This window comes from Sabethes cyaneus, chromosome 1 (genome assembly GCF_943734655.1).
Source record: "Sabethes cyaneus chromosome 1, idSabCyanKW18_F2, whole genome shotgun sequence".
Classification (NCBI taxonomy): Eukaryota; Metazoa; Arthropoda; class Insecta; order Diptera; family Culicidae; genus Sabethes; species Sabethes cyaneus.
The window spans coordinates 151624914-151685861 of NC_071353.1; the positions used below are offsets into that span (position 1 = coordinate 151624914).

Sequence of the window (60948 nt, forward strand, 5' to 3'; positions counted from 1 at the left end):
ATGCTTCAGACTTGTTAAAAGCTGCTTTCGAAGCTGCGATGAAACTTAATAGAGGTTTTTGCGCGCCTTTAAAGTTGTCACAATCTTTTGACATTCATTGGAGGAGCGTCGAGTTCACCCTGACGGAGTTACTATGGAAACATCCATGATTGTTTGTTGTTCGACTGTAAAAATGTAAACATAGTTAAGTTTTGCAGATCAGCGGAAGAGGAACATAATTGAACGGAAGCAAACTTTTGTGGTTTGTGGCCATAATTTCCTGAAAGCACCGGCTCAAAAAATCCCCTTTAGTATTGTGCGAATTGAATACTCGCGTGCACTCGGACAAGCATTTACTTTATATTGGTCGAGCCGTAGCCAAGTTGGCCAGCGTCTCGGTCTGATAAGAAACTTTCCGTTGCGCATTTGGACGTAATTCCCGAAGTATGCGCAAATTACGAAGCCACAATCCATAAAACTTCTTATATGTTCAATTATTCATCGTACACGAAAAGGTGGAAAATTAGCAATATGTTTCGCTTCATGTGCGAAAACTAAACAATGTTTATATTTTTACACTTGAACAACAAACAATCATGGATGTTTGTTCCCATAGTAACTCCTTCAGGGCGAACCTGATGCTCCTCCAATGAATGTTGAAAGATTGTGCCCACTTGTGCTCAATATCTGCCATTATCGTTCGTGGAAAGCTGGATACAAGCAACCACCTGTCATGTTTTCTTGTGGTAATAATTGCGCCGGATGTTATTCCGTTCGGAAAAGAGTCGTTTTATCACAGAGAACAGACATCCAAGCGAAAGGTCCCCACTTGGATAAAACTTATGTCAAATTAGTTGGGAAACTATAGTGACGGTGTCGCTAAAGGCGCATGAAATTCTACACTAAACTCACAACAGCTAGCTTCTGGCCCTAGCATAACACATATAGTCCATATATACTAGCGCCAGAGGAGCCAAAGGTTGTCAGTGTGCAAATCAAATGAATCATTTAGTTGGGAAACTATAGTGGTGGTGTCGCTAGCATATTAGGTGATTTTAATTTGAAATGTTATCCAAAAATTCCCGAAAAATTTGTTCCTGAATGGATGTCTGTTCTCTGTGGTTTTATTTCACTTGCGTGTAAAACTGCTCCATCTGGACGTGAAATAATATTTCTAATGAGGTGCGTACTGCTTAAGAAATCGTAAAAGAAGTCGATTTCTTGAGCATTTCTTGTCCTATCTTTTTACCCATTACCCGATAAAAAATCCCCCCTGCTTTTCCCCCGATTTAGTAGGTTCGCGTCGGCTGAATCGCCCGATTTTGGACCCGACGAATCGGCCGATTGTTGCAACGACGCTTATGGGAGTTTAACAGGGCGATCTACCGATTCGTCGGTATGTTTAATCGATCGACAAAAACCGACTAAATGGGCTGTTTAGTCGGGTGATGAAATAAAGGTGTCTGATGGAACCAAACGAAATAGGTTGATTAATCGGGAGATAAAATTTGTCAATATACCGACGAAATAGGTGGATTAATTGGTGTATGTTAACTACATACTTGCTTACCAAAGCCGATCAAATCGGTGGAGGAATCAGATGACGAAATACGTAAATCATACGAAATATGTGGATTAATCGATGGAGAAAATTTTGTAACCTACGGAACCATACGAAATAGGTCGATTATTCGGGACATAAAATTTATCAATACAGACAAAATAGGTGGATCAATTTGAGCATTATATTGAAGTCTATAGAACCAAACCTAATTCTAATAAAAATGCTCCTAATAATGCCCTGAAAGTGGCCCTCTTCAACAACTCCTCCTGCCTCAGGAACAGAGATGCCCACCGTGCGGTATCGCTCGACCAGTTTAAAAGCGACTTTCGACTTCTGAGAATTGGCGACCAGCGACCCAAGACCGAGTTGAACGAAGAAGACTGCTTGAAATAGCACGAGCGACGTCGGCGCGATGACAACCTGTAACGATCAGAAGGTAATTAATTGGAATCGAAAAAAGCTGTTCATTGAAGAAATTTCTCTCTTCTGCGGAACATACACGAACACTTATATTGACTCCTATAGTTTAATTTCACTAACCTGCTCATCCTTCATGAAGCCAATCGATCAATTTCCTCCGCAGAACCAATCCGTTCCCATCGTGACAAAGGAGATGAACTTGTCGCAGGACCTTTTCGATTCCATGCCTCATTGACGGCGACGCAGATCCGGACGGAGTTCCTTTAAGGAAGATATAAACCGAGTCAAGAGCAGCTTGTTACTGGACCTAACCTCTATCTCCGTTGTGTGGCTCCACAATCCGATAGAAAAAAATAGTCGCACGATAATTTTCAGTGCGAAATTCCAACTAAAATAGCGATAATAAGTTACAAATTCAATGCAGCTGTCTTTTCATGTAAAGGATACTTACCTAGCTATTCAAATAAAGAACAAGTAAATTAGAAGTAAACTGGCCTTGTTCAAAAATCAATCAGACTTAGCTGTCAAAACATCATTCTGTACAGAGTAAACCGATCATCATCTGATTTAATCGTTACCCGACGGTAACAGATTAAATATACCAATGCGTCGGGTGACGGAGACAACCACCCAACGCGATCCGACGAAGTCGGTTGATTAATAGGTTGATTTCTTCGGCATCCTATTTCGTCGATAGATGCGTAAAACAGCATCTGTCAAAATTTTCTATTGGGTACTTTTCAGTATTGTCAATTGCAAGGAAAATTGTACCATCCAAAGTGCGATATCGCTCATAAAAGTGCTATTTTGCATTAAATCGTTTCGGTCTCTTCTTGTTTGGAATATAACGAAAAAGTGCGCCGAAGATACCGAAACGATTTAATGCAAAATAGCACTTTTATGAGCGATACCGCACTTTGGATGGTACAATCACAGAGAACAGATTAACAGGCTCGAAGGAAGTACCGTGTACCCCCGTTGGTATAACCTTCTTTAATCTGAACATTTTTAATCTGTACCCCGGTGGTATGAATGCGTTCACATTAAAAACCGATCAAGCGTCACACACAATTGACGTTAAAGTTGACCGGTAAATTAAAAAAAAAGCAAAAAATCTTAATGCGTTTCCTCTTGCTCAGGAGCTTTGGCAATAAAGCTCATATGCAACTTTCCTCTCTCCAGCACTCAAAATAGACCATTTTAGTCGAAACTGCCGAACCAATTTCGTTTCTACAAACCGAACGTTTAGAATTCGCGCATGTTTAAAATGTTTTCAAAACGTTTGTTTTCGTCAAATCAAAACAACAAGCTTATAGGGTGTGTGTCTTGCGCGTATGTGGAAATGAATAGAGTTACCAAATATTCAGATTAAAAATGAACTCGCCCAATCTGAACGAGCTGTTTTTCATATTAGCGGGGGTTGAGTGTAATTGATTTTTTGTGTGTAGAATCTGTCGGTAGCGCCCTCCAGAAATAGTTTGCCAAACGCATCAAAAAATATCCATGTACCTTTATCAATATTTCTTTGTGCTGGAGTTACATAGCAGCGATGGCAGCGACATCAAGATTTAGTTTGCCACTTACTGCTCGAGGGGTGCTCTATTGAAGCATTACTCATAGATTACATAAAAACCTTTTACACACTTTTTGTCGATTACCTGGTAGTCTGTTCTCTGTGGTACAATTTTCCTTGCAATCAGCAATAGCGTACCCCGCTTAATATGGTAACAATTACCATCATGATTCTTGTTTCAGTGTGGGTACATTTGACGTTCGTTTCTCACCCCTCGGTATAAGTTTGCGCATACGCCCTTTTGTTAGTTTAGCGTTGTTTTTTTTTTCGAGCAGCCAGATTATTTTTACCAAAATCTGGCATCTCTGCCTCTGTAAACAAAACCGACAAGCGACAACAGCAAACAAAACTGGTAAATCGTAAATGTAAAGTTAGTAGACTAGCAGTATTTAGCATTTAGATATTGCGTATGTGTGGCAGTACAAGATCTACAAGATACAAGTGTTTTGTTTTCCCATCAGACGCTTTTTAATTATTCTAAATTCAGAATTCTCGACATAAGTTGTAATTTGGTTTTATCTGTTGCATTAGTCCCACCTACAAACTTACAAATTACGAACGATTACATCCCGTGAATATCAGGTAGGTAAACAACACCATTCTTGTCCCAATACATAGAACCAGCTTTAAATTACTGAGTCGACTGCAATCGCACGCTTGACTTAGTGATTATGCCCAACTAACCGTCTGAATTTAACAGATAGATTATACCCTTAATTTCAGTATGGCAAAGAGTGAAGGAAAAACAACAAAAGAATTCACATTCCCACTGCCGGTGGCAGATCGTGACGAACAGCTGGTCAACAACGAGTACCTCTCGGACGTCCAGTTCTCGGTAGGAAACGATGGCGAACGGATGTACGGCCATAAAGTGATCCTGACGCTGGCTAGCGAAGTGTTCTACGCACAATTTAACGGACAGTTCAAGGAATCCCAGCGGAGAAACCAGACCATTGTTGTGACGGACATACAGCCGCCCATATTTCGGGACATTCTGCGCTATATGTACTGTCAGAAGATAGATCTCACACAGGATAATGTGATTGAAGTGTATTACGCTTCGCAAAAGTACATTCTAACGGAGCTCAATAAAATATGCGAGCAGTATTTCGAGAACGAGATTAACGAAACAAACGTTCTCAAAGTGTTCAACGAAAATCGGAAGCACGAGTTTGCTGTAGTGAACGAAAGTTGCCTCGATGTCATTCGCGATAACCCAGTCGCTTGCTTCCAGCATCCAGACTTTGTCACCATCGAGAAAAAAACGCTTGAAATGATTGCAAGCAGTGCCAGAATCAACTGCCTGCAGGATCAATTACAGGAGGCGATTAAAAACTGGGCCAAAGTGAATAAGTTACCGCCCGACGATGCATTCCTGTTGACCCAAATGGTTCAGGATATGAAGCAAAGAAAGCACGATTGTTTGAAGCTGCACAATTTTAACCAGTTTAAGTTTGCAGCAAACATTGAAACGAACATACAAATCAAAGCCTGCACTTTACGGCCGGTTGCTTTGAATGGCGTGGGCATCTTCGTGAAATCACGCTCGGAACCTCCCGCCAACGCCAAAATTAGCCTCAAAGTGCAGGTCGAACATTTCAACTCGTCCGAGAGGATAAAGCAAATTTCGCTGGAGAAGATTGTTCCGCTGACGACGGAACTGCGCACGGAGGATGTGTTTTTCGAACGCTTCATCGTCGATGCCAGGCGGTACTGCAAGATCAGGATAAGCTTCGAGAAGCTTTCGGCCCTGCCGGAGCTGTTCTGCCTGACCGAGTTCGGATCGATCGACAACGTGCTGCAGGTGGAGGACACCAAATCGCCGTACATTTTCAGCCGTGATGTAACGAATTGCGTGGCCTATTTGCTGTACAAAAATATGGATCCGAAGTCTGCACCCGGGAAGTAGGCAGTGGCCCGTTAGCGACTGATTGGAAACAATAAAACGTTTTTTTTTTGACTTTTTTGTTACGTTATAAGAAAAAAACCTAATTCTGTCCGGATTTTCAGTCATGGATTTGCTTTTAGCAGATTTTAGTAGATATTGATGGATTAAATGACTCGACAAGTGTAGATTTTTCGAAATCTATAATAAAACTGATTTGATTATTTGTTATTTACATGTTAAGTGCAGAGATAATAAAATATGCTGATAAAATAATCCTGACTCGCAATCAATGTAATTTTTTACAGCGAAAACGTAATTTACCAGTATTCATTTCATCTTTTCAAGCACTGATGCTTCAGCCAGCACTTCTTGGCTAGCTAATTAGCTTGCCGTCCCGGTTGTAGGCTAGCGGTCTCCAATGCCTGGGATACTGTGTACTCTGCACCAGATTTTACTCTACCTGGTCTAACCACCTTACTCGCTGCGTCTCCGGTCGTCTTGTTCCTACCGGATTTGAAGCAAAAACATCATCTTTGCAGGGTAGTTGTCCTGCATTCTAGCAACATGCCCTGTCCATTGTATCCGCCCAGCTCAGAGCACCTTTTGAATGCTGGGTTCGCTATAGAGCTGCTGTGCGAGTTCATGGTTCATCTATCTCAAACTCATCGCCGTCGATCGTTCCACTTAGGGGGGGGGAACTAAAATTATGGAATTTTTTTCGAGGTCCCCTATGCACAACAACAAACGAGCTCAGCCTCAGAATGGCGTCATGACAAGAAGCATTTCGCGAGTGCGTTGTACTACAGACGGTAGATAATCTACAGACGCGCAAAGAGCGTGGCATAAAACACCAATCGAACCGTCAAATCGAGACACCAAATGAGCAAAGTAAACAAACTTGTGTTTCGTATAGGTAAGTTTTGTAATCTACCTGAAATGTTAAAACTTAAACTATTGATTTGCTAACAACATGTGGATTAGTTACCCTCGATATATCATATAATGCTTTAAAAAATTCAATTGTCTTGTTCAATTTGCAAAATATGCGTCGTAATTCGCGAAATTCCACGGAACATACCTCGCGATTCACGCAACTTCTTGCTGATTATAGGAAGATTGATGCAATTCTGACTGGTTGCCAAAACTGTTTAAATAAAATAAACAAAAAAAGTGTTGCCGAATTGGTAATTTTTCTCTTTGCGCGTCTGTAGATTATCTACCGTCTGTACGTTGTACACTTCTACGAATTGCAAAAAAGATCTCGGCAAAACGTATACGGTTCAACCGTTCAACATTTCAAAAGCGAAAATTCAGCCAAAATTATGGACGTAGAAGGACTTCGTTCTCTTCCTCGAGGCTTCAACAACAAGAATTCCGTGAACCAACTGGATGCCGCAAAAAAGTTCAACTGTTCCCACCAGTACATCTGCAATACATTGAAAAGAGTCGGAATAAAGTTCCGAAAGGAGCAGTCATGGCGAAAACAGTCAAACAATTACGCTCGATGCTTTGTTCGTACTGCCAGCTCCACTCCGTAGCGAAGAAGTTGAACATTTCGTATCCGCTGAATAGAGCCTGAATCGAGAAGGGTGAAAGCGTTGAGCGGTAACCTGGTTCTGACAGTGCTGCGCAGCGTGCAACAGAAGCTGAAGTGGAAGAAGACCGACAGCAAAGTGGTTCCATCGTTCCGCGCCTTGGGTCGGGAGGTTGGAGTAAACGACTAAGCGGTGAAGAAGCATTGGGCCAAAATGGACATTTTTATGCGGAAGCGTCAGGCGATGCTGGCTGTGTCTGAGTAGCAAGTAAAAGTATCTTTCCGGCGAAGCACGATGTCGGGGTGATAATGAGCGACGAAAACTACTTAACGCTGGGCGGCAACACTGGCAGAGGACCGGGTACTTTACGCCCCCCACCAAGCAGATAAGCGATGACGTCTAGTAAATCTTCCCGAAGAAGATCCTTCTATGGATGACGCTCAGCGAAAAGAGAATGTTCAAGCCGCTGTTGTTCCGTTCGGGGTTAACGGCGAGTGAGGAGAAGATACAGTACGAAGTACCGGAACTTACCGCCTTCATCAAGTATAGTATCGCGCAAAGGACCCGCAAGTCTTTTAGCCGTCCCTAGTCGTGGCCCATTATGCCAAGGGATTACTAGAGGAGATGAACTGGCTGAAGATAAACGTTGTAACGACGATCACCGACTCTCCCAACGTTCACCAACTGACCCAAAAAAAATTTAGGCGTAGCTCAAACCAGGTATTTACTCAATTGATAATGATGATAATAAAGCACAGGTTAGGCAGATCGTACAACCGTGTCGGTACTCAGCCTGTGTCATACATCATACAGTAAAAGCAATCGAAGCACTCGAGAACTACGTCACAACGTTCGTTTCGTTGCTATAGATTAAATTGAAATTTTTCAACCACGTGGTGTAGTTGCCATGAGCACATAGTTTATTGTATCAGTTTTCCTTACTAATTTAATCAAACACGTTTTTCCTCCTAACGTGTCTATTTATTATCATGGGTATGAAATGGGGAAGGCATAAGCAACTGAGGAGCGTCCAATACAGTGGACCCCCGTTCGTTTGAACGATTCCTCATGCAAACTAACGGGGTTCGTTTTTAATTTGAACAACTAGCAATCCTAAATGTGCTGAAACTTGCATGAACTGGCCGCCCTGCTCTTTGTTATTGTTTTGGTGGTTTGATTTAGTCTCGTTTAGTTGGTAGTTGCAAGCAGCGAAAATGTTATTCTCCGATCGGATCGTGCAAACTAGCGGGGTTCAAATTAAAAAGTGTTCAGATTAAAAACGGTCAAACGAACGGGGGTCCACGGTATAGCTCTAGCCATCCCAAGCCCCTACCTACATTGGCGTAGCTAGAAGGGGTGCCTAGGGGGCAAGGCCCCCTTCAGAATTCTGCAGGCCCCCTCCAGAAATTTTCACCATTGGAAATTGAAAACCGGAAAAATTCAGTGCATAAAATAATTCCTTCCTTATTTTTCTCGAGCAAAAACCAAACGAATATCAACAGCTTTGTAATTATACACCGAAATCTTACATGTGATAGGGACGAGGGTTATTTCCAAGATTTGGGAGGAGGAGAAGCTATCGGAGAACTAGATGTAAGGAGCCCTGGTGTACTGGAGTCATCTGCGAGATATAACACACCTTGCACCGTTAGATACAATACATTGGATTAGGTGCGGTGTATCTCTTATGTGATGGTTATCAAGAGAGAAAGAGCGCTTGACAGCCGAGCAGAGAATCGGCAGTTTACGAATAGACACACGAGGGATCAGATCGGTACACCTGGTAGTACAGTTGTTATAATAAGTGTTAAGTTGTGGCAACTGATATATATCCAATTTTAGTCATAAATGAGTTGCTGCAACTAAAAGTGCCAAATGCGTGCTGCTTGGAAGAGGCATAACACTGGTAAAGCCGCCTGCAACGTAGTCTCCTAGATCTTGTTACACCGAGTGTTACCGGGTGTTCGTAGGGAATTGTCCATATTTTTATACCATATTTTTACATCTACACATCTTACACATCTTTATTGTTTTTAAAGCAGCATACGATACAGTCGATCAAGACCACCTATATGGAAGATAATGCAAGAACGCGATTTTCCGCATAAACTGACGATTGATCTATGCTTTGCTAGTGTTCGTAGTCAGGCCCCGGAAGTGACGATGGCGCCTACCCCGCTTGTCAAGCATGTTCTGCATCATCCAGCTCTGCTAATTACTACAAGCCAACAAATTATCCGTGACGTAAATATTGCGCCTCTGGTCGTCTTCTACGACTACGCCCATGCTGATTTTGGGGATATTCTAAATGTTTTAAGCAGCATCAACTGGAGCACAGTTTTAGATAATGACGATATAAACACTGCTGCCACAACCTTCTCCAATATCTTGAACTACGTTATCGATCGTCACGTTCCCGAAAGAACTGCTCCCGCTCAGTACCAGATACCCTGGCTAAACACTATGTTGCGACGTCTCAAATCCGAAAGGAAAGCGGCTCTAAAGAAATTTACGAGGTACAGGACCCTACCCCTCCGCAACCACTACCTGTCGATTAATACAAGATACAAACGCCTGAGTCGTTCCTGTTTTCGAAACTACCTGAGAATTTCTCAGTGAGTAACCCTAAATCTTTTTGGAAATATGTCAACGAGCAACGGAAAGATGACGATCTACCCTCGGTTATGTTCCTGGGTGATAAAACGGCGAGCAACCCTCAGCAAATTTCTGAATTGTTCTCGATGAAATTCTCCAGTGTATTTACTGATGAAAGTTTGACGATTGCAGAGATAGTCACAGCGACCGAGTGTGTTCCTTTCCTGGGTCATTCATTGAACAACCTCACCATCGACGAAGTGATGGATACATCGGCCGCCGCGAAGTTGAAACTTTCTCGAGCCGTTGGACCGGACGGTATACCTGTTAGCGAACAGGAGGGAATCATCAATAATACGAAAACACTTGAGAAATCCGCGGAAACGTATTTATTACATCGGAGTAAAACAGATAGCGTGTCTATTAATCAAGATATACATTAGCAATGTAGAGAAAAAAAAAATTACTTTCATATTGTCCCTTACGAAAAGGGTGTATTCGCGCATCACGTAGCGTAAGTGCTGCCAACACTCCTCCTCGCGAATTCACACTTCAGCTCCAACGTCCACTAACCAGCAGCCAGTCCAATCTCGGCCACAAACTTCTTCACCTTCGTCGTACCCAAAGGTTTAGTGAAGATATCCGCTATCATCTCGTCTGATGGGCAGTACCGTAGCTCCACTGTTCCTTTAGATACAAGCTCACGAGTGTAATGGTATCTTGTGTCAATGTGCTTGGATCTTTTCTTCTGCTGATCCAGTGCAACAAAGTCCAGACAGCTTTTGTTGTCTTCATACAGTATTGTAGTACCAATCTGCCTTTCGTCCAATTCTTCCAGCAAACTTCGTAACCATACCAACTCCTGTGCTGCCTCGGATAATGCGACATACTCGGCCTCCATTGTTGAAGTTGTAACACAAGTTTGTTTTCTACTGGCCCAGGTAACTGTAGCTCCTCCTATACGAAACACAAAACCACTGCATGACTTTCTGTCGCTGGTATCTCCTGCCCAATCCGCGTCGCAGTAACCAACAAGCTTGAAATCAGATTTCGCGTTTCCTAAACAGAGTCTGTATTCTGCCGTATACAATAAGTAGCGCACAATCCGTTTGGCTTCTATCCAATCGGCGTTCGACGGGCAACTGATTTTTCGACTTAGGATTCCCACGCAAGCTGCTATATCCGGTCGACTGTTTGATGCTAAGTAGAGCAGAGATCCAATTAGACTGTGATAATCGTTGTTATCCTTTAGCTGGTTGTCACATTTTAACTTGAAGTATCCAGGGTCCATTGGATATTTGGATTTCTTTGATTGCTCCAAACCAAAACGCTTAACAATCTTTCGTATAAAGCATTTTTGATTAAGACTGTAGAAACCATCTTTGTCCTTTTGAATACGAATTCCCAGAAAACAATTCACATCTCCCAGTTTGGAAATCTTGAGCTTCGCTTGTAAAGCGTTTTCAACGTTCTTTATCGCCTCCTCCTGCTCGCATACAACAAGGATATCATCGACGTATAGTAGCAGATACATCCACAGTTTCCCGTCAACATGTTTTCTGTACAGACACGAATCAGCCTTGCATTGACTGAAGCCAAGCTCCAGTAGAATATCGGTAATCGTTTGATGCCAAACTCTAGCTGCTTGCTTCAAGCCGTAAAGACTTTTCTTTAATCTGCAAACCTGGTTTGACTTATCCTGCACAACGAATCCTGGCGGCTGTCGCATGTAGATTTCCTCGTTCAATGTACCGTACAAGTAAGCTGTCTTGACATCCAGATGCTTCACTGCCATTTCCCGCTTTCCTGCGACCGTTAACAGTACACGCAAGGTTGACTGCATAGCGACTGGCGCGAAAATCTGATTATAGTCAGTGCCAAAGCGTTGACTGAATCCTTGAGCAACAAGCCTTGCTTTAAACCTTTCAACGTTGCCATCCGCGTTCAACTTCTTTCGATAGACCCACTAAAAGCCGATGACATTTCGATTAACCGGTCGATCAACTAGCTCCCAAGTGTTGCTTGAGATCAATGACTCGTATTCATCCTTCATAGCCTTTAACCATTCATCCTTTTCGTCACTTTCGATAGCTTCTTTGAAAGTTGCTGGTTCTTCGTGCTCCATTGCTATTAATCCCATCACGTAATCGCTAAACCTTGCAGGCAAAACACCTCTTGTCACTCGCGGTTCGCCTTGCGGTTGTGCATCGCTACCACTATCACTTTCGTACTGTTCTGGCTCTTCTTCGCCGTAGTATAAATCTTCAGCGGTATCGTACCCCTGCATATCATCTTCTTGATCAAGTTCGTCACGGCACTTTCTTAGCGGTTCCAAATTAATTTCAGACTCTGCCTTTTCATTTTTATCGTTTAGCACTGTTTCATCACAAATTTTGTTCATTTGCAAGTCTTCTACAAATTTTACGTCACGACTGATTGTTATGCGATCACTGTTCTTGTCAAGAAAACGATATGCCTTTTGTTGGTTTGAGTAACCCACGAACACTAATTTACGAGCTTTCACTTCGAATTTCTTCCTTTTCTCTGCAGGAATCTGCACTCACGCTTCACATCCGAAAATTCTAAAATGTTTGTAGGAAGGTTTCTTGCCGTACCACTTTTCAAACGGGCTCATTCCAATTGACTTGGATGGCAAACGATTTTGAATGTAGGTCGCTGTCAACACTGCTTCACCCCAGTATCGTTGGTCAAGGCCTGCTTCCAATAACATACACATCGTCATCTCCTTCAAATAACGGTTCTTCCTCTCCGCTAAACCGTTCTGTTGAGGGGAATACGGGACAGTAAACTGGCTCAAAATTCCTTCGCTCCTGAGGTAATTTTGCAAATCCTTCCCTGTATATTCGCCTCCGTTATCTGACTGAATAATCCGTGGGGTCTTACCAAGCTGCGTTTTGCAAAACTGCACAAAACCTTTAATTTTCTCCGCCGCCTCTGACTTCGATTTCAGCAAGTAGAGGAACGTCATCCGAGTGTAATCGTCAATGAGAGTGAGAAAATATTTATTTCCGCTTGGTGTTTCCGTCATCGGCCCACAAAGGTCGGTATGCACAAGATCGAGTTTTTCTTTTGATCCGCGATCAACCTGCTTTTGGAATGGAACACGAGACATTTTGCCTTCTAAGCAACAACGACAGACTGTTTTTATTCCGCAATCTACCAACTTCATTCCATCAGCGTACCCCTTTGCCGAAATTGCTCGAATCATATCCGCATCACGATGACCGAGTCTACGATGCCATGTGTGCTGGCAATTGGCTGAGTGAGATGACTGTACACTTATCATTGCTTGCTCCGGAGTGCACAATTCATACAAACTACCACGGCGTATCGCTACCGCCGAAACCGTTCCATGTTGATTACGAATTTCACAACGATCGCCAAAAAATACAACACTAAAACCTTTAGATGCAAGGGTACTCACCGAAATCAAACCACTTGTCAACTTTGGCACGTCGCGTAGTTCAATATCAACGGCATTACCATCACCGTTTACGCCAACAATCGATCCTTGACCAGATCCAACAGCTTGTGCCTTTTTACCATCGGCCAACAAAACATTTATTCCTTCTGTTGTATTAAACACTTCGAAAAATTTTCTGTCACCTGTCATGTGACGAGATGCACCGCTGTCGATAAACCAACACGAATGTTCTCCGCAATTTACCATCCACGCAAGTGGAGCATCATTAACACTGACTTGTTTTACTTTACATTCTTCTTCCTTTTTCGGTTTGTTCGACGCTTCGTTTTTCTTATAAGAATCCGAACCAAACTGATTTTTCCAACTACGACAATTACGCTTCAGATGACCGGGCTTCTTACAGTGGAAACAGTGACGAGTTTCTTTGTTGTTGCTGCCGGTACCAACATGATTTTTGCGAAAATCTGTTCGTAGCGCTTTTTCACCATTGTCGGTGACAATTCCATGCCTCTCTCTTCGTTTTTCTGCTTCGGCAAGCAACTTCGATTTTACCAGGTCCAAGGTCAATTCCTCTCGCGATCGTTGCTCCAGCGCAGTCGTTAACGGGTCGTATGATTCAGGAAGAGAACACAACAGCATAGCCACCTGCAGCTTCGCTGGAATTGCTTCACCGGCATCTGCAATACGCTGCAACAAGTCTGTGAACGTTTGTAAATGTTGCTCCATATTACCGTTTTCTGCCAATTCCAGGCGAGTCAGCTTCTTCAGAAGGTACACTTCCGAGCATTTGTCGTGGTAGTCTTTTAATGCTTTCCAAGCATCTTTCGCGTTTGCACAATTTCGAATCAGGCTTGTCTGGCTGTCTTCAATGCACAAACCGATTGTCGCTCTAGCCTTCATATCCGCTTTTGTCCACGCTTCTGTTATAGGCTCCGGAACCGGCTCCGAAATGACATGTCACAGCTCATCGCGAATGAGCAGCATTTCGATTTTGAACTTCCAGGACTGATAATTCTGGTTGTTCAACTTCGGGAGTGGAAATCGTGGTTGGTCGGCCATTTTAACAAAATCTTCACTCACGGGATACAGCACAGCAAATCAAAATAAAATCACTGTCCGGCGTCACAAATTTCTTCGCGGTCTTACACGCTGGGCCCATAACCTGTTAGCGAACAGGAGGGAATCATCAATAATACGAAAACACTTGAGAAATCCGCGGAAACGTATTTATTACATCGGAGTAAAACAGATAACGTGTCTATTAATCAAGATATACATTAGCAATGTAGAGAAAAAAAAAATTACTTTCATATTGTCCCTTACGAAAAGGGTGTATTCGCGCATCACGTAGCGTAAGTGCTGCCAACAATACCACCTGTGTTCCTGAAAAAATGCATCCACTCTATCGCTGCTCCAATGAGCCATCTTTTCAGCTTTGTCTTTCCCTCAGCATGGAAATCAGCTTACATGTTCCCTGTGCATAAAAAGGGAAATAGGAAAAACGTAGATAACTATCGTGGAATCTCTGCTCTAAATCAATTTCGAAACTGTTTGAGCTCGCCCTGTTTGAACAAGGATTTGCATTTTTCAAATAGTACATCTCTGATAACCAACATGGATTTATGCCCAAGCGCTCCACGACTACCAATCTCTTGACTCTCACATCCTACGTGATAAATAGTTTCGATGCTCGGTCGCAAACAGATGTCATTTACACTGATCTTTCCGCTGATTTCGACAAATTGAACCACCAAATCGCTATTGCTAAACTGGATAAACTTGGCATAGGTGGTCTGTTGCTGCGTTGGTTCCGTTCATACTTATCCGATCGCCACTTAAAGGTGAACATTGAGGGCAGTCTCTCTGGATCGTTCACTGCTCATTCTGGAATACCACAAGGCTGCCTTGTGGTATTTGGGTATCTTGGTCCTTTAATATTCCTTATCTACTTCAATGACGTCAACTACCTGCTTAAAGGTCCGCGACTCTTGTTTGCTGACGACCTCAAGTCGTCATGAAAAGTCGTCGTTCTGATTCTGGAAGAATCTCAAAATTCTCTCGTCCGGGGTGCCTACACTGTCCTGAAAGTACCCTACGAAGGTGTGAGACTTCGGCAGGTCCTTCGTGTCGTGGCCCGCAGTTGTGCCCCTTCCCACGGGAGGAGAGTAGATGCCGTTTGGCAGCTCCTGAACTTGGGCCTGTCTGGAGTCTCCTGGTCAGCTATGTGATCCAGAAGAACGGCGTGGATAGTCTGGAGCTGATCCGTAGTGAGCAAGGAAAACAATTTCCCTGTATGTGCACCCCGAGGGTGGTTTTGGTGCCGAGACCCGCGCAGGCTCGGCTGCGTGGGCTCTTTTTTATGGGACCTTTGTTGCTGATATTCGAGGACGCCGTATATGCGGATCGTTGCCTTTTGATAATGATCAGGTCCCGCTGTCCAAGCTGCTCGGGCAACACTTCATTTTAATGCTCCTTTCTTGCAGGCCGCGAACGAACAACTTTGTATCGAAGCGCTTGGTGTGTCGTTTAAGATTCGGTTGCCCTCCATCAATTTGTTGCAGATTGGGTTGTCCTCACGGTGATACGGATACGGTGATGGGATCACAGATGCCTCTATCAATCAACTTCGGTCGAGCTTAATGCGACACGTCTGCTCACGTAAATCCCACGCAACTGGTCCCTGCTTTGAACATGACGAGAATACTAGAGATCTATCTCCGGTCGCGAGAATCTTCGCCCCAGACCGCACGAACGAACATCTCCAATCCAACGTAATCACGCTTGGCTGTAGATTGTGGTGACTCGTTACTGGGGGAATTCGTGTATCACAGACAGCAGTCTGCTTTGCTCATCGTACTCCTGGGTGAGCGATGATTCTCGCCTTGTGTCGAACGAAACACGTTTCCTTTCTCGTCCGTCTTGATGTTGAATAACCATTTGCAACCGATAGCCTTCATGTCTGGTGATGGTAGTTGTACTTACTTCCACGTTTCGATCTCTTAAAGTGCCCGACCGCTGCGCCTCAACACCTGTGACTCGGGCGAAGTTGTTATGCTACAAATGTTACCGATCAATTAGACAACCCAACCAAAATCTCGAGCAACAGACAGTGTTACAGTGGCCAGTATCGGATGGATGTGTCTCGCTCGACAATGAAACTTATCTTTGACTAAAGGTTTCAATGGAATAAAAGGCTCAACCTAATATCAATAAACACGTTTATTAAAAACGATGTTTTCTGCATTCCACGATATTTTTTGTTTTCCTAGGTAACCAATAAACATTCGTATAAGCAGGAAATCAGTCGTTTATTAGCTTGGTTTGGTTACCTGGGTAGTTTACGTCTTCTTCTCCCGGACGGTTCTGCTCAACCAGTCCATATACGGCGGGTTACCATTTTCGATGGGCACCGAAATCACCTCGGCCACACTGTACGGGTGGTTTTCCCGGACAAATTTGCTCAGCTCGTCCACCCGGCTGGTGCGGGTTTTGATCATCAGCAGCGTCTCGCTGTCTTCGTTTATCTTACCTTCCCACTCGTACACCGAGGTTAGACCGGGGATTACGTTTACGCAGGCGGCTAGCTTTTGCTCGACAATCTTACGGGCCAGTTCCTTTGCGGAGTTTTCGTTCGGCGTAGTGACGTAGGCGATCGAGTGTAGTCCAGCTTCGTAGTGCGGTGCTGCCGGTCCCGAAGCCATGGTGGCTACAGCAATGGTCGATGAAAGGAAAAAGCTACGAATCAAAACACTACTCGTTAGTCTTCTGGCGGTGCACGTCAAGAACATACTCCGCAGCAGCGAGGCTCTGTATCCTCTGTATCAGAATAAAAAGTTTCAACAAAACAAATGCGAATCACTATTTTACAGGAGAGACACAGAGCCAGTCCAGAGTCCGCACCTATACTTGACCTTGCTGTACCTCCACTCCACGACGTATTATTATACCGAAACCGCTGGTTGGCACAGAACGGTAGCTAATGATAACGATGGCAGTGTAATCACTCGGTATAAATGCCGATAATGTTGCACAATTTTTGTTTTGTTTTCCGGCATCAAATCAGCGGTAAAAATGGTACAGACTTTGTTTTGCTTTGGTACGTCTTGAACCAAACTAATAAAACACACACACACACACATGCTCGTTTATATTTGAAACTGACGTTTAAAGTTTAAAAAACCCGAATTAATCCACCTAACGGCGAGACCTAGCCTTTCTACTGCCACAATAATCGTTATTTAATTTCTCAGGAACATTTATAATTAACTTGACTATATTTTTAAATATCCGTTCCGTATTCCTCAAAATCCTTATTTGCCAGTAAAATTTACAACGTATTGCGTAGAATAAGTATATTTTCTTTCCTTCGGTGTGTAAATACTTGTAAGAGTCATTTATGTTACTTGATGAACACCTTATTTAGTTTTATGATATTTACATGATTTATAGAAAAAATAATGTAAACACAAAAGATAATTTTTACAGACTTATATAGAATATATATATAGAAAATTAGAAACTAACCCTCTAACGAGTCTACAAACGACCTTAACTTTCGGGCTTCAGAGCCCGAAAGCTACGAAACTTGGTTTGAATTGACAATATGAAATATGTGTTCATAGCAGATTTTTTGATATGCTGATATTAAACCATGCGTTCAAAAGTTAGCATCTTTGAAAAACAGGAGTTCAGAAAAATTATTGTTATACTTCGCTTTTGAAGAAATAGGATATCTTTACGGGAAGAGTAAATGTTTAATGTGACAAATCAAAAATAAGATGAACTGAAAATCTTGATCTTAGACTAAAAATATCGACTAGCGAGGGTGAGAGTCGAACTCACAGCTCTCAATCTCTAGTTGAGCGTATTGTTTAACCAATTACACCACCAGGGGTGACATTGCGCATCTCGTTTCGAGTGATTTTCGTTCGTTTCGACCACGTTAAACAAATGGGCGTCTCGAACGAAAATCACTCGAAACGAGATGCGCAATGTCACCCCAGGCCGTCTGGTATCTTACAGTCTAACATCACACAACGGGAGTATTATTTACCGACTTGTTTTGCTCTTGCCACGCTGGTTGATAGCTTGGTTTGCTATTCGGTTAGTCTAAGATCAAGATTTTCAGTTCATCTTATTTTTGATTTGTCACATTAAACCAAGCCTCTGGCAGACAACCATGTTCTCGCCGCCAACATCTCGTGTGTGCGAAAATGAGATAGCAATTCAGCACTGCGTTTCACTCAACTGCCAGCAGTCTGATTTGGGCCCGCTGTCAAATTTTGAGCCCCGGACATGCTGTCGCTGACGTTTACTGCAGCTCGATATAGAGATGTCGATGGGGTGCATTAAACATTTACTCTTCCCGTAAAGAAAAAAGTAAAGAGACTTATTGTCAACCGAAAAAACTACAAGGTATACAGCCCTAAGGGTTGTACGAAAGGGTGACGTAGGACTTATCAGATCATTAGATCAAGAACTACTGTTTTACCTGACTCACTGCGAATATGCGTATTATTGAAATAAAACGTAACTAACGCTTTATTCGTTTATAACGCATATGCAGTTAATATCGATAACAAACAATTTTTTGTAAGTTGTGCTTTTGTTATTGCATTTAATTTGTAAAAAGTTGCATAAATAACAATTCAGTTTCACAATACAATTATTGCGTACTACTGGCACTACTTAGTGATCAAAATTAACGATATTTTCGATACAAGGGCGATATTTTTCGAAACCTTTCGAACCAACACGATCCCGCGAATACCACGCATTTCGCAGTGAGCCAGGTAACACAGTAATGTAAACTGCAGTTCTGGCATATGTATATGTTTATACGAAAATGTGTGTGCCATTATTGCACCTGGCAGCAATTTTACGAGTCCTACGCAAATCCGATTTTTTTAAAATAATTATCCTGTTACTAAATACAGCAAAGTTTCGTTAATTGGTGGTTCGTTAATTGGGCGGTTCGTTAATTGGGCGTTCGCTAATTGGGCTATGTGACAACTTGAATGTCAAAATTGTATGGAATTTTCGAGTTTAGAATTTTCTAACAACTGTCAGTCGGCCCAATTAGCGAATCAGCTGGAGTGCAGTCGTGGCCCAATTAACGAATTCAGGCTGTACATTGAAAATATGCTTGTCAAGCAAGGAGGGGTGCAGTGGGGAGGCAATAACGAAAAGCTGATGGTTCAAATTGCTAAATTGCAAACATGTGTGGTAAACGCAGAAAATAACCACGCTACTAATTTTCGCGTGGGACTCTAAATAGGTGGAAACTCCGCAATATTTAATTGAATTTTTAAAAGAGTAGAGCGAAATATTCAAATTCAATTCTTTATTGCATACGTGGAAGGGGGTTCATAAGTACAAGGCCTGCAACCAATGAGACATATAGATTTCTTTTAACCCACAGCCCACAGATTATTGTATTGAATATGATTATGCGTAGCTTGACATGTTTCAATAATCTTACTTTAACTCGTTTGTGGCCTTTAAAAGGGCCATTGGTTACAAATAACATTAAAGCGTTCATCGCAAATATGTCGTGCCATTCGAGTGTGCTTCTCTTTTGACATGAATGGCAACAGGCACGTAAGTAAGCGGCGTCGTTTCACTGTGTTTTGCTCCGAGAAGGTTTTACTAGTTTTCTTTCACATAGCTTACCGCTTGTTACATAGCAGAAAAAATGGCACATACGCAAAAATTTCTGTTTTATTTGTATGAGCGTCCTTATCCTCCTACTACAGGAGTGAGGAGTCTCAAACCATCATAAAATAAATTCTTACCTCCAAGAACCCCCACATGCCAAATGTGCTTCCTTTTGCTTGATTAGTTTTCGAGTTATGAGAAAATTTGTTTATTATTTGTATGAGAGCCCCCCTTCCTAAAGAGAGGATGGGTCTCAATTCACCATAGAAAAAATTATTGCGTTCTGAAACCCCCATATGCCAAATTCGATTCCATTTGCTTGATTAGTTCGAGATTTATGAGGAAATTAGTATTTCATTTGTATGGGAGCCCCCCTCTTAGAAATGGAAGCGGTCTCAGTACACCATAGAAAAAAATCCTACCTTCAAAAAACCCCCAATGCCAAATTTGGCTTCATTTGCTTGATTAGTTTTCGAGTTCTATGGAAATTTGTGTTTCCTTTGTATAGGAGGCCCCCCTCTTACGCTCTCCATAAAATTGCTCTCTTACATCCTCCTTAAAATTGCTCATCATTTTATCTATCCAACGACATATAAATTGTACAGTTTCGTTCAGTAGTTTAGTAGTTATTAGCATTTGAAAACTTTCATTCAAACGTTACACTTCTATTTTCGTTTTCACAAAGTGCTACCCAATCCTAGTACAGCAAAGTTTCGTTAATTGGGCGGTTCGTTAATTGGGCGTTCGCTAATTGGGCTATGTGACAACTTGAATGTCAAAATTGTATGGAATTTTCGAGTTTAGAATTTTCTAACAACTGTCAGTCGGCCCAATTAGCGAATCAGCTGGAGTGCAGTCGTGGCCCAATTAACGAATTCAGGCTGTATAGTAAACAAAGACGTCCTTCGTCAAAAAACACACACACACACACACACACACATACATACACACACACACACAGAAAATGCTCAGTTTTAGAAACTGAGTCGAATGGTATATGACATTCGGCCCGCAGGACCTTCTTTCCATTTTCGGTTTTCCAAGTGATTTCTATACCTTTATACTAGGGTAAAGAACTAGTTTTAAGCAGTCTAAGCGGGTCACTGATTGTTTTACCTTATTACAAGCGATGGGTTGACTAAGTGGGGGATATCAGCATACCAATCTTCTTGCTATCTTTAGTTCTTCTAGCTGTTACCATTGGAAGACACTATTGTTGAGCTAAACTTTTGGTTTTTCGCTTTAAAAGTTGGAGCGGCGGAACTAATTTTGAACAGACCGAACCCATTTTCACCCGGAAGGTGCTGTTGACAACGCCAACCAGGAACAAATCAGATTCCGAATTTATAATCAGGTTTTATTTACCAGGATTAAAAATTTCCTGCAAAGTTTTTGTTATAATTGTTTAGGTAATATAAGTAGTAAACTTTTAATTATATTTGGCTTACGTTGTACTTTTACTCCTTTTAGCTTCCTTTCTTTTCGCCTAACGGATCTTATCTTCTCCAACTCTATCATTTAATCTTTTCCATCAACTATTAACTCTTTTCCAATTTAACTCCTTCAATTTTTCTTACTTTCAACTTATGCATGTGAAACGTGAGCCACCTATCTAGTTTTAAGGTTAGCGTAAGAATCGGTTTAATGTAATTATATGTAAGTTTCCCTACCTGGTAGTTAGATTTAATATTGATATGAAACCGGTGGGTGCTTTACACGACACTATTTTCTGTTTAATTTTAATTTATATTTTAAGTAAACTTGTAGCCACAATGTAATTATTTAATGTATATCTATAATCATTTTTGCCACCTCACTTTCTGCACGGTAGTAATCGACAAGTTTCTTTTCACTCGAATGCCCGGATGCAGGCGATGACAGTTACACCGATAGCTGCCCCATAAAAAAATCCCTCCTGCTTTGCGTGCTGCGGGCAGTGTTGCTGTGCTACCGTGAGTCGCGCCGACCGAAGAGTCGCAACATTCCCCCCCGGTACACCAAGTTCTTGGTTTACTTGCCTTCGCGTCGCACTTCATGAACAGCAAGCTTCGTCGCAGGACGCTCCTAGACGCCCGTCCGCGTCTGGACCGTCGTTGACCGTACCTGTCCATCTTTTCTAAGCCTACTAAGGCGTTCACCAGTCTCGACAGACCTCCAGTGTACCACCTCGTTCGCTTGGTTGGCTCAAGGAAGTGATCCCGTACCGTTCGTCGCCAGAGAATGTTTGCTTCAATTCGTGATGCGCACCATGCACGCCGTTGATTCGTTTTTCTGAACTCCGATCCAAGTTCCTCTCTCGCCGCTTCAAGTTCATTGTCTGCTACAGTGTAGTTTGTGCCGTGATCGATATGGATTTCTCTTGGTATGCCACGATGTGCCATGAAATACTTGAACGTGGGTGAACCAACTTGATCAAGTAGTTGTGTAGTTACTATGTACGCCCGTATAGCCAAGCACGTGATATGCACCCCCCACCCCTGTTCAGTTCGTGCTATCAAACGTCGTGTCAATGCCACCAATCGCATCTCAAGAAGATCAGCTGTTGGGGGAGGTTGAGGTACAGCCCTTTGATTATTATACAGTTGGGAACTTATTCTGCAGCGTTGAACGACGGTGATGTGATTTTGATGACAATATCGCTTGCGATTGCCGATGCCTACTCGCTCGATGCGTTCGAACAAATCCTCCAGGTAGAACACTTTTAATCTTAGCCCTTTGAGCAACTCAGGATCGTGTTTTGGAGAAAACTTGTATATGAAATCGGGTAAACTAACTTCGTAATGTTTCCGTAGGAAACTGTCTTCGTAGCGACCGCTCAACGATTGAGAGATTGACTGCAGCTTTTGCTGCACAAGTAGTCCTGTGCTGAGTAGTAAAAGCTGCTTCGCATTGAAGGTAACAAGTCTGTCCGTTGGGAAGTCACGTGCGACCTGCTGCAACCTTTCATCGGATTGATCACTGCACGGACACGACTCGACGATGTGACTGTGATACCCTATAAAATCGCTATTTGTATTCGCACCACCATGGACAACCCAACCTAGACGCGTTTTTGTTGCGACTGGCTCGTGCATTTTGCCTTCTTTTCCCTTGAGCGGAAATGCGAGATTGGCGTTATCGATTCCGATTAAGATTCGCGGTTGAGCATTCTCGTATGACTCGATTGGGATACCCTTTAAGTGGGAATACTGTTCGCTCAGCTTTCGCATATCTACTGTTTGATGGAAAAGATCCAGACTGGCCACACTATGTACTCCTTGCAAGCGATATTTTTTCTGAGTCTCTCCTGTTCCGGACACTTCAATGTCGAGCTTCAGCGAGCTGCTTTCCAAATGGCTCTTATTGTTAGTCCATTTAAGACGCAGCGGTTCCAGTTTTCCTTGCAGATTCAGCTCCCGGGCTAGCGACGCGTCGAGCAACGTAGTCGAAGAACCGTCATCCAGAAAGGCAAATGTTTTTATTGATTTCTTCGACCCATGGATGACAACTGGAATAACACGGAACAACCCTTGGCTGGTTGCATTACGATGAGTGTTGCACTCACGTACGGAAGTATTCTGCTCGACTAGGTTGGAATTTGAGCTTGAATTACTACAACTGCTCGTTCCCGCTGAGGTTTCCGCTTTATTTCTCTGGTCATTGTGAAGAAGTTGGTGGTGTTTAAAAGCACAATCATTTTTTCCACATACTTCGTGAGATTTACAGGTACCTGTGTGCTTTTTTAAACATTTTCGGCAAAGTGCGAATTCTTTTACGATCGCCCAACGAGCGTTATAAGAAAGGTCGTTAAATCGCTGGCATTTCTCCAGTTTTGTACAATTTCCCCTACAGATAACACATCCTACACAGGGTGAAGTACATGAAGTCGTCACTTCTCGATGTAATGATCTTTCTGGCGAACTGTTCGAACTTTCTTCACTATGCGCATTCACAAAGGCAAAACTTTTCTTATTTCCACGACTGCTCTGTGCTTCACTGCACGTTAGACGTGCGATTGGACAGACTATTTCAGCTAATTCGTACAACCACTTGGAAAACGCAGCAAGATGAACTTGTGGAAGATTACGACGATGTTTTGCCCAGTCAATTTTAAATCCTATCGGAAGCTTGTCGACGAGCTCATGTAAAAGAGCGACGTTGTACGTATACTCGCTCAATTGGCAAGCTTCGATAGTAGCGCACAGGTTCTGCACGGCAAGTGAAAATTCGATGAGCGTGTCCAACTTGTCGGCTTTCGGGGCTGGCGTTGCGTGAATCTTGTAAATCAAATTCTGAACGATTACCTCGGGGTTGCCGTACAACATCTTCAATGTAGATATAATGCCAGGAACATTGGTTGGATGCATTAATCTACATTTCACCGCTTCATATGCTTTCCCTTTGAGACATTTCTGCAACCGTATCAAATTTTCCTCCGGCGTGTATCCACACAGGTTGGTCGTCGTTGTAAATGTTGAATAAAACAACGGCCATTCTTCCGGAGTACCGCTGAATAACGGTAGATCACGCGAAACAGCTTGGCGAGCAGCCATTTGTTTGTGAGTTAAACTAAAATCGTCATGATCTACCGCTGAACGCTGCCTTGGAGTAGAGCGTCGCCTCGTAGTGGAGCTGGGATCTAAAATCCTTGATTGCTGGTTTGAATTACGATGCACATTACCTACCGCTGTTTGCGGATCTGGCATTGGAACAGGAACCGAAGATTGTTGACGTTGAACCCGGAACGGGAGTGATTCAGGATTAGCACCAGCTTGTGAGCTGTGCATTTGCTGCAGACCCGCCTCAGCTGAATGATTTATCCAGTCGGAAACCCTTTGGTTTGGACGTTCTTCCTCCACATCTAATACCGAAACATTTTCGTTGGCCATCACTTTTAACAGCTCGTGTCGTTTCCTTAGGTATTCACGTCGATTTGCTTCTTCAGTTTCCTGCATTTTCCGTTCTGCGTCAAGAAACTGCAGCTCTATTTCCAACTGTCTCTGCTTGGCGGACCGTCTAGAACTTGCGTCGGAATGCTGGCTCAGGTTATCCTCCGAAACTTGTTGCTGGATTTTCGAAGGATGGTTTGTATGCCGGGCATCCGGCTTCTGTTTCTGTGATCCTTTGGTTGAGAAACTTGTCGGCATAAAGGCAACGGCCTTAGGTGGAATTGCAATAGGGATCGATGGAATCGGTTTAGAAAAACTGGACGTCACTGTATAACAAGGATCATGATTCACTCCCGCGAGCGGCGCGTAAGCATTAGACCCGCAGTATGAGGCCATTGTCGTCGTGGGGCAATTAATGGGCATCGTTTGAAACGGCGGCATTGAATACGGAAATGTGTACGGAAAAGGTGGCATGAACGCGTTTGGCTGTATCATCGAGGGTGGTGGTATTTGCGAGTGGGGTGGCACGAGAGAGTTGGGAGGCATTGACATATGCTGCCCAGACGGCGGCGAGCAGGCTTTATTTGGCGTAAATATCATAGACGATGTGACGGACATACCGGTCACTGAGTTGGAAGAGGTACTCAACGATACTACGTTGGTAGTGCTAACTGTACTGTATGCACTTACGGATGGTACCGGTGGGGCAACTAGTGCAGTCGATTTCTTGTTCTTGGCTCGCTGCTTACCTTGGCATACAGGACAGAGCCAATCTTGATTTTCGACCTCTTGATCTACCCCAACACAGTCGAAATGGTACCAGTCGTCGCACTGGTCGCATTGCACCATACGGGAGTTATCCTTCTCAGTGCAAGCCTTGCAGTGCGATGTAGTTGTTTCGTCTAAACACGTACTTCCTTCTTCCGAACAGATACTTCGCCTCGACATCGTAATCCGGACGTAGAAACGAAATTTTTAAGATGTTGACAACGCCAACCAGGAACAAATCAGATTCCGAATTTATAATCAGGTTTTATTTACCAGGATTAAAAATTTCCTGCAAAGTTTTTGTTATAATTGTTTAGGTAATATAAGTAGTAAACTTTTAATTATATTTGGCTTACGTTGTACTTTTACTCCTTTTAGCTTCCTTTCTTTTCGCCTAACGGATCTTATCTTCTCCAACTCTATCATTTAATCTTTTCCATCAACTATTAACTCTTTTCCAATTTAACTCCTTCAATTTTTCTTACTTTCAACTTATGCATGTGAAACGTGAGCCACCTATCTAGTTTTAAGGTTAGCGTAAGAATCGGTTTAATGTAATTATATGTAAGTTTCCCTACCTGGTAGTTAGATTTAATATTGATATGAAACCGGTGGGTGCTTTACACGACACTATTTTCTGTTTAATTTTAATTTATATTTTAAGTAAACTTGTAGCCACAATGTAATTATTTAATGTATATCTATAATCATTTTTGCCACCTCACTTTCTGCACGGTAGTAATCGACAAGTTTCTTTTCACTCGAATGCCCGGATGCAGGCGATGACAGTTACACCGATAGCTGCCCCATAAAAAATCCCTCCTGCTTTGCGTGCTGCGGGCAGTGTTGCTGTGCTACCGTGAGTCGCGCCGACCGAAGAGTCGCAACAGGTGCTTTTTTAAGCAATTCTGAAATCTGAATTTTTTTACGTCCCCTTAAAAAATCCCTCGAACTTTTCCCCCTATTCAGTAAGTTCGCGTTCCTATCCGCGACCTACTAATCGGCATCTGATGCGTAATCGGCATAGCGTATCGGCATAGATGCGTAAAATGCCATCTGTCTAAATTGTTTATCGGCCCAGATAACACAAAATCGTAATAGAAAGTTCATAATAAATCGTTTTCATGTCAATTTCACATTGGAATTGTATATAATAATTAGAGTATGTCAAATCGAAGTGAACAATAAGTTGTTTTGCAGTCGTGCGTGCCTTCATATACAATTCATGGCTGTGACTTATAAAGTAGTATAGACGATTGCAATATTTGATTATATCTTAATCATATATGCAGGAGTATTTAGTAGCGTGTTATAAAAACTACGCAAAAAAGAATTACAAATAATTGTCAAAGCTTTCGCACGCATATCGCCTCCACTTTGGTACATATATGTTCTTTTATGGCGTGAAATATAACTTTTTCATTCAGATATGATTTCGTATATCTCAGTTGCAATCGAGATATACAAACCAAATGGTTTACTGGGGGGGCATACACTCACCGCACCGTTCGGTAAACGGTATTCGTCGTCTCTTTTATTCTCTGATGTTCTTATGGGAAACTGCGAGTTTGACGTCTCACTCGCTGTTCATAAGGATGGTGGGAGAACAAAAGAGGTAAACATATAGCAGTACAAACGATCCGACTCCAGAACAGTGTTGTCAAAGCAAATAACATTGAAACACATCGTTGCTTTATTAAATCACTGAGAAAATCTTCGAAAATTATTGAAAAAGCTGTCTTTTGTGTTGTTTTTAATAAAGAAAAATTAATTATGAACATACATTTCTCTTGAAAGTATTGAACCACGTTTTCACCATTGGAAGTTTCAGTTAATTTCAAACTTAAAATTCTTATTTCCAGAACCGAAACAGTGTCTTGGCAACACGATAGTTCATCAGTTCATCAGCTGCTGCTAGTGGTGAACAGGTTCCGTCAATTCAGAATTTGTTTTCAGTTTTGTTAGAAAATAATAAAACTTTTGGCTAGTGACAAAGCCTTAGATAATAGAAAAAAAGAGACTGAATAATATGGTATGTGACAATTGAGTGCTTGACTTTCAGAGTGGTTGTAATCAGTGCCGACAATTTGATGAATTCGTTAGTAGCGAGGTGGCGATTGCAGCTGAAAAATGTACGTTTTTGGACAACAATTTTTAATTCATCATATTTCTTGTCGGAAACCCAGTAAATTGTGTTTGTGTGAATCAAATGTATGGTTAAGTGATTTGTGAAGATGATACTATCAAAAGATTTTGAAAATATAAATAAAAAAGTGCATTTTCGGATCATTTATGTTTAACTGATTAAAATAGGTAACACTGCTTAACTCGTTCCTTACCCTGTATATTTATATAGTAGAAAGGCAAAACATCAAAATGAAAATTCTGGTATCCCTAGAGACTAACAACATAAGCATTATACAACTACATTCAAATTAATCTGATGATGTGGTGTTGAAAGCTAGCATGTGTGCGTGCTTTATACATTTTACATAAAACACAAAACAAAAGCAAAACAAAGCCTGAAAGCTGAAACAATGATTTATTGTGGAGTGGATGCCGGAAAGCAAAAAAACGTTTTTGAGCTTCAATAATTATCGGCATTACCGTGTGTCTATTGCCACCGTTATCATCATCTGTTGTTCAGTTCCGTGCCAGCCAGCCAGCGATTTGAACGGGTGTACCTAATCTACGGAGGTCTACGAGGTGCAGTAGGTGCGAACTTTGGATTGGCTCTAACCGGTAAAAGTGATTTACATTTGTTTTGATAAAAATTGTCTATTCCGGTGCAGGTGCTTCTGCTGCTGAGTAAATTGAATCGCAATTTTGTGCTGCCATCGACCACCGGAATAACGGCCATTGCTGTTTAGCAATCATGTCTTTGCAATATCCACATGGAATGCACTCGCTCGTCTACGTCGCTATGCCGAGCGAAAGCAAAGCAAAGGAAATGACCAACACGATTCTGGAGCGAGAGCTAGCCATCGGTGTGAATATAATCCGCGGTATAATCACAATTTCCAAAGTCGAAGAAGACTCTGACGGAGACGGAGACAGGATGGAAGAACCCGAGGTGATGATGATGATCAAAACCCTCACCAGCCGGGTCGTCGATCTGATCGAACATATCGAGTCCCTTCACCCGTACAATGTGGGCGACGTGATTGCCGTGCCCATTACGAACGGTAGCCCGGAGTATTTGTCCCGCGTGAGCCAGGGGGTTATGAAGTGACCGGGTTAAACTAGGAAAACCAAAATTATTGTGAAAGTTTTTTCGGGAAATATATAGCTTATCTTTGAATTGAACTTAACAAACGCGAAATAATTGAGAGTTGAACCCTTAAACACGGGTCTGTGTTAAATTGAACGCCCGCTGAGCTATGGCACAATAGAAAATTACTCGCTTGTGATGCTAAAAGAGCTTGTTGGAAAAAATGGCCGTTCAAGGTTTGCTTTGATCGCTTTTTGATTGAGCTGATAAATAGGAATTTTCAAGAAAATTCTCCAAAATTTAAAATTGATTGGAGGAGGTTTTGTAAGTAAACTGTTTTGTTGCTTACACAGAAGTGTTCATTTCAGTTCATTTTAAAAGTTTTACGTTCCACATTTTATACAACTAATACGTTTATTTTGGTTCGCATCAAAAAAAAAAATGGCTGATAGAAAATATTCCTCAAATATTATGATAAAATACTAACCGGTCTACCCGGGACGGGGGTATACGGAGGTTCCATCGCATCTCGTTAGGCGCTTAAATTAGAAGGCATCAAACACAAATCACAAGCTCCCGACAGCGCGCCGGGTGGCGGCGGTTGGCGTGACGGCTTATTTGACTTTCTTCTTCTCGTTGAAATGACTCTGCTGCTCGATCCGATCGTCGTCATCGTCGTCCATAAGTTCGATGGCACACTGGCGCGGAAACCAACCCCGTATCCGGGGCGGCTTCTGCACCTCGTCGTCAACCGGCTGTTGCACCTTACCTTTTCTTTGTTTTTTCTCCTTCTTTGTGCCGTTCTTCTGTTCCGGAATTGGTTCTTCGTTTACCTTTTCGCCAAATAGCCAGTACCTTAAATTAAACGAAGGTTAGTTAATCGTAAAATTTTGTCCGAAGACGGAATTTTTTACTTTCTCCAACGTGTGACTCTAACAACGTCGCCTACTTTGAGCTTAATGCGTGGCTCATCAGTCAGTGGAGGGCTCAGACAAACCCGACAGCCCTGAGACCACAGCGGAATCCAGCTACCGGACACCGGTCGGTGTATAGTGTAGGTTCTCGTACGTGCGCGCTTGTCCGATTTCTGTCGTAGCTGTTCACGCTGTCCGGAAAAAAGAAATTCCTTCAAAAATGCCCTAAAAGTTCAACTACTCATACAAGACAGTTACCGTAAGAGTATATTGGTCGCAACCATCGGCCACTTCCCACGCGATCCCATTACCGATAGGGGCACAGGTCCAGCTCGCCACCTGCTGAACGTTACGCCACCTGCCCAAATCGTACGGATAACGGAAACTTTCCCCACTGCCTTCCCGTCGATGTTTTGCCTTCTCCAAAATCCAATCCTCGATGCCGGTTCGATTGTTCAAAATCGAACGAACCTGGAAAAACAGTAGCATTCCGACGGCTATAATCACCCCGATGGCCAGTCCAACATTCAAAACCCCCAGAATCAAACTCCACAGCCCCAAATGGACGGTCGCTTTCGAGTACTGCCCGTAGTACACGTACCAATCGCGATGTATGCCGGCATACAGCGAACCGGCCAGGATGACGGTGGCATGAATGCAACCGGCAACGGCGAACGCCAGGAAGCAGGTAAAGTACGCATGGTTCGCCCACCCGACGCAGTGATTAATCCACGGACAGTGGTGGTCCATCTTGATGACGCAACGGTCACACTTGCGGCAGTGATGCGATCGCGGCGCCTTAAACCCATCGCAGCTGGTGCAGTACTGCAGAAACTGTTCGTGTTTGGGATTCTCCGGGCGCCACCGCAGCGGCAGGAACCTCGGACCGGTCAGCGATGCCATCACGAAATTGAACCCGGTGCTGGCGGAAAGCATCAGGAATACGGTCTGATTGATGAAACCCCCAAAGGACCGGTTCGGGGGCCACCACATTGCGTTCAGGTAGAGCGTCATCAGCGTGATGGATTTGATGATTGCTAAAATGGCACGACACGTATAGAACGGTATTAAAAGTAGGGAACTATTCCGTTGGTTTTGTTGGACGAAAACCATAATATTAGCAGTAGAAATAGTTTCAGTTCTAAAAATGCAAATTACATGTTGATTGACGGAATTAGGAAAGGGGCAGCGCAATCAGCATTAATCATGCCGCAGTAAATTCTAGCTCATCCACCCATCCATTCACGAAACATGCAAACCTAGAGCTAGAAGAAACGATTTCCGTGAAAAGCTATTCCTGGAATTCAGTCTGGTGCCCTAGTTTTTGGCCCAACCCCATCCCCTCTGGTCTGTAGGTGACCATATCACCAGCAGAGCTAATTAATTAGCATATTTTTTTCCTAGACAGCAGCACGAACCTGCACGCAGCCTTCGCCCGTTCTCTAAGGGCGCGTGTTTGGCAATCCCTTTTTTTCGTTCACTGTCACCACTGTTGCACAGTGGTGTCTAAATGGTCAAAAACATAAACTATTTATTTATTCTTTTGAGTGATTCAAAAATACATTTTAACACATTATTTATATAACTGAACAGCTTTTTTTACTTTTGCCTGCCGAACTCTTTTATCTCCCGAAGGCGTAGCCTTCGACTATACCTACTAGCTCTGATCCAGCCATTGCGACGTTACTATAAAGAAAGATTTTCCTTAATCGTCAGTAAGTTCTCAGTTTTGGACAAAATCATGGATAAACGGCTAACAAACCGTAAACGTTTTCTGAGCTAATAATGGTCTGTACAAGTTTCAATATGATTTCCGAGAGGGTTGTGAAACATCATCTTCTTCTTCAGCAGCATAGAGCCGGGGTGGCTCGTGCTGTTTCAAGCACTCGTCTCCATTCAACTCGGTCTTGGGCCACTCGTCGCTAATTTCCTAGTCGTTACGCCTCCGCCACTCTCCGCTTTCAGTTTGTACTCCGCCAAATATCGTCCGCAGCACTTTCCGCTCGAACACAGCAAGGGCGCGTATGTCCTCCGTGAGCAGCGTCACGGCTTCAAGTCCATAAAGAACTACCGATCTAATAAGGGTTTTGTACATTGTTAGCTTCGTGCGGCGGCGTATGCTTCCTGATCGTAGCGTTTTACGAAGGACAATCCAAGTAGGCCCGATTTCCCGCTTGGATGCGCCGCTGGATATCCTTACTAGTGTTGTTGTCCGCTGTCACCAGCGATCCCAAATACACGAACTCCTCTACCACTTCTAGTTCGTCGCCGTAAACGGTCACCGTCCGTGGGAGACGCGCGTTTGTTTCCTTTGAGCCTCTTCCTTTCATGTATTTGGTCTTTGACGCATTTATTTTTAACCCAATTCTCCTAGACTCCGCTTTCAGTCTGGCGTCAATTGCCTCCGCAGTCGCAAAGTTCCTGGCAATGATATCGAAGTCATCTGCAAAGCCTAGAAGTTGGCTACTCTTGGTAAAAATCGTACCTCTCGTTCCGATGCCCGCTCGTCGGATCACCCCAAGAGCGATGTTGAACAGCATGCAGGATAGACCATCACCTTGTCTCAACCCTCGCCGTGTCTCGAAGGGACTCGAGAGTGTCCCAGAGATGCGTACGAAACACATCACTCGATCCAATGTAGCTCTGATCAGTCGCGTCAGTTTGTCCGGAAAACCGTGTTCGTGCATTATCTGCCATAGCTCGTCTCGATCGACTGTATCGTATGCTGCTCTTAAATCAATAAAGATGTGATGCGTGGGCACGTTGTACTCCCGACATTTCTGCAAGATCTGTCGGATAATAAAAATTTGGTCCGCAGTTGCGCGAGCCCCCATGAAACCCGCCTGATAATTCCCTACGAAACCCTGTGCTATCGGTGACAGCCAGCGTAACAGGATCTGGGAGAGTACCTTGTGGGCGGCGTTTACCAGCGTAATACCACGATAGTTGCAGCAGTCTAGCCGATCACCCTTTTTGTAGATGGGACAAACCACTCCTTCCATCCATTCCTCCGGTAGCTTTTCCTCCTCCTAAATCCTCGAAATAACCCAGTGTAGAGCCTTTGCTAGCGTTTCTCCGCCATGTTTATAAAGCTCTGCCGGTAGGCGGTCCTTCCCAGCGGCTTTATTGGTCTTCTGCAAACCGATTTCTCGTTTGACTTCTTGGAGATCGGGTGCTAGGACATTACTATCTTCCATGGGCGCTCCTAGGTTAATTTCCGTTCCGCTTCCTTCTGCGACTTCGCCATTGAGGTGTTCATCGAAGAACTGCTTCCATCTGTCGACCACCTCGCGCTCGTTTGTAATTAAATTGCCTCCCTCGTCCCTACACATGTCATCTTTCGGTGTGTAGCCCTGGAGATCATGTCCCCGATGACGATCTTGATGTCCCGTGCCGAGCAGCTGTCGTACGTTGCCTCCAGCCTCGCGTAGAACGCTTCTTTCTCATCGTCGGGTCTACCCTCGTGCGGGCAGTGCACGTTAATGATGCTATAATTGAAGAATCGGCCCTTTACCCTCAATACACATATTGAGTATGAAATGGGGAAGGCAAATGAGGCGTCCAATGTAGCTCTAGGTATCCCAAGCCCCTACCTAGCGCCTCCACGTGGCCATACCTGGTAATGCTCTATTGAGTAGCCAAGCTAGGAGGTGCGATACTGGGTGGTTCCCGGCTGCCTGATCTGAAAATCGAGGTTTTGGGCAGACGGCGGAGCCACACGACGTTGTTAATAGGTAAGCATAAAATAAGTTATTTTAATTATTTTTTTCGTTTTAGCTTATGAAGCAGCTCCTGCTAAATAGTGAAAACTTTGGCCAATACGACTGTTAATACTGCACATGGATATTATATGCCAGAAGAAAAAATTAAATCAATTATTAGAAGCACTTATGGAAACCAAAAGGACGCAACTCTATTCCATTCGAAAGACTGCTGGTGAGATTGTTCTATTTTTACTCATACATACCACATTTCATAAATAAACTAGAATCGGGAAGAGGGAGGGACCCTCAGAGCACTTGTTTGAAGCGGTGGGCCTATGGAAAGCGAAACAGTCTACTTTCTAGGGTTAATCTTGGCCCGATTAACAACACATCGTGGATAATGAGCGGGCTCTTCTCCCCATCTACTGGAGTCATTCTGCATTAAGACGGTTTATTCAACAATTGACTTAGCCCTTGGAAGGAGATTCTCTAAATCCCTGGTACGTGTAAGTGATGTTGCTTATCGACCAATTCCCTTTTGGACCTTCATACAAGAGTTGGGAAGCGTGACCAATCGCTAAATATATTCAACTCTTTTTGACATGATAGGCTCATTGCTATAAACGAATGTTCTGCTAAGGCAGGTGGTAGTACCATATATTCATCATATTCATTTATCCTCAATACACACATTCTTTCGTTGATCGCCTTCCAAACTATCACGCGATTCTGCTTTCCGCCCAGCACTACAAATCCAGTTCCCAGTTCGTTGGTAGCGCCACCGCTCTGGTAAAACTGGACCTTTCCGCCACGGATCTTCCATACCTTCTCTCCTTTGCGACAGATTTCCTGCAGAGCTACGAAGCCGAGTTTGCGGGGTTCAAGCTGTTCAATCAGCACCCGCTTGCAACTTGCGAAATTTAGCGATTTGCAGTTCCAAGTACCGAGTCTCCATTCGTCGTCCTTGTTCCGTCGCCTAGGTCGATGCCGAATATTCCGCACCGTATATGCTTGAATGTTGTTAGTTTATGTTTAATTTAGGTGTGTAGCCGTACTGGGGCAACACTACCGAGTCTCATGATGGGGCTGCCATCTTATAGTGCCTAGACTCACTATACCTCCTTCCCGGTTAGTATACGACCTTAGTTTCCACCGGGGTTGGTTTCCCGATCTCCGCTAAGGTTGCTCGTATTCCGGCTGGTACCACGAGGAGGTCGGGATCGGAGTTAGGATAGACCATCTTCTTGTTGAAGTCCCCTGCGAGATTCAAATGGGTCCGACAGTCCACCCGAGATTCTCACACAGCATTGCATCCCATCGATCGTAGCCATGATAAGTCTAGTGAGCTTACCCGGAAAGCCGTTTTCGTCCAAAATTTTCCATAGCTCTTGTCGGTTTACGCTATCATATGCGGCTTTGAAATCGATGAACGGGTGGTGCGTGGGGACTCGGAATTCGTGGCACTTCTGGAGGATCTACCGCAGGGTGAAGATTTGGTCCGTTGTAGACCGACCCTCCATGAAGCCGGCCTGGTAACTCCCTCCATGAAGCCGGCCACAAATCTATCGGCTATTGGCGATAGTCGATAGAAGATAACTTGGGACAGCACTTTGTAGGCGGCATTCAGGATAGTGATCGCTCGGTAGTTCTCACAATCCAGCTTATCACCTTTTTTGTAGATAGGGCAGATAACTCTGTCTGTCCACTCCTCCGGTAGTCGTCCCGTATCCCAAATCTTGACAATCAGTTGATGCAGACAGCCGGTCAACTTGTCCGGGCCCATTTTAATAAGTTCCGCTCGAATGCCATCCTTTCCCGTTGCTTTGTTGTTCTTCAGCCGCTGGATGGCTTCTTTAACTTCCCTTACCGATGGGGGTGGCACATCTTCGTTGCTTGCTAGACCAGTATGGTCACTTCCTCCACTATCATGGTCTTCCACCTGCACGCCATTCCGGTGTTCATCGTAGTGCTGCTTCCACCTTTCGATCACCGCACGGTCGTCAGTCAAGATACCTTCATCTTTATCTCTGCACATTACGGCCCGCGGCACGAAGCCTTTGCGAGATCCGTTGAGTCTGTGATAGAACTTCCGTGTGTTGTGAAAGCGGCACAGCCGCTCGAGTTCTGCGCACTCCTTCTTCTCTTGGTAGCGCTGCTTCTCCTTGAAGAGTCAGGTTTGTTGCCTCGCTCCACATTCTGACGGGTGGCTCTACGCAGCATTTGTACCCGCGCTGCGTTCTTCTCATCCAATATCCTTGTCAAACCGTTCGTTCCGTCGATTCGGTGCTACACGGCCTAGGACGTTCTCCGCTACGCTGTTAATGGCTGTTTTCACGGCATCCCAACAGTCTTCAACAGAGGCTTCATCCCATTATGAAGCTAGACAACTCCAATTATACGATTTGGAAGTTCAAGGCGGAGATGCTGCTGACCAGGGAGGACCATTTGGGAGTATCATTGAGGACGAGATTCCACAACCGGTAACGGACACTTGAAAACCCGGAGCCTGAAAGACAAGAGCGACGATTTCGCTGCTTGTGCAGATCACCTGGAAGCATTTGCTGGTTCGGAAGTCGAAAAACGCAAAGAAGCCTGGAAAGATCCCAAGAATCATCATGAAAAAACATCTCTCAGATTTGCAACAAATCGTTTAACGATGGGTACGACATTCAAAGTCGTCTTTCTAAGCTGGAAGAGCTGTTCGCGAAGCTGTCGTGCGCTGGATTGGACTTGGGTGAACAGGCCGCCCTCGTTCTTAGAAGAGTTGGTAAAGAGTAAGCTGTTAGATGAAATGACAAAGAGATAGAATCCAGGATCCTCAAGTGCGGCGATGAACGCAGCAATCTTATTCCATTTGTCAAACGAAAGGTATTCCGGCTTTGCGTTACAGAGAGACATTTGGTGCGGCATCAAGCGATAGTCGTGAGCCTCGCAACTACAATGAAGTCATTGATAATCCCAAGCATGAGTACTGGATGGCAGCAATGGACGAGGAGTATCATTCGTTTATGAAGAATAACACTTGGGAAGTAGTAGATCTACCCGAGAACCGTAAGCCTGTTGGATGTTAGTGGGTGATAAGAAAAAGGAAGACGTCACCGGAAATGTTTGGTACAAAGCAAGGTTGGTCGCCCAGGATTTCTCACAGAAGTACGGGACCGATTTTGATGAATCATTGCTCCTGTAGTTGGGACTCCTACGAGCGCTTAAGCAATATCCTTCAAAATGCCTGACGACATCGCAACCCTTGCATCTGTGCTGATTGCGTGTAGTCCCGGTTATGGTGTATTGCATCACAGTACCAACAAGGCGCCGGCTCCTCCCTCCTCCTCCTCTCTGACCGCTGACTCTGATTAGTCATTCGGACCGTTCGAACCTTACAGTTTCCCTCAGACTTCATTCAGCAAACAAGCAACAGGCATTTGAACTGTTCTTCCGTCATCTTAGTTTGCGCTAAACGCAGCACTTGTTGATTTACTTACATTTCTGTGGCCCGTCAAGTTACATTCCGGACGCTATTGACTAGAATCTCCTGGTGAAGCCCTTGGACATAAAAACAACCTGTGTGGTAGCTTGGATGAAACGATGTATCAAGTTGACTGTGTTGGGCGACATTCGGCTGTTTCTTGGAATTCAGTTGACTAAATCCCCTAAAGGTTACTGTTTAAACCAACTCGCCAGTCAGTTTCCTAATCCGGAGGAGAATTCGGTGGAACTGCCAAGAAGCGACTTTTACCAAAACCTGGTAGGAGGTTTGTTGTTTGGAACGAAAGGTTTCCACATTTTCCTCGGTGGCGAGGTCGTGGGTTGGACTCAAGGAAGCAATCGAGCGTGGCTTTATCATCCACAGAAGTGGAATTCATCGCACTAACCGAAGCATGCCAACCTAAGAACTTCAATGGAGGCTACCTCGGAAAACCAATTGATCATCAGATCTGGATGAGATGAGAGGGTAGATCAGCGATTGCAGCAGGTTGACGTGAAATAGTACTTCAAAGACATGCGAAATAACAATATCGACATTTTGCTGTATAATCACCCAGGTGAGCAGAGTCACCTAGTTTAGACGACGTTGATCAACGTAATACCGCAGTAATCACGACAATCGAGCCGAAAGCCCTTTGTTGTGTACCTTGACGAGATTGATTCACCTTCTCACAGAATTAGCACGTCTTTTTAGCTCCATTAGCCCTTTTACGCTTTACGATCTCTGCTCTCCTTTTGACGCTTTTTCTGTGGTCAACTCATTTCACGCTCGTGGATACTTTTTCCTCGTGGCTAATGGCACCAACACCGACAGGAGAAGCGTCTACCTGTTCTGTTGTCCGACGGAATTCGGTGCCAGCCTTCAGCATCTCATCTTGAGGACGAATTTTCCTTACTACTTCGCCGCTCCGAGGAAAGAGCAAACGCTGGAACCTCGATGGGAGGAACCATGTCGGTCCCAAGTATTCGATATGCAGTAGAGTGAATGTGGGTTTCTCAGGCCGGATGGTGAAGCCAAATTCTAGAATCCGCTTTACTGCTGCTGGAAACATATTCGTGCTATGTTACAAAGCACGAATATGAGAAAATCACACTCAAAGTTGAAAAACTGATTTTCTAACATTATTCAGTTTTGATGTTATTATTTGTCCCTCTTTGAGAAAATGTTGAAAAACTTCAGTCAATTTTGTATACAACTTGAAAGCATTTTATATGAAGTTATATATGGGTCATTCCACGTCAAGTGACCGAGAAAAAGTTCAAACGTGTAATCGACCTTCACGGATTTGAACCAAATTTTCCCAGATTTTTGGTTTGCGGTCAGAAAGTAAAAATCCAAAATTTGGTGCCGATCGGTCATTCCCTCGATTAATGAGAGCACCTCCATTTTTTTAAGGAAAACACCCGTTTTTGTCAAAACCTCGTTATTTTCTTTTGCTGATATCTCCGGAAATATTAGGCTTAGAAAGACACTAATTTCGCTTTTTTAAAGGAAATTACCCAAGGAATTGCAAAAAGATATTATTTTTGAGAACCAGTGCTGCCAAATATTTTTAAATTCAATTTGAAAACTAAATATACATTTTTCTCTCAATGAAGACAATCTAATCTCAAAAACCTCAATTTCATCGTGTTTTTCAGATTTTTGTACATAACAATCACTCATCGCCCCAAAGTATTCTTAGCCGATCCCGAGATACAGCGTTTTAAAGCAAGCAATCTCACATTTTTATTGTAAAACTTAGAGCAAAATAACTTTTTCTTGAAGCAGTGATTCTCTATGCAATGTGAAAATACTTTGGCATATTGGGAAAGCATTTTTACTGACTTTACAGAGGTGTTCCAAATTCGCTTCCGCACTTATTGCTGGGTTTGATTTGGATCGTAAATCGCCAATCCAAGCTTCGACCGGATCGCTAGCAGCTCACCAGCCCAGTTGATTTTTGCTTCAGTTAGTGCAATCACGTGAAAATTTTGTAAATCGATAAGTTTTGATACGTAGCAATGGACAACCCATAGAGATGGATGAATTTCCATTTCATTCAGTAATTGTTTCGGCAAAGGAACTCTTCTATACCGTTCGGAGCGTACCCCCTCGTTCAAAAATCAATAAGTTCATCCTTGATTTCAAACTTTGCCACCGACATCGTTTCATACACATTGAACTAACTAAACACCTAATTCTCTCACTAACTTAATTATTTTTCTACAAAGCACCCTATTTGGGCTCAGAACTAAGATTTATCTGCATTGACCTACAAACACTTTTTTACTGTTCACCCTAAATCTTTACTATAAATCATTGAAGAGAAAAAAAATTACCAAATAACGCACAACTTCGACCCACTGTGCCATGCTCTTGTCCAATTTCTGACGGTCAGCAAACAGCTGAGCTTAGGGCTTCCGTGTCAATACGGAAAACATTTGAAAGCTTTTTCCCACTTCCCCAACTGGAAATGACATCTCTGCGGGTTAAGTCATTTTAGGCACGCAATCTTCCGAGTGGCAATTAAATTAGCTTATTTTTTATGGCAGATACATTTAAATTTAATTCACTGTTTGGAATAATCACGAAAGGACACGAAAACAATTTTGTGAAATTCTGGTAGGTAGTGTGCTTACTCATAGGCTACTACGATCATTTACAACACGTGTTTTAATTAGAATACCTGGTAAAAGTTTGAAACAAGCAAGAATCAAAACAGTTTGACGTGAAAGATGAGAGTTCAAATATCCATGTCACGTTATTTGATTTAATACCAATCAATATTAATTAAAAAATTCGAAAAGGAAAACTATGCACTGCTCGGACAGTCATGGACCACCTGTGCTACCATGGAACAGAGAGGTTCAAGACACTTGAAAAATGTGATCTTTTCAGTATTATTTGCAAGTCTGGTAAATATCACATCGCGGCATGGTTATTTCTAAAACAATACCAGTTATGAATTAGATTTCTGCTTTTAAAAAGAGACCTCTCGACAAATTTTCCTCTCAAACCCAGGTAGACACGGAACCCTTTACTTACTCATCGCAATCAGTGGTCCCCAGTGGAAGAACCTCCAGAAAACCGCCGAAAATCCGCTTGTCATTGTGCGTATCGTTTTGGTAAGGAATTGGCTGCTCGATATTCTCGATCGGTGTGTTTGTGCGTCGTAGATAGACGTTTGTTTGCTTTCCATTCACTGATCCATATGACTCACGCACGCAACGCAAGGGTGGTCGGTCGAAAAAAGATAAACAATTTCGCCGCCTGCCTGAAATGTGAAAAAATATCTCGGTTTCGATATCATTAGAAAATACGGAAAAACACCCTCAAAGTACCTACATGCACACTGCTAATGCATTCGAATCTTTCCAACTACGCAAGCACACAAAACAAGGCGTTAAAGCAAATGCAAATGTTTGAAACTGTGCCTTTTTACCCAGCGACGTTCGCAATGTCTGGCTGGCTCACGAAACAGACGAAACACGAATGGAAGGTAGAATACTAATGTTTACGGTTCAAGGCGCACACCACCCACAAACTTTGCGGTCATGCAATCCGTCCGTTCATGAGCCGCTAGAAAGAAGTTTTACAGTCCGAAATCATTACACTGCATTTATCGGAAACTATCACAAGATCGACGATGGCAACGAATAGCCCGACGCCCGGTCACACTTCTATAAAATTCGTGAAATTACAAAATTTTTAAAAGTTTTTGCTTCCTTTTCACCGCAAACGCAAAATTCGCTGTTCGCTCTTTGCTCTGCGAATAACTGTCAACGTGTGCGTATAGGGTGTTTGCAGAGTGCATATGTATTGGATATCTGTTGGGCAGGCAAAAGTGACAGCTCCATATAAAACACACGGGCAGGGAAGAGCAATATTTTTTAAATGATTTATATTCTTCATTTAAAACAGGAATTACAAATTGCTTTATATATATGGCAAGGTAATATATCTGTTTACTAAATAAAACAATTATTTTCAACAAATAAACTAAGACGCGGGAGCAATGATCAAAAATGTAACTATGACCTATGTTAGTGGGATAAAACTGAACAAATATCAATAGCCAACAGTTGCTTTCGGCTAAGAAAGCAATTTATTATGCTAAAACCAATTTTATATTCCGTTACTTTCAACTTGGCCTATGCCCTAACTGCTTCAAAAAACAGTATATTTGGGACACCGATTTAACGCGAATTCACCGAAACCGTAGTTACCAAATGTCAGCATATATTTCAGGGATCATTTGTCGGTTACTTTAACTATTAATTGCTTTAAAATGATGAATACCTTTAGAAAAAATGATAATTTTATCCGACACGTTTTTGCTGCATTGAATAGGAAAATATGCGATGTGTGCCCAACAGATGTCTTGCATGTGTGTGTAGCAAAAGCCCTATGAGTGATGCTGATGATGACAAAAATTCTCACTCGCTTCTCGCACACAACGAAAAACCGAAGAAAACGTCAGCAGCTTTGCTTCCGTCGCATCCCCCGTTTAAAGCTGGAATCACACTGACCGTCAGCGAACATCAACGGCAGCGCATCGTACGTAACGAGCAACCCTATAAGCACCTATGAAGTAATTTGCGGTTTCGTCACCCGCTTAGGAAAAATTCGGATGCCTGGCAGAAATCGAACAGAATCAATATGGCGCTGGCAAAATTTGACATTCAGAACCGGTTCGTCTTCTTCGTTTTTCGCTCGCTTTTCTGTATGTCAAATGTCGAATTTGTTTATTCAATCCGGGTTGAAACTGGATGAATTTTATCTGTCAGATAGGAGCAAATGAACACAAAAAGTTCATCCAGTTCCAATCCGGATTGAATAAACAAATTCGACAAAAAATGACATTTTAAAACGGGAGATTCGTGCTTCACACGATGCTGTCTAATGTTGCAGTTCTGCATTACAGGTAAGAAAATAATATTCAACCTGTTTCGGTGGGATTTAGTTTCTGTTTTTAAAGCCTCACGAAACATTTTAAATGGTCGATTCCAATAACGTGCGTGCTCCGTGCATTCTTTTTGTTTTCATACCAAAGGTCCCGCTCATCTGGTTTCAGCTTCTGAAATGCACCGATAACTAACAAAAATAAGCTGAACGTAAGAATGAACAATAAAGTAGTGTAAAATGCGCAAATGTATGTATTGTATTTAGTTTTGATGACAGCTTTTCTTAATCAAAAAGTTACGCAAAAAACACAAACCGGTTGAATCGGTTTCGGTATCGGTTCTGTTCGACATGGCTGACAGAAATCGAACAGAATTCTTGCAGACAAAACCGTTAGGCGAAATTTCTGCCTGAATCGGTTGTTGCATTTCTGCTAGTTTTCACGGGTGACGGCGGCCAGAAATCCGGCAGAATGTCTGGCAGAAAAAGTTTTTCGCTGCCAGATTTTTGTTCGATTTCTGCCGGACGTGCCTAAGCGGGCACTAACGCCAGATTTCTGTTCGATTTCTATCAGCCATGTCGAACAGAACCGATACCGAAACCGATTCAACCGGTTTGTGTTTTTTGCATAACTTTTTGATTAAAAAAAGCTGTCATCAAAACTAAATACAATACATACATTTGCGCATTTTACACTACTTTATTGTTCATTCTTACGTTCAGCTTATTTTTGTTAGTTTTCGGTGCATTTCAGAAGCTGAAACCAATCAAAAGATGGTGGGTACAATTCCCGGAAAAAGACAAACATTTTTAATTAGCTAGCTTACTTATACGAATTAAAGTTATTCGAAATTAAAAATATCGCGTTCGACAATGTTCACGGCAAAATAAAAATGATGCGTTCCATTTTTTTAAACTTAAAAACAGATTTTTTTTGGCTGCATAAAGGTTGATGAAGCGTTGATTAAGCGTCTGGAAAAGCAGATTGCAAAACTATTTCTCGTTATATAAATAGAATTGACAGCATTGCGCAAATTGGCTATTTAAAAGCGCAAAAAAGTTTCTATTAAGCTTCATTGCAGATTCGAAAGCAGCTATGAATTAGCTTGAAGCTTGATAAAATCACCAGATTTAGATGTTTAAGAGCTGAAAAAAGGTTTTTATTTCTAAACCTAAACCATAGATCAGCCACAGGTTGAATAAAATCAGTTATAAAAGCGTTTGATCAGCTTGAAATTGTTACTTGGGTAGCGACTTACCCTTGGGTAGATTAACAGTCATTTGAGGGATGTTGCCTCCGACGCGAAATTGTGACTAATTCACGATTTAATTCGGTTGAAATATGTGAAATTCCCACATGTTTATCAGCGAAACCGATTCAGTCTTTCCCTCCAGCGGAATAGCAACGTTACAATTACAATTACATAAAAGAATCTTCGACCTGTTGGGATGAGCGTGCTTTGTCACTTTTTTTCTAAATATAAAATAATCGAATTCACAGTAAACAGGTGTTGTATTTAACTGTCATCCCTGCTTGTGAAGCAAGGTGATCACAAAAAAAATATATATGGGAATATTTGACCTTGAAACCAAGTTTTTGAAAAAGAAAGTTAGCATAGAAATCACATAATTGCTACATCTATTCTTAGTCGATCCGTATCTAAACCATGAAAATCCATTCATAATTGGCAGAGCTTATTAGCGTTTAAAATCTTTCATATATTCGTAACGCTTGCATTTTTTTGATTTTTCGGAATGACACCCCATATCCCTAACCTTGCCGTAAGAAACATGGCCAATTCTATTCCAATAAAACTGGAATTTGAGACACTTTTACAATTACCCAGCTACCTTCCTGAGAAACGTAGTCCTATACGTCAAAAGTTTTCGGTGGTGCACAATTTCACGCCCACCCTGTAAAATTTCGTTAAAATTATGTGATATACGGTTTGGCAGCCCCTCGAACCAAGCCGACGAAACCGAAACCGAACTATCAAACAGATTACTGTTCTTCGCCCTTGTGATGTGTTCCATTTGTGTTTGTGTTGTGCCGTGTCTTGTTGTCTTTTGTATATCGTTGCACTTATAGCCTGTTAGCCATGAAGATAAAATCATAAAAATTTGAGTAAAAACCGTCGCACAACGTTTGCTAAACTCAATCCAACGTTCAATCAGCGATTTACAACTTATGGGAAAGTTCTGATTCAATTTTTAAAGTCAGTATAGCACCTATTTGTGGCAGTTTAAAAAATCCCCTTCATCTCAATAGAGAGACTATCCGTATCCAGTTATTCCAGTTCGGAAGTCGTTGACCTACTTTGATTGACTGGTTGCTGCAGCAGCTAGCAGCACACGTCAGTTTGGTCTGTTTGCCTTCGCCTTCGTCATCGTTTTGGGATTGTTTTTGAATAGCGGAACAAAGCAATGTGCCGAAATTAGCAAACAATTATTATTACCCGGAACGTGGGTGATCACACTTCCTTCGCAAAGCTGCTGCGTACGGTTGGAATCAGGAAGTAAGTAGAAGGTTTGTTTAATTTTTTACCATGGAAACATAAACCGTGCTGGTTAAGCACTTTGCATACTGCAGCAAGCAGCAGGTCAAGCAGTTCGCTCAAAGAGAAATCGGTGATCTTAAGCTCAGCTCAGTGCTGTGCTACGTTTTCGCTTTCAATGTTAATCGTTGTTGAAGTAAACTGCTAGCTTTGTTGCAAGGTTTTGTCAAGTAAAACGTTTTCTAAATCAATTTTTTTTTCAGATTACAAATTTTCCTTCATCAAGCTTAAATTAGTGTTCGGCACCGTCATGCTAATTGTGTTAGATACAATCTATTGAGCAACAATAGTTACCAGCTGAAAGCTTGTTACTAGAGTAGTTCGTGGTAGTCGATTGCAAACATCAAAATAGTAATCAACTTGTACCTACCTACTGTTTTCGCAGCTAGGCGGTGTTTCCCACATCAAAAATCGCATTTTTAAAGCTGTGCGTTACACAATGTCGACCACCACCGCGGCAGCTACTGGTTGCTTCGAACGGCGTGGGAAGTTCTCGGTTTGAGTTCAGTTGAACTTGTTTTGTTTTCTGCACTTGGGAAGGCAGAAACTTTGCTCCATTTCATTAGAAAAAACAACGGCAAACCGCAGACGAGATGGCCACTGCCGATACTGTTGCTGTTGCGTCCAGCTCCATCGTACCAAGTACCAGCAGGTGTTCGATCTCGGCTGCTGGAAGCGGCGTTAATTGTGCCACCGAAGAGGGCAAAGAGCTGAACAGTATTGTGTTCGAGTCGTTTAGCCATACCGGAACCATTCTGAAGGGACTCAACGAACTGCGGATCAAGGGCACGCTGGTCGATGTGGCACTTCGTGCCGATGGGAAAATTTTTCGGGTGAGTACCTATTGCTTTCTGCTTCAATTTTTTCACATGCTGCACCACGTTTTTGTTGAGGCCTTTTGATGTAGAATTGTGTCATTCGATGATTCCATCTAGATTAACAAAAGTGTTGCATGAGTTAATGGATTAGTTAGATAGTTTAAAAGTACCTAAAAATGCTGCTTCAACTGTGCCGTAGTAATTTAGCGACTGTCTTTTCAATAGCAATGAAAAATTTAACACCGTATTAGAACTGCTTGATTTTTATTCCTCGAAAATCATTGGCTACTGCGATTTTAATTCTTCTTACCATGGTTTCTATTTTTTGACTGGTTGAATTGCAAAATGTAATCGACGCCTGCTTTACGTGAAGGTTTCAAGGTTAATCTCGACTCGACGTATCAACGACTTCCTGGATCTTAAAATTATTCTAACGGTCAGGTTCGTTTTTCTATCCATGAACCGCTGCGATTTTTCATGTCCTAATAAACAACAACGGGATCTCAAGGGAGACACTCGCCATGATCCCGATGGACTCCATCTGACGTGTCGTAGATCAGCACTCGATTCTGAAAATGGCTTCTTAGAATTCTGCACAATTAGCAGAAGATCCTCATTCTGTGTAGCGCTATGGCGATTGCTTTCCAGCTGCCACTGCTGAAAGCTTTCTTGATGTCTACGGCTATTACGGCGCAGTATCGATCTCCCCTTCTTCTGCATTAACGGGCTTTCGACCTTCTCGATTACGCTGCTCGCCAATCTTTGCGGAAGGTGCAAGTGCTCGCTCTCCGTGTATTTTGTCAATCTGCTGAGAATGACTTTCCAGGACTTTTCCGAGAGGCTCCCGCAAACATTTTGGCGTATACGGACAGGGTTATCCGGTGGTTTTCCTAGTTTCCTAGACCACCAAATAGATTTGTTCTGCGACGCTTCTAGTTCCTAGCTCCTACGACGGTCCGTGTTTAGGTAGCAACACCAGCTTTTGCGCCTTCCATCTGTCTGGGAAGTGGCTTTAGTGGCATTACCCACCTAAACATGTCCGGAAACGCCAAGATTCTTCGCTGGTAATTATTCTTTCTACGGTGTTGCCATTCTATTGCCAGATTGTTGGGTCATGCTGAGGAAATAGTCCCTCGATAATCGCTTTAAGCTTGTTTGGTAATATATCAGCGGACATCGATTTCAAATTTCCCATGGTGATACGGTATGCGTGTCCCCATGGATTGGCATTAGCATCTTGGCACAGTTTCTTGAAACAGTTAGATTTGCACCGCTTGAACTCCTGTTGCAGCGTCGCCCTAGCCACTCTTTAGACTTCCCTACGTTCCTCTCTGACCGTCTCAGATCTTGCTCGCTGTGCACGCCTTCTGGCACTGAGACATCTAGCTCGAAAGTCGCTTAGTGCCTCATTCCACCAGTACGCTGCTGGTCGCCGTTTGTTCCAGCGTTCCAGTTTTCTATGCATAGTTGCATCACAGGCTATCAGCGAAAAGATCACTGTCTAATTGCTTCGTTTTCCACTTGCGCTCGTGGGTTCTAAGCCCCTGTGGTGGCACAGCGTACCGGATCGCCTGATGGTCACTGTGAGTGTAACCTTCGCAAACTCTCCAGTTTGCCGCTCGGTAAGTTCGTCCAACATTCGAGGAAACTGCTACATTGCTCACCTTGGGTTATTCTTGGCAATAACAAACTTATACTATATTCTGTGGCGGTTCAAGCGATGCGAACTTTAGCTGCCAGTAGGTGCCTATTTGCGGAAAAAATTACTTGTAAAAACGGTAAAATTTATGCTTCAAATCAATTTTTAAAGCAAATAAAGCAACATATGATATTAACACCTTCTAGAAAGTTACGTATTTTGATAGTATCCAAAAGTTTGTAGAACATGTCAAACCTGTTAGATGAGGTTTTGTGTACAAAAAGTTTAAAAAACTGATTTTAAGGGAGTCACGACAGAAAGTCAGTTATATCTCGCAATCCACATGATGCAGATACCTAGTATCTTCAGCAAAGTTTAATAAAATTCAAAGTTCTACAACTTTGCCGAACACATGACCATGCTATCTAGTTCCTATAAAAAATTAACTTTTTCAAATTTGTTATCCCCTTAATATCTAATTATATGAAAATGTCATTAGATGCAGTATACTTTTTTATGAAATTTCTTTTAAGACACCTAACCTCGAAAACGTCAGGAAAAGCGAGAAAAGACTTTTGACCGCCTTTTTCCAGAATGGTCCCACTGTGCGTCATTGCGACGCTGCATTAGCGTTTTTTCAGCCGCTTCTGCTCTCGTTCGCAGATTCTGCTGTTCTTTATCGACGGCGTGGATGACAGATTTTCATCTTATCGCCAGAGCAGAGTAGAGGTATTCAGCTGCTTTCTTGACCTTCTCCAGCTTCGATCTAAAGTACGGCAGTCCTTGTTGCATGGCCTGCGGGATGCTTTTGTAAAGGTGTTCAGTACAGGCTGTCCGCCTTGGGGATGCCCGCTTTCTTGGATATTTGCCATAGCAGCCTCGGTCTGAGTTGGCGAACGCTGTGATTTCACACTTCAAACGAACGGGTCTTCCTCTCCTTTTCCTCCTACTTGTTTTTATGTTTGTGGTCTCCATGCTCCATCTCTCCAGATCGTCTCCACACGTTGTTCGCAGTCGCTTTTGTGCTTCTGTGCCCCATGGTTGTCTATGCGAGGAGGGAGGCTATGCTGGGGTTGACACGGCCCTTTATGGGGTACCATGTGCAGTGCTGGATCAGCGCTGGAATGTTACATCTGAGCCTGCAACCACGTCAGGAATGTTACATCTGAGCCTGCAACCACTTGCGTTGGTGCGAGCTAAGCTCGCCGTTTCAGAGAGGGATTCCTTATTCAGGGAGCAGAATAGCACATTTGCTAGCCCCAACAGTTACACACAGATCCTGTTGATTTTGACAATCACGAAACCTTCGTACTTACTCGAATCTATCTTCTCGACGGGGAACTTCCCCAGTACATATATCGCAGTCGTTGCTGCTTTATCGACTGCCCAGTTACCGTTAACGGATGGAACTCGGTACGGCTCTGCAATTATTGCGACGTCACATGAAGATTCCGTTGTCGACTACCACAACAGTTGTTGTGCTGTGTCGTAATGATTGAGACTGATCTGGGTCTCTTCCATCACTGCTGGCCCGCCTTCGCGTTTTGATATGCTGGGCACTGGAAGCCTCTCGTCGTGTGGTTATTTTGCTCTTCTTTTTTGCAAAGCATGCACCTTGGAGGCTTTGCAGAGTCGCTTGCGAAATGGCCATTCATGAGCACATTTCCGGCACGATCTAGACCTATGCGGACCTTCACAGCTTCGTGCTTGATGTCCAAAGCCCCAGCACTTGAAGCACTACGTTCCATTTGCTTGGAACGCACGAGGGATGGCTTTTTAAAACGCACACTGACCACCCAACAATTTTTTTGCCCTCCTTTAGTAGTTTGGGCACTGCTATCGCTGAAAGGCGAATTGCTGCCGTCAGTATCCCGCCATATGCCTTCCTCAGCCGGATTACCATGCATCGGTACGTCGCCTAGTTCGCACTGTGCCTTCAGCGCAGTTCCCTTCCACGCTCGCTTAATTTCCCAACGCCTAACCGATGGATCCTTTTGCAGCTCGAAAAGCATCTCTCCCTTTTGGGTCCGCCTGGTCCGTCAACCACTTTTTCGTCAAGCTCCTTCAACTCTGGAGGACTGGCAGTGGATCACTTTGACGGAGCTGCTTTCGAACATTGTGGGTGGTATTTAATTTAATAGATTTAACAGAGCCCACTGTCCAAACCCCGCCACGTGCTAGGCAGGCTCCCCAATTCGCAGAAGACCACGGCGGGGGGAATCGCCAAGGAGAGAGAGAGAGAGAAAGAGAGTAAAAGTTAAAGAGAGCGAGAAAGACGCTGTTGAGAGGAGGGAGATACGGATGTGATAGGAATAGGAGTGAGAGACGGATGTGAGGAGAGAGTTAAGAACATTTTAGCTTTTTGTAGGTCTAAAGAGAGTGGTGCCTTAGCTTTTTTACGCATTCTTATTGCAGGGTGGCCACTCAGTCGGAAAAATCGAGAAAACCGGAAAAAACCGGGAATTTCACAAATAAACCGGGAAATACCCGCCTGAGAAGTTTTTTTTCAATAGCTGCATTTTTTCAATCAAAATCTTCAGGGCGCCTTTCAAGTTTTTTTCATCTCGCCACTTCAGTTTGACTTCAGCTCAATTCATTCGTGATTTCTACGGGATTGTGATTTGAACCCGAACCCCGCTCCACTATCCTCTTGGTTCGATTAACTGCGTCCAATTGACCGAAGTGCGTTAGTTCGGCTGGTCGATACTTACTTAGTTTACTCACAAGTTAGATCGACACCAAACTAGCAAATGGCACCTTCACTAGTCGTTCACCGAGCGGAAAACATAATATTCTAAAATCTTATGGAGACTTGTGAGGCATTATTAGCGGCAAGTCAGCCAGTACCGGACACTTAACAATTTTAACATATATAAAATCAACACTTTGCATAACTTCAGTTTTTTTCACTAGAAGAGTAATATAGAAAACTATTTTCCAATAAAAATAGGATACACGTAATTGAATCACTAATGAACCATTTTAGAAGCCAAATGAGAAATCAACAAAAATCATTACTTAAAAATTGTGTCTCCCAATACCAGACACTTAACAGAATTCATAAAATTAACCAATTAAGGACTTATATTTCTGAATAAAATATGTCAAAATGTTTAAAATCTCTTATTGCTTGCATACTTGTTGACTAAAGATTGCCTTGAATAAAAATCAACAGTTTTTTATGCTCTACATCGATGCTCTTCTGTTTTCTATGAGAAATTGATCATCAATAGGTTTCCTTATTTTCTCATATTTAAGATAACCGGTTCAGGATAACAATTGTTTTCTTTCTTCTCATTCCTTTTTTTTTGCAAAATCTTGATCAAGATTTTCAAGAATCATCAAGAATTTGACTCAACCAAGTAAAACATTTTGCTGTTCGGTATTGGGGGACGGCTCGGTTTCCGGTACTGGGTGACGGAAATCGCTGAGTACAATCTGTATTTTTTAAATTTTAAATTTTTTTTAAATATCTTTGTGGAAAAATGAACTGTGGAGCTTATCTAATGAAGACATTTTATGGATGAAAAACGAAATTTTGTCTGACCGAATAATACTGTAATGCTGATCTGAAAATTAGCCGAAACAAAACAGTTCGATCGGCGGTAGATAAAAACAAACAAATCTTTGTGTTCATGGATGGTTCTGACATATAAAATTACATACCGGCATCCGGGGATACTTGCAACACCGGGGTTACTTGCAACACTTCTGCGCATCGCGCTTTTGACAGCTCTAACGCATTTGTTTGTTAACATAACCATTTGTAGCCAATGCCGTTTTAAAGAAGGGTCGTTTACCTATTGTTTAGTTAAGTTTAATCCATTATGTCATTGTTTTGCTAGTTTTTATACGATTGGAAAGTCATTTTACTTTCAGAGTAGGAAAAATGGATGTGCAAAGTTGCGTCAGTTCATTGACATGAAATTATTTTATATCGTTTGGTTCCTGTACACAATTAGTTCGTCATACAAGCTAACAAATAGCAACTTTGAGCTTTGTTTATATTTTGAACTTTGAGAATAAACGATGAATTCTAGTTGTTACTTCCAATATGGCGCGGCTTGCAGCACTTGTAAACTAGATAATTATCGTAACAGACAGTATGTACAAAGTAAATTTGCATCTTTAACGATGTTATTTTGTTTACTGCTATCTCCAGAAAAATTAAAATTGTGAAAAATCCCACGTGCCTTGAAATGGCAATTTGGAGTTCTTCGACGTTTACTACAAATACACTTAAAATATCTAAAAATAGTCATTCGTGGTTTGAAATCAATTTTAAAATCATAAGAAATGCAAAATCAGAAAAGTGTTGTAAGTAAGCCTGTTTACTGGGTAACTTGCAACACCCCTATTTTCTGTTCATTCTACAGATTCATTTAGTTGATATTTTTTCTCATAATCATAGTTCAAAAGTACTGACCACTATATTCCATGGAATGATTTTTACCTCAGTGTTTTTAACGATTTATGATTTAGTCACAGAAAAATGGCGACCTGCAGGGGGGGTTGGTTATGTTGTTCATTGTTTCGGCCATTCGTAGGTAGTCCAATGAAAAGGTTGGGATTACGTCAGAAAAAGCAAGCCACGGTTCTTCTTGGTTTCCTCATTACCCAGCTTTTGTAGCAGTCGTCAAGTGATTTTCGAATGCTTTAATGTCTGCCGTAATCGATTTTGCCATCTTGACGTCCTTGGTGTGGAAATAATTTAGATTTCAATTGTGCTCCGTGTTAAACTTTTGCTTCAATGCCATTTTGACAACTGAATTCTGAATAAGAAATGGGGCAATATTTCGTACGCCCAAACCTACAAATTGAGGGGTGTTCTAGTTTAGTTTATAGTTGGGAAAAAAGAAATTTAAACGGGTAATTTTAAACTTGAGCATATATCTGAAAGCTAGGCTAGCTAGGAAGACTTATTGTAACCATAAAGTATTAGAAACAGATTATTAATATTACTCGCATGACAAAAATGACTAATAAAGCAGCTTTCTTATTGTTTGTTGTTCTCATTCATCAACCGCATTTCCTCTCGAACCCTTAAACGAAACCTTTTTCGTCCTCCCTAAAAAACACGCACTCACACACACACGCAGGCCCACCGTGCCGTCCTATCGGCATGCAGCGAGTACTTCCGGGCGATGTTTTCGAGCCACACGCGAGAGTCCCGGCTCAGTGAAATCAGCCTATCGAATGTGTCCCCGCTGGGGATCGAACTGCTGCTGGACTACATCTATACTGCCAAACTGACGCTGAATCTTGCCAACATCCAGGAGGTCCTATCGGCCGCCAGCTACATCCAGCTGGAGTCGGTCGTCGAGGCATGCCTCAACTATCTCGACCAGCAGCTCGATCTGGACAACTACATCGATGTTCTCATCATTTCGGAAATGTACTCCCTAAAGCGGTTGAATCACAAGGTGTACCGTTTTATTTGTCACCATCTGAATGTGATTTCCAAATCGCCGGAATTTTTCCGACTGAGCGAGCGTCAAATCGAGCTGATTTTGGCGGGGGATTACCCGGTGACCTGTACGGAGATCGAGGTGCTGGGAATTTTACTGCGCTGGATTCAGGTAAACTGTGATGAACCGTGCGATCCGACTGCAATGGGTGGTGCAGCAGCAACCTACGCCAACTATCGGCAGCTGATTCGTAATCATATACGCTTTATGGACATTTCGCTGCAGGAACTTTACAACCTGCTTTGCTCGGAGGAGTTTCAGTTTCGATGGATTGATAGGTAATTTTTTGCTTTTGCTTTTAACCCAACACAATGAATTGTTTCGCTTTCGATTTAAGATACGAACTGTATGACTTCATCATGAAGATTGGGGAGCAGCAGTGCATCAAGTACAAAATTTCTCCTCTGAATAAAATCCAGAACTACCGAGGGTTGGAGCTGGCGATCATAAAAATCGGAGGCTTCGATCTGTCGGGGATTACCAATGAAATTACGTACTGCTTTCCTGGAGGTGCCACCGGCACCAATCAACCGCCGTCGGCGGTTGGAAAAACTAAACTAATCCGAAATCGTTCCCTTGGGGAGCCGAGCTCTAGCGCGACAAGCGATCGCGGAAGCAAACTTGCCCCGTCCACCTCGCCGGCAGCCACCAGCAGCAAACGGAAAGAGGTTAAACTGAACGGAAAATGGCGCTACCTCACAACGATTCCCCACATTAAGCAGAGCAACTTCGGAGTGGTGGTTCTGAACAACCATCTGTACGTGATAGGTGGTTGCTACGACATTTCGCTGGAAGAGTACATCCATCCGTTCGGGTTTCGTTACTGTCCGATCAAGAATAAGTGGGAAACGATAGCCCCCCTTCAGCAGGATCGTTGTCGCTTTTCGCTCAATGTTGTTGGCCATAGTTTGATCGCCGTTGGTGGTAACAGTGAAATGGATGACGATGGCGATCGGTCCGTATCGACCTGTGAACAGTACGACCCAATAGCCGATAAGTGGATTTACATTGAATCCCTACCGGAGTACAGAACTCAACATGCTGGGGCGGCATTCGGTGCTACGCTCTACATATCAGGTGGGTTGGACCTTTACAGTGGAGTACTGGGATCACTCTGGAGCTACTACAGTTTCAACGAAAAGTGGGAAAAGCTGGCTAACATGTTGCATCCCCGGGCGGATCACGTGATGTTCACCATCAACCGGAAGCTGTACGTGTGTGGCGGTTGGTACGAAGTGAACGGACAGCGTGTCCTGGCGGACAGCATTGACTGCTATGATTTGTTCAGCAAATCCCCCGCTTGGCACCAGGTGACGCAGATTCCTACTCCCAAGTATCACGCCGGGATTGTGGCAGTTCAGGAGAAAATCTACATAATCGGGGGCTTTGGTTCCGATGATATTTTCCGTCATACCGCGGCCAGCGTCGAGTGCTACGACGTTGCCGAGGATCGGTGGTACAGTTTGAAACGGTATCCGAAAAATATCTGGGAGCACACATGTGCGAATTTGTATATTCCGAAGTATCGGGACGATATGGAGGTGATTGATGACAATGAGGGTGATGACGACGATGATGATGATGATGATGATGACGATGAGGATGAAGAGGAAGAGCAGAAGACCGAGCGTGAAAACGTACTAGACGATGAAAGTGATAATGCTAGCAGTAGCGCCATTTGAAAGAGAATTTCAGCGATAAAGAAGCTCTCTGCGGTTTAGATTAATTCGGAATCTATTTATTAAATTATGTTCGTTAGTTAGTCGTGTTTGTCTTCTGGGAAAGAAACGCCTTCCAAACTTTGCAACTTTATTTGTTATAATAATTTCAGCTTAACATTTTGATTAAAGGTCTAAAACGAGACAGCCAGCTCTGAAGCACTCAAACCAAATGTCGGAGCGGAACGGTCGACCGAAAACTACGTGAGATCACCATCAACAACAAACTGAAACTAATGTAGAAATAAAACGTCCAATGCTGGTAGCACTAGCTGAAACTCATATAGTGGACGCTGATGCCTTTGACCAATATAGTATACCGGGTTACACAGTTGCTTTTTGCCTTTCGCATTCCAGGCATACTGGTGGTGTTGCTATTTATGCCAGGGAATCAATTAAATTCAACATTCGTTCAAACGAATCTGTTGAGAATAATTGGTTTCTAGGGATTTCAGTTGAAAGAGGCATGACGATGGGAAATTACGGAATAATATATCATTCCCCTAGTTCAAGTGACCAGCGCTTTTTAGAAATTTAGACAACTGGTGGGATAGTTTCATAGACCTAAATAAACTAAATATTATAGCTGGTGACTTTAATATTGATTGGCTTAGTGGACAAAATTCGAATCAATTAAAGCAGTTAGCAGATTTTTACAACTTAAGACAAACAGTTTGCCAATTTACTAGAATTTCCAGACATAGTCGAACGCTAATTGATCACGTGTTTTCTAACTTTGACATGGTGCATTCTATTACAGAGGCCGATTGTAAGATTTCTGATCATGAGACAAAAAAAAAGAGAAAGAGTGTACCAATAAGCTTGTTATTGAAAAATATGTGGAACTACATAATACGAACAACTGGTACTCTTTAGATCTGACACGTTTGAAACGGGAAAGAGATAAAGAATACAAGAAGTTTCCTAGAAGTAATAATAATGATAATTGGAGTAGATACACAGCCGCACGTAACGTATATTCACGTGCCTTGAAAAAGGCTCGATGTGATTATATACAACGGAAGATTGATCACCATCAAAACAATAGCAGAGAGTTATGGAAAATTCTAAAACAGTTAATAAAATGTAAAGATAACTCCCCGCACTCCATAACTTTTAACGGTATAGAAGAACAATCCTCGCAAGTAATAGCCAATAAATTTAACAGTTATTTCGTTGATAGTGTTCAGCTGATCAATCAAAGTATTGACTTGGTCAGTGAACCTCACGAAATAGTACAGCCGATTTCTAATAATATCAGATTTGATGGATTTCGCCCTATTACTTTTGCAGAGTTGAAGGATATTTGTTTTTCTTTAGAGAAATCGGCGGGTATCGACAATGTCAACGCAAAAGTGATACAAGATTGCTTTCATGTCATTAGACGCGACTTGCTGGACCTTGTTAAAGAATCGTTGCAAACAGGGCACGTGCCTAAGGCTTGGAAAGAATAAATTGTGATTCCTATTCCCAAAGTTAATGGGACGGATAAAGCCGAAGAGTACCGTCCTATTAACATATTGCACACATTAGAGAAAATTGTAGAACTTGTTGTTAAAGGCCAGCTAATAAATTACTTAAAGTGTAATCATTTGCTGATTACAGAGCAATCAGGCTATCGAGAGGGACACTCTTGTGAAACTGCATTAAATCTGGTACTAGCAAAATGGAAAGAAAAAATCGAAGCTAAAGAGATTATTCTTGCTGTATTTTTGGATCTAAAACGCGCTTTCGAAACAATTTCTAGGCCCATATTGTTACAAACTTTGAAGCGATTTGGTATTGCAGGGATAGCATATAAATGGTTTGAAAGCTACCGTGGACGCACCAAATTTGACGCAGGTCCAAAGTTGACGCACTTTTCAGAAATTTTCTATAATAACTTATCTTGACTATTAATATTTCGCAAAAGCGTACCTTTGACACTTTGTTTACACTTATGAAATACATTCGTGCCATAAAAAGCTTTTGATTGGTCATTTATAATTGTAAATAAAAAATAAACAGAAAGGGTGTTTGTCAAATGCGCCATTTTTTTCCTACCTTAGCACAAACGTTTCTTTAACTCAACTATCAACTAACAACTAAAACTGTTAAAACTCAAGTATTATTAATATATTGTACACGTTATTCGAACTCTAAAAGCTTTTTAGCTTATTTCTGGACAAAAATGTTTTGCGTCAAATTAGGCGCTTAGTGTTCCTTATTATTTACAGAGTAAGATATAAAAAGTATTCATCTATTCCGACACTAAAAATCTCGTAAGTCACCAAGAACGATATTGGTTCAACAGTTTACCGTCTCATTAGGTGTTATAGAGGCCACAGTTCGTCGGAAGAAGCAACAGAAAACACTTTCTCAAGGCAAAAATATGGTTTTAACGTTAGAGAGGAGGTCAAATAAACTGTAAATGACTTGTTTTGCTTATGAGTAAAATCAAGTTCCCCAAACGGGTAGGGCAATCAAAAATATTGGTTTAGGTTAAATTAGGATACTTTTTTCGCTCGTCTGGCCGATCCAATCCTGCAGTTACTGCAGTTTCCGGTAAGCGGCTAATTTAGTTTTTCCTGCGACACTCTGAATCTTGACACTTTCCTAGCTGTCGTTCAAAACAATGTACAGCTGATTTAGAAAAGTCATTTCCAGAATTTTCATTGTTAAACACAAATGATGGCAGATTTTTGAACAGTCTGGTTGTGGTTGCAACTTGAAACATGTCGGCTGTCCCAATTCTCCCGAACTTTTCGCAAAAACTGGGGTAAAATATATCCGCATAAATAACGAAAACCTTGTGTAACTATAACACCTTGTGTAACTATTTAAAATAATGCGCAGTTATCTAAAATACAAATACATCGTCGGTTTTGTCAAACTAAACTAATTTTTCCAAGTGCGTCAAATAAGGAACATTTCGCGTCAAATAAGGCAGGTTGCAAAATTCATGCGTCAATTTAGGAACCCCGAGCGTCTCACAAAAACTTGACAAAATATAAAGAATGTGATGCATATTCACTGTTTGGTTATTTTTTACATATTCTTTGCTAGTCTATTACTGTGCAAAATCTTGACTTTATTGACGGTGACCGGACGAGAGCCATAAATACGATAGCCATACGGACGGTTGCCATACGTACGAAGGCCATATAGACGATTGCCATAATGTATGTTTGCCATAATAGACGGAAGCCATACAGACGAATGCCATAATGTATGTTTGCCATAATGGACGGAAGCCATAATGTAGGTTTGCCATAATTCATATTTTTGGTTTGGAGACCCAGAACTACACTTCGACCAGTTCAAAGCTTAAAGGACCAGCGCGACCAAGTCGCAAGAGGCCTAACTGATTCAGATTAAAAAAGCGGCTTTGCGAATAGACTTAGACAGATGTGATTTCTGCGAGGGGCTGTCCCCCCGCAGTGGCCGGCACTTCCGACGGGAGCCATAATGTACGTTTGCCATAATCCATATATTTAACGTTTCCTAGATGATTCAGGGCGAGCCGGCCGCAGGCAACGGCGAGTGTTCGCCGGTGACCCGCCGTCGGAAGCGCCGGCCACTGCGGGGGGGCAGCCCCCCCGCAGAAATCACATCTGTCTAGGTCTATTCGTTTTCCTAGGTTTACCGTCCTCTAGTTAGTTTTCCCTAGTCCTCGCATCGAGATACCCTTTATAAAATAAAAGCGGCAAAGCCGCTTTTTTTTGACTGAATAAATTGTTCGGTGTTAAGTCAGACCGAACCAAGCCGCAAAATTTAAAACAATGGGTTAATGACACCAAGCGACTGACAATTTCCTAGGCTACATTTTACTCTAATCAGATAGGGGTGGGCACCGCTAACCGAAATTTTAGCTTCGCTAACAGCTAATCCGCTAAATCAAAACGTTAGCTTCGATAACCGCTAACCGCTAAATCAACCAACAATTTAGTGGAAGCTAACGCTAACCGCTAACAACTAAATTTGCATTACTTTGATAAGCGCTGATTTCGGCAATAAAAGAAAATTTTTGTTTCAAAGGTCTAAGAAAAAATTCCTGAGATAATTCCGTGCAAAGAATTGCAGGCATTCATGACAAATGTTTAAAGAACATTATCACTTCGCATATTATCACATTAAAAGGGTACAAAACATTTCCATGTTCCATGACATAGATTCCTCGATTTTTTATTGGTGTTTTCCATTGCTGTGAAAATTTATGTAAATGCTTTCCAAATAATATTTTCTCTGGATTGCTTAATAAAAAGTTATTTATACCGTACCAGTAGTGGCGCATCTAGTAATAAAATTTCAAGTTTTTAGTAAAAATACAATGAAATCAAAATAAAAGCAATCAGAATCAGAAGGTAGAAAATTTGTAAAAAAATATTTTGTAGATAATAATTTTCCTTGGTTGTTGTGAAAAATTTATTGCGTTGAAATTTGGCCGAGCACTTATGCATTTATAAAACGAGTGATGTCCGAGAAAATCGAAAAATCTCCCTTGATGTTTTCAGTGAATGTAAGAGGCCTCGATGTTTTTAAATATCGATTTATTTGAGTCCGCGTACAAAAGTAGTCCTCTACGGACTTGAGACAACAACTTTGTTTACGGAAGTGCACTTGCCGTATTTGAACGAAAGATGTTGCGGACTATTTTTGGCGGAGTACAAACGGATAGCGGAGAGTGGCATAGACGTATGAGTTGTAGTCACTATTTGGGAAAAAGTTGGGAGACTACGGTGGGCCGGCCACATCGCAAGGATACCGAACGTAAAATCCGTTCTCTTCAAGAGCTCCACCGGCAACAGGAATAGAGGGGCCAAACGAGTTAGATGGTTTGACCAGGTTGAAGCCAACTTGCATGTGCCGAGACGCGTAACAAATTGGAAACGAGTAGCCTAGGACCCAGAAGTACAATGGAGAGGAATTCTTGATACGGCAAGAGCCACCCCGGCTCTTGGCTGGTAAAGTACATACAAAAGTTTGGAATTTGGAATCCTTCGACCGAAGCCTGTGCGATATTTCTTACAAATTTTCCTTCTGCAAAAAAAAAGTTAGCGGTTTATTTAGCGGTATACAAATTTAGCGGAAGCTAACAAAAACGCTAACGGTTATAAAAATTAGCGAAAACGCTAACCGCTAACCAAAATGTTAGCTGAGCTAATTAGCTGTTAGCGGATTAGCGGAATTATGCCCACCTCTGTACTGATTATATAAATATTACAGCCAGAGATATGAGATGATTTCGAAATATTGAAAACCAAAAACAATGCAGAGTAGCAAACGTTAAATTCGTTCTCAAAATCAGAAATTTGTTACTTGGTAGAATCTGACTGATCTCTTGCAACATGCTCATGCTGGTTCTTAAAACTTTGAACTGGTCGAAATGCTCTGGGCCACCATACCAAAAAAGCCGAATATATGAATTATGGCAAACGTACATTATGGCTCCCGTCCATTATGGCCAACATACATTATGGCATTCGTCTTTATGGCTTCCGTCCATTATGGCAAACATACATTATGGCATTCGTCTTTATGGCGTTCGTACGTATGGCAACCGTCCGTATGGCTATCGTATTTATGGCTAATGGGGTGTCGTCTTTATTGACCAAACCGTCATTTTGTAATTAATGTTTAAAATTGAAAATTTCTTAACCGCGTCAAATTTGGTGCTTCCACGGTATTTATGTGGTAGAACTCAGAAGACTCGCTTTGAAAATTTGAATTCTGATTCCCTTGCTAACACACTGGGTGTACCGCAAGGAAGTGTATTAGGGCCTCTTTTGTTTATCATGTATATAAATGACATGAAACGAGTTTTACGGTTCTGTGACATGAATTTATTTGCTGACGACACTGTTCTATTCATTGCGGCTAAGGATCCTAATGAAATTGTACCACATTTAAACCAAGATTTACATTATCTATCGAATTGGCTAAAATTTAAACAACTTAAACTCAACATTAGCAAGACAAAATATTTGATTATTTCGGCCTACTCCAGACCAAACGTAAATGTTGAAATTGATGGTGAGGCAATTGATCGCGTAAACGAAATAAAGTATCTTGGAGTAATCATTGATGACAAGTTAACCTTTAAGCCTCACATTGACAATGTCATCAAAAAAATGGCGAAAAAGTACGGTGTCTTGTGCCGTTTAAGAAATGAATTGACGATTAGTAGTAAAATTCTTTTATATAAGTCAATCATTTCACCACATATAGATTTTTGTTCATCCATCCTGTTCCTCGCAAACGATACACAAATATTGAAGTTGCAGCGCTTGCAAAATAAAGTTATGCGATTGATTTTAAGATGTAATAGATACACTTCCTCATATATTATGCTGGACGCATTGCAATGGCTTTCTGTGAAGCAAAGAGTTTATTTTTTGACAATGGTGTTTCTATATAAAATTCTTAATGGGATGCTGCCTCGATATTTGTGTGATCGAATTGAAAGAGGAAGTGATTTGCATTTGTACAACACTAGAAACGCGAATGATGCAAGAACACCAAATTTTTTGTTTGGAAGATCACAGAACTCTCTGTTGTACAAAGGAATGAACTATTTCAATTCGATGCCTAGACAAATAAAACGTGCAGCAACAATGGCGGAATTCAAAAGGCTTTGTATTTCACACATAAAATCTACTTTATAGTCACAATTCGATTTTTTTGTATTTTTTAAGAAGATTGTATATTTATTTATTTTTTGTATATTTAGTGGATATAGTAAGTTATCATGTTCACTGATGATGATGGATTTGAAATTGTTATTATTATTAATTAAAAAAGTTTAGAGATGGCTACACATGTTTGAGCCACGCGCGCGAGAACAGACATACACAATCTGGAAATTGAATGATCAGGTTAAAGTCCTGAACAAAGGGTTTGGAGCGGAAGCTGGACAGGCTTGGGTTTGCTTGTGGACTTTGGAACTCGTATACCATCGCTTTGTTGCGGAGTGGTATATCGAGCACCAAAGTTCTGCAGGATCTCCCTCGTAGTTATAGATCGTTATCTAGAACCAACACTGACCAGCTTGTGCTCCTAAATATTAGGTTCAATTCCTAATCAAGTCCAGATAATTTTCGGGTTGGAAACGTTTTGGACGAGCCTTGGACAGTTACTGAAATTTTGATATTCGTTTGAAAGTTTGATATGTCTGTATTAGAAGCCAGCTCGTTATTTGCTTTTACCACCTGGCTACATTGTTATATTATAAATATCTTAAGTAGATAAACCGTCCTGCTCAAACCGTTGTAGGGGTATG

The 60948-nt window shown here is 42.3% G+C and overlaps 4 protein-coding genes across 11 annotated transcripts; 2 read left to right on the forward strand and 2 right to left on the reverse strand.

The window, feature by feature from the left end:
* Window positions 1–3914: 3914 nt before the first annotated feature.
* LOC128745183 (kelch-like protein 41b) lies at window positions 3915–5666 on the forward strand. Its single transcript, XM_053842200.1, has 2 exons — window positions 3915–4118; window positions 4260–5666. Exon 2 carries the CDS (start codon window positions 4261–4263, stop codon window positions 5443–5445), a length of 1185 nt encoding a protein of 394 aa, XP_053698175.1. The 5' UTR covers window positions 3915–4118; window position 4260; the 3' UTR covers window positions 5446–5666.
* A 10553-nt stretch (window positions 5667–16219) lies between these two features.
* Window positions 16220–17084, reverse strand: LOC128745142 (protein CutA homolog). 7 transcript variants are annotated; one of them, XM_053842143.1, is made up of 2 exons: window positions 16921–17084; window positions 16220–16705 (listed from the first exon to the last, which is right to left on the reverse strand). In XM_053842143.1, exon 2 carries the CDS (start codon window positions 16698–16700, stop codon window positions 16338–16340), a length of 363 nt encoding a protein of 120 aa, XP_053698118.1. In that variant the 5' UTR covers window positions 16701–16705; window positions 16921–17084; the 3' UTR covers window positions 16220–16337. The 7 variants fall into 7 exon arrangements, with proteins under 7 accessions (XP_053698118.1, XP_053698117.1, XP_053698115.1 ...); XM_053842142.1 differs by having other exon boundaries at window positions 16220–16734; XM_053842140.1 differs by having other exon boundaries at window positions 16220–16734; window positions 16911–17084.
* An 11820-nt stretch (window positions 17085–28904) lies between these two features.
* On the reverse strand, window positions 28905–40346 carry LOC128735981 (palmitoyltransferase ZDHHC6-like). Of its 2 annotated transcripts, none has more exons than XM_053830469.1 (5): window positions 39936–40346; window positions 39636–39864; window positions 29676–30454; window positions 29418–29608; window positions 28905–29358 (listed from the first exon to the last, which is right to left on the reverse strand). In XM_053830469.1, exons 2-5 carry the CDS (start codon window positions 39787–39789, stop codon window positions 29118–29120), a joined length of 1365 nt encoding a protein of 454 aa, XP_053686444.1. In that variant the 5' UTR covers window positions 39790–39864; window positions 39936–40346; the 3' UTR covers window positions 28905–29117. The 2 variants fall into 2 exon arrangements, with proteins under 2 accessions (XP_053686444.1, XP_053686451.1); XM_053830476.1 differs by having other exon boundaries at window positions 39932–40346.
* A 3259-nt stretch (window positions 40347–43605) lies between these two features.
* On the forward strand, window positions 43606–53717 carry LOC128742131 (kelch-like protein 32). Its single transcript, XM_053838366.1, has 4 exons — window positions 43606–44008; window positions 44251–44880; window positions 51604–52250; window positions 52310–53717. Exons 2-4 carry the CDS (start codon window positions 44641–44643, stop codon window positions 53652–53654), a joined length of 2232 nt encoding a protein of 743 aa, XP_053694341.1. The 5' UTR covers window positions 43606–44008; window positions 44251–44640; the 3' UTR covers window positions 53655–53717.
* Window positions 53718–60948: the final 7231 nt, after the last annotated feature.

Excerpts from the sequence above, each read along its gene's own strand:
- LOC128745142 (XM_053842137.1), bottom strand. The coding sequence starts at position 16,787 with ATGTTCTTGACGTGCACCGCCAGAAGACTAACGAGTAGTGTTTTGATT.
- LOC128742131 (XM_053838366.1), top strand. The coding sequence starts at position 44,641 with ATGGCCACTGCCGATACTGTTGCTGTTGCGTCCAGCTCCATCGTACCA. Across the intron at positions 44,881-51,603 it reads CCGATGGGAAAATTTTTCGG|GCCCACCGTGCCGTCCTATC; the intron begins GTGAGTACCTAT and ends ACACACACGCAG. Across the intron at positions 52,251-52,309 it reads CAGTTTCGATGGATTGATAG|ATACGAACTGTATGACTTCA; the intron begins GTAATTTTTTGC and ends TTTCGATTTAAG.
- LOC128745183 (XM_053842200.1), top strand. The coding sequence starts at position 4,261 with ATGGCAAAGAGTGAAGGAAAAACAACAAAAGAATTCACATTCCCACTG.
- LOC128735981 (XM_053830469.1), bottom strand. The coding sequence starts at position 39,789 with ATGGAAAGCAAACAAACGTCTATCTACGACGCACAAACACACCGATCG. Across the intron at positions 30,455-39,635 it reads GGGACCACTGATTGCGATGA|CAATCATCAAATCCATCACG; the intron begins GTAAGTAAAGGG and ends GTGCCATTTTAG. Across the intron at positions 29,359-29,417 it reads AGAGTCACACGTTGGAGAAA|GTACTGGCTATTTGGCGAAA; the intron begins GTAAAAAATTCC and ends GTTTAATTTAAG.